The following is a 71389-nucleotide window of genomic DNA, read 5'->3' on the forward strand; positions in this document are numbered from 1 at the left end:
CCCCCACCGCAGCCACCTGTAACATCACCCTTTCTTCTCTCCTCCCCTCCCAGATGTCCCTGGGTGTGCATCAATGTATCTTCACACGGAGGGTTTCTCCGGACACTCTCCAGGCGACGGGGCCATGGGTAAGGCAGCCCCCTCCTCTCCGCCAAGCCCTCCAAGGTGGAGGAGGGAGTCTTGCTGTCGGGGAGGGTCTCCTGTGCAGGAGTCCCTCTGGACTCTCTGGAGGCTCATATCGATGAGCCCCCAGATCTGAGTGACCCCCAACTTCCTCCTCAAGGTTATGGCTATGAGAAACCTCTTCGACCATTCCCAGATGATGTCTGTGTTGTCCCTGAGAAATTTGAAGGTCAGAGAAGTGACTACGAAAGGGCCAGGGTCTTACCCTTGCCTTCTGTGCCCTCCCCCCTCCCGAGAATCACAATACCGCTGGGGAGGGGAGATGGGGTTACTTGGGGGACCAGGAGGCACAAACCTGACACCTGCTTTCTGTGTTCCCCAGGAGACATCAAGCAGGAAGGGGTCGGAGTGTTCCGAGAGGGACCGCCCTACCAGCGCAGGGGCGCCTTGCAACTGTGGCAATTTCTGGTGGCCCTGCTGGATGACCCAACGAATGCCCACTTCATCGCCTGGACTGGCCGGGGGATGGAGTTCAAACTAATAGAGCCCGAGGAGGTGGGCCTCCCAGATGTCCCCACCTCTCCTCCCAACATCTCTGGGGCCTGGAGATAACAGGATCTGGGAATGCGGCACATGCCTCCCCTGACCTCAATTCTTGTCAAACCTGGGTCTGTGGGCTGCTGCTTGGTCTGCAGGGCCAGCTTCTGTTTTGCACGAAGAATCTCAGGTGCTCTTTCTGACCTGCCCCCCGTTTTTGTCTGCTGAGCCAGCACCAGCATCCCAAACCTCTGTCCCGTCCCCAGGTTGCCAGGCTCTGGGGCATCCAGAAGAACCGGCCGGCCATGAACTACGACAAACTGAGCCGCTCGCTCCGATACTACTATGAAAAAGGCATCATGCAGAAGGTGAGGGGCCAAGGCCCCAGGGCCGGGGCGGGTGAGAGGCAGTAACTGTGGGAAGGTGATGGGGGCAGGGGAGCATTTCTCAGCAAGTTGGTGGGAGCCGATAATGAACCGGACAGAGGGAATGAGAAACTGTGGACAAGATTTCCCTCTCCCCAAAAAAGTGCTCAAACAGTAAGTGAAAAGCCCAAAGTATGGAGACATTGAGATTGGAGAACGGGAACTCTGTGGGGAGCTGGCTTCTCGGAGGAGCCGGCACGGGAGAGATGTGCCCCACGCACCTGCTGGGACCTGGCCCAGGGCTGCGTCCCCCAACCCACACTCACCTGGAGGGAGAGCTAGGCCCACCCAGCCCCTCTCTTCCCACAGGTGGCTGGTGAGCGCTACGTGTACAAGTTTGTGTGTGAGCCTGAGGCCCTCTTCTCCCTGGCCTTCCCGGACAATCAGCGTCCAGCCCTCAAGGCCGAATTTGACCGGCCAGTCAGTGAGGAGGACACAGTCCCTTTGTCCCACTTGGACGAGAGCCCTGCCTACCTCCCAGAGCTGGCTGGCCCTGCCCAGCCCTTTGGCCCCAAGGGTGGCTACTCTTACTAGCCCTGGCCGCTGCTCCTACTGCCGGTGGGTGCTGCCCTGTGTACATATAGATGAATTTGGTGTTGGGGAAACCCTCACTCTGAAGCCCGCAGATGTCTTTGGAGCAGATCCCCGCTGGCCCACCCGTTGCCCCTGCCCAGACTCTGAACCGCTCACCAGAGTTGATGGGAAGGAAAAGCGGAGACCCTGCAAGTGCAAAGGTGGGGTCTAGAAGCTCCTCTGGGGATGTCACCTCCAGCCTCTTCCCAGGTTCTACGTCGAGGCCCAAGCTTCACTCCTCTCCCCCATCACAGAGAAAAGAGTCTGCTCTGTTCTGGGGGACAGAAGGCGCGTTCCCACTTTATCCTGGTGGAGAAGGGTGCATTGAGCTCCCCAGATCTCCCACTGTGGGCAGACAGAAGTCTGGATCCTGCACTCCGCTCCAAGCGGTGGCCCTGGAGGGTCCTGCTTGTCCATTCTTGGTGCTGTGTTCCCAGAGGCAGGGGGAGGCTGGAGTAAGGAACCTGGGGTGGGGGAGGGGCTGCAGGGTGGAGGCAGGGAGGGCTGGGTTCCTGCTCCTAGGGCCCTTTGCCTCTTCTCTGCCTTTTCCTAGGCCCGGGCCTGGGATTCCACCCCCACCTCCACCACATCTGCCAGACCCCAATAAAGGCCCCTGCTTCTCCTTAGCATCCTGTGTCCTCTTTGCCACCATGGGAGAAGAACTGGGGTTGGAAAGAGCCCCAGCTTTGGGGCAGACGATCAGAGTTTGGGGCCTGGCCCTGACACGTAACTTCCCTTACGGATCTGAGAGAAGACAGTTCACCTCCGATTCTTTTCCTCTGAAAAATGGGCTCAGTGTTACCTGGCCTCTCTTCCTCCCACGATTATTGTGTCCGGGTCCTGGAAGAATGGTTGAAGGGTACTTTTATAATCTGGCCTGGTGACCCCTGGCCACCAGGCATCTCCCTGCCCGGGCAGGGGCCAGATTGGGCTACTGAGCTTGGAGGCCCTCCCGGGGCTTCCTCAGGCAGGGTTTGGCCTGTGGGTTCTATGATGCCCTTCCCATGGCCATGCTATGCTACCCATGTCTACACCTCAACTGTGTGTCCCTCCCTCCTGCAGTGGCTCCAGGTTGGTTTTTGCTGAAAATGGGGACAAGAGTTTGTATGGAGAGGGTCTGGAGAATGGCGAGAGAAGAAAGGCACCCGGGCAAGAGGGTGTGGGGAAAGGCCAGAGCAGGCCCTGCATGCTGGCCTGTGGAGGAAAAGACGCTACATCTTCAGGGAAAGGGGAGCAGAAAACACGTGCCCCTTGCCCAGAATCCTGGGGCTGTTCTCTGTGGGTGCTGGGAGAGACAAGGCTGAGAAAGTGGTGACACCTGGAGGGAGCAGACCTGATACCCCTCAAGGTGCGAGGGGGCAGAATGGAAGGTTCTAGACCCAGGCCCTGTGGAAACGGCTTCCCAGGATCCAGGCTCTGGTGAAAATGTACTCTTCAGGTAAACCAGAACTGCAGCGCCGAGGCTGCGCTGGCCCAGCCCTCCTTAAGGCTTGAACAGCCTGGGTCCCCAGTCCCCGAGCCCTCAAAGGAAGGGTGCTGGTCAGCCACTATGCACAAATAAAAAGCAACATTACTGTTCTTCCTAGAAACCCAAAACAACAACTTTTATAATTTAGAGCAAGGGAACAGAAACTCTTAAGATACAAGTTTTAGGGGCACCTAGGTAGCTCAGTCGGTTAGGCATCCGACCAGCTCAGGTCATGATCTCACGGTTTGGGAGTTCGAGCCCTGCGTCGGGCTCTGTGCTGACAGCTCAGAGTCTGGAGCCTGCTTCAGATTCTGCATCTCCCCCTCTGCCCCTCTCCACTCACACTCTTCCTCTCTCAAAAAGAATAAACATTAACATTTCTTTTTAAATAAAACACAAGTTTTAAAAAATATACATGTTTTTTAAAAATACATATAATGTAGGGGCACCTGGGTGGCTGTCGGTTAAGCACCTGAGTTTGGCTCAGGTCATGATCTCACGGTTTGTGAGTTTGAGCTGAGCCCCATGTCGGGCTCTGTGCTGACCGCTCAGAGCCTGGAGCCTGTTTCAGATCCTGTGTCTTCCTCTCTCTGTCCCCTCCCCTCCTTGCACTCTCCCTCTCTCAAAAATAAACATTAAAAAAAAAAATCTTTATTAAAAAAAATGCATGTTATTTAATTCCATATTAAAGCCAGGCTCTCATGGTAGGAAGGTGTAGAAGTCCATGGAAACCCTGGGGTCCTGAGTATGTGTATAGGAGCAACAGATTTGGGTGAGAAATGGTGTCCACAGCCTGAGACACGTGACCTCTACCCTCTGAAATGTTTATTAACAAGTCACTCCTCACAGCTCTTTGTTCAAATCCTTAACCTTGGAGGGCCACTGCTTAGAGGAGGCAGCTTCTAGCAACCACCAGGGGAAATCAAGCTCCGGACTGGATGAAGGTAAACCCTAGACCGAGGAGCCTGACCCAGCGGTAGAGTTTACACGAGCCCCACGGGGATGGTCCCCGCCACGTATGCAAGCACAGACTCAGCACGTGCACGGGGCAGGAAATCCCTGAGCTAGGCTCCTGCAGGGTGGGGTGAATGGCCTAGAAGATTCCAGCTCCCTGCAGGAGACCCACATCCTCTCCTGACCTGTCACTCAATCTCGGGAGATATTGCTTCGAGGAAGAGAAACAAGGGCCCCATTGTGTGGGAGCAGCGGGCAAGTTCTTCCCAATCTGGCCCATCTCCCTCTGAGCAGGCTCAGCGATGCTGCCGACATGCTGTTTCCTGATGGCCGGTCCGAAGGTCAGACATCAACCACCTTGACATAGCAGAGAGACAGCTCTTGGGACAGTTGTTTAAGGAACACCCACAGAGCCAGGGTCCTTTGCTCACCTAACCCACAGGAGATGGCTAGCCCTGCTGTCTCTCACCTTTGCCTGTGGAACATGTCTTTCTCAACCTCAGCTTCAATCCCAAACCTCCCCACCCTGCCCCCAGGGCCATAACCATCTCCTAGGTGCCAATGTCTTTTGGTGCTGGGCGCTCAGCTGGGCGCTCCCTACCCCGGAGGGAGTTCTTAGAGACTGGGGAGCTGGGTGTCCAGCCCCTGCTTTGCTCTCGGCCTCCTCCTCTGTAGACCCCTGCCTCTCTCTCCCCGTAAGGCCTTAGAGGTGAACACACAAAGATCCCCTGCCCTTAATTACTGGCCAGGGCTTCCCAGGAGCAAACAGAGTTGGAGGCGCTCGCTCAACTCAAGGAAGGGGTGGGGATCTCAGTCAGCAGACTCCCTGGCCTGTGTTCTTCTCTGCTGGATTCTCTCTGAATCGTCTTTAGGGTGGTCAGTTTGCCGCCCAACAATAGCCTACGTTCTTTCACATCCTAGAATGTCATAAACTCAGCATCTGGTGGACAAGTCAGTAGTTCTATACGAGGTGTCCAACCCCCCAGGGGCTTCCCTACAAGCTCCACATCCAGACCAGCTTTCCAGAAGCTCTGGAAACAACCTGGCCTGGCAGCATCTGTGGGATGTCCTTTAAAGTCAAGAGCTTCCTTGGGACCCATGACAGGGGCACTGGGAGGTGGCTATTCCCCAACCAAATGCTACAAGAAACCCACTCGGCAACAGCAAGCTGACTCTGAAAGGGGTTCGGTGGGTTTTCTGTTCGTGGTGGGGGGACGAGAGGCTTTGACCATAAAAACCCTTTGTTAAAGCCCATCGAGGACCTGGGCAAGGGGAGGGGGAATAAAAACAAAAAACAAACAAAACAAAAGCTGTGACGTCCCTTGCATGTTTCAAAAAGAGAAAGGACATGCTGCACATTGTGTGGTGTGCAGCGGAGGGAGCCAGGAGAGCCTTCTGTATTCCACATGCTGCATCTGTAACCACTCAGGCGCCCAGACTGGGGCAGTGGATGTGGTTAATCATGGGACCGTGTGCAGCCACACCGGGCTCGTGCGGGTGTCAAGAGATACGACTGCAGGCTTGGGCTATGCGTCACCTCCGAGCCCAAAGAGGCCCCAAGCTCTGGTTACAGGGGACTCTCCACCATGTGCACCAAAGCCACAAATCTCCCCACCCTGGGCCCAGGCCAATATCCTAACCTTTCAGCTAGAAGAAACAGCCACAGAAAACCATTTATGTTTCCTTAAGAAAATAAATATTTCCAAGAGGTTAAGCAAAAGTACAGGGGCTGGGCAGGGGCAGAAGTGGGGCCAACACTGTCAGCGAGCTCCGCGGCCCCTTCCTCCAGAGTCCCAGCTCGGGCGTCAGGGCCCTCGCTACGTCTGGGCGTCAGATGCTCGCAACTCCGTTTTCCCATCCTAGGGCTCCACGAGTTGCCCATTTTGTGGAGATGATGCCATGTACTCCCATACTGGCTGCGAGCCCCGGCTGGCCACAGTGCCTTGAGGTGGTCAGGGCTGGGGGCTCTGGTCAAACCAGGCGTAAATCCCTGTTTCTATTTTGACCACCAGGGAAGAAATAAGAATCAAGTTTAGAATATGCCCAGTGAAGATATCCAGTCACTGGACGGCTGCATCCTCAGGACCAGCTTTTCATCAATAAAAGGGAGTCCAAGCCCTGGGCCCCCACTGCAGGAGAGGCAGACAGAGAAGTGTCACCTCTCAGCGCCGTCGGAAGGCCCGGGATATTCTCCAAGCGTTGGGTTCCTCGTAGCGGTTGTACAAGGGTTCAAGACGCTGCTGCTTCTTCTGCTTGCTTAGCTTGGTCGGGTCGGAGACCTTGAAGAAGGCTGGAGCAAATTCCACAAGCCACCTGGGGTCGATAGTGGTGACCTCACGCATGTACTCCTTCGTGGTCAGTACCAGCTCGTGATACACCACCCTGAGTGGGGCACAGAGATCAGGCTCAAGCCTCCCATCCAGGCTCCACTCCAGTCACCGTGGTCCCCTGTGGGCCTCAGCTGAGCTTGAGTTTTACCCTCTTAACTCCCTTGCCTGAACCCTCAGGGGACTGCAGTCTCTGTTTACGACAGCCACACCCCAGTACTGAGGAGCCTGCACACCTCTACCCACGAGAAGGCTGTCAGGAGGCTCCGGCCCTAACTGGTTAAGTGACACGAAGCCAAACACAGCCCTTCTCTGGACCTGGTTCCCTGCTCTGTGGAGCGTGAGGGTGGTTTTTCAGGCTGTCTACACAGACTCTGGGGCCCTGAAGAGGAGCCTCGGGGGCTGCCACAGGGACTGGGCAGCAAGGCTCTGCATCTCTGATCCTCCCTGCAAGGCAGCACCGCGGTTTCTTATCAGTTTGATATTAGGGTGGGTAAGAGTCCAGTTTTTTAAAAATGTTACGTAAAAAACTTGTTTAAACCACCTCATTAGACAATCTCTAAAATCCGCCTTCCCTCTCACCCCTATGATTTTATTTCTCTTTAACAGGCCGGATACTGTGCCTACTTCAGGCTTCCACTGTTCTAGAAACAGAAGCAATGTCGGAGGAGAATGTGCTGGGTTGGGTGAACACCTAAATGTAAAATGGCAGTAGAATTTACAGGTTCTTTCTGTCCACAACTGCCCCCAGACCCTGGCCCTGCCCCTGCCCACCTACCATTCTGGCTGTCTATTGAAGAGAGCACTGGAAGGGTGGATGTAGACCACCTGTTGGTCAATCAGTGTCCGGTAGCCCTCCTGAGGGTCTTTCTTGGCAGCATTCCGGAAGAATCCACTGCAGATGGCCTTTTGCACTCGGACTGTGGACTTGCCACAGGAGACCACATCCAGCTTGTGTCTAGCAGGGCAATAAATCAAGGGAAGATAAAGATGGGAGACTAGCTTGCATTCAGAGGTTCTGTCTTCCAGAATGATGGTGCCCAACACCCCCACCGTGGGTCCCCAGAGCCTGGGGTTCCCCTCTGGAAGAGGTACCTAAAGGTACCACAGGCACAGCTCCACAGTGGGCAAGATGGATACAGTAAGAGCCAGAGATCTTATTCAACTCTACCAGTAATGTCCCAGAGGCCTGTAAACTAAGCATTTTTCAACAACTAATAAGTCAACCTCTTAGGAACTTTCTGAAGTGATTCTCAGCTGCACCCTTGCTTGGAGAGAGGTATAACAAAGATGGAAAAGCTGGAGGAAAAAGCTTATGTGAGGAGCCTGTAACTTCTCTCGGGTGCATTTAGAGATCAACAGACATGACGGTCAAGCAGGTTGAATTCACACATGGGGAAAAGTCGCCAGATGGTACCTGTCCATTATGCCTAACATCTGCTTGCGAATATCCTGGGCCCGACGCAGCGAACGAGCCTGGATGAAGTTCTCATAGCACCAGGGGTTGGAGAACTTGTTGTTCTTCCAGGAGTTGTACACAGCCAGCAGGGTGAGGTGGTCCCCTTCGGTCTGGTGGAATTTAGCTTTCTTTTGATCTGCAAGGGCTTGTTTATCCTGCCAAGAAGTGGGATAGAGGATCGTTTTCTGTCCAACAGCTACTAAGTAATCACCCAGCAGTTCCAGGGAGCCCTATGTGACCCTCTCAAGTGTCCACTGTGAGCACTTCAGTGGCAACAGGCTGATTTTACCCAACTTCGCCACACCCCTACCTGAATTTGAGTCTGAACTCCCTACCTTGGGCCTGTAGAAGACATTCTGCACAGACAGCATGGACACAATGGTCAGCATTTCCTCACTGCAGCCCAGATGCACAGACATGATCAGCATTTTGCACAGCATTGGCTCCAGAGGGAATTCTGCCATCTAGAGGGGGAAGAAGAAACTACAGTTGCCCTGGGGAAAACCCGTCAGTACTTGCCGGCATCAGACACTGATGGTCCGAGTGGGCAACAGACCACAGGACATTGACTCAAGCATGATGATGTGAGTTGCCTCTCTCTATCAGAAGAATGTTGTTTTTTAATTTCCCAAATAAACCTCAACGAAATGTATGTGACCAAAGACATAACTACTGTCGGGACAGACGGGAATTTTGCAGACATCTTTTAAAATTTAGACTCGATAACATATCCCGAAGAGGGGTACCTGGGTGGCTTAGTCGGTTGAGCCTCCAACTCTTGACTTCAGTTCAGGTTATGATGCCACAGTTATGGGATCAAGCCCTGTGTTGGCCTCTGCACTGAGCATGGGGCCTGCTTAAGATTTTCTCTCTCTCTCTCTCTCTCTCTCTCTCTCTCTCTCTCTCTCTCCTTCTTCCCCTCTTCCCACTCGCATGCATGCACATACACTCCTCCCCCAAAATAAAAGCAAATTGTTTTAATTTTAAAAATATATACATAGGGGCGCCTGGGTGGCTCAGTCGGTTAAGCGGCCGACTTCAGCTCAGGTCACGATCTCGCGGTCCGTGAGTTCGAGCCCCGCGTCGGGCTCTGGGCTGATGGCTCAGAGCCTGGAGTCTGTTTCCGATTCTGTGTCTCCCTCTCTCTCTGCCCCTCCCCCGTTCATGCTCTGTCTCTCTCTGTCCCAAAAATAAACGTTGAAAAAAAAATTAAAAAAAAAAAAAAAATATATATATATACATATATATACATCCTGAAGTAAAACTGTGGATAGAATTCCTTTTTCTGTAAAGAAGAAATAGTTTTAAGTAACAGTGGAAAATCCAATTTAAAAATGGGCATCTGGAATTCTCCTCAAAGTTTATCCAGGGCCCCAGAGTTTGATTTTGCACAGAATAAAGAGTATGGAAGGCTGGCCAGGGAATCTCCCTAGAAGGACCAGAAGTTAAGTCTGTCTCCTACCCTGCGGCCCAGGCGAGTAAGCAGGCCCTCATCATCCAAGGCCCCCAGTGTGTACAGTTGCTCCATGGCTGTGATCAAGGTTTCCATCGGAGGGGCATCCATGAAGTCAAAGGACAGCAGGTCATTGATGCCCATGGCCTAGAAAAGAAGGAAAGAAAGTGTGTGATGGGAGGGTCAGCCCTGCCAGTGTTAACGTGGAAGGAGAGTACTTGTCTACTTCTTTCCAGTTTCTTCTATTGCAAGTAGGAAGTCATCCTCAAGATTAGCAGTCACCCCCACGGCTGAACCACATAAAACTCAGACCGATAGAAAGCGTATATGTTCTCAGGAAACTTTTTTTTTTTTAATGTTTATTTGTTTTTGAGAGAGAGCACGAGTGGCAGAGGGGCAGAAAGAGAGGGAGACACAGAATCTGAAGCAACTCCAGGCTCTGAGTTGTCAGCACAGAGCCCAACACGGGGCTTGAACTCACAAACTGTGAGATCGTGACCTAAGCCACAGTCAGACACTTAACCGACTGAGCCACTCAGGCGCTCCTCTCGGGAGACTTTTAAAACCACTTCTTCAGGGCGCCTGGGTGGTTCAGTTGGTTAAGCGTCCGTCTCTTGATCTTGGCTCAGATCATGATCTCACAGCTCGTGGGACTGAGCCCCACATCAGGCTCTGCACTGACAGCGTGGGGCCTGCTTGGGATTCTCTCTCTCCCTCTCTCTTTCCGCCCCTCTCCCACTCGCGCCTATACACACATACGTGCTCTGTCATTCTCTCTAAATATAAAAACTTAAAAATAAAATAAAATAAAAATAAAAACCACTCCTTCAAAGTAAATGTAAATACAACTCAACGACAAAAAGAAGACAACTTACAAATGGGCAGGGGCACCTGGGCGGCTCAGTCAGTTAAGGATCTGACTCTTGACTTCGGCTCAAGGCATGATCTCACAGTTTGTGAGTTCGAGCCCCATGTCGGGCTATGTGCTGATAGTGTGGAGACTGTCTGGGATTCTCTCTCTCTTTCTCTCTGACCCTCCCTTGCTCACGTGCTCTCTCAAAATTAACTAAACTTGGGGCGCCTGGGTGGCGCAGTCGGTTAAGCGTCCGACTTCAGCCAGGTCACGATCTCGCGGTCCGTGAGTTCGAGCCCCGCGTCGGGCTCTGGGCTGATGGCTCAGAGCCTGGGGCCTGTTTCCGATTCTGTGTCTCCCTCTCTCTCTGCCCCTCCCCCGTTCATGCTCTGTCTCTCTCTGTCCCAAAAATAAATAAACGTTGAAAAAAATAAAAAAATTAACTAAACTTAAAAAAATATATAATATATATAAACACACACAAACATACACATACATACATACACACACACACACACACACACACACACACACACATACATACACACACACACACACATATATATACATGTATTTTTCCCCCTAAAGTTACTGGAAGATGATTTTCAAAAAAAAGGGGGGGGGGGCAAAGGATTTGAAGAGACATTTCCCCACAGAGGTTACAAAAATGGCCAAAAAGCACATGAAAATATGCTCGACATAACTGGTAATTAGGGAAATGCAAATCAAAAGCACAACGAGATGCCATTTCACACCCACTAGGATGGCTAGAATCGGGAAAAGAACAGAACAAGTGTTGGCAAGGATGTAGAAAAATCAGGACCCTCATACATTGCCAGTGACAACGCAAAAACGGTGCTGCCGCTGTGAAAAACAGTTTGATGATTTCTCAGTAAGTTAAACATAGGATCACCGTATGATCCAGCAACTCCCACTTCTAGATATGCCCAGAAGAAAGGAGGGACACAAGCAGACACTTGTACGCTAATTTTCACAGCAGTACTATTCACAATAGCCAAAAGGTAGAAACCACCCAAATATCCATCAACAGATGAATGGATAAACAAGACATACACGATGGAATAGTATTCACCCTTAAAAAGGAATGAAATTCTAACACATGCTCCAACATAATGAACCTTGAAAACACTATGCTAAGCAAAATAGCCCAGACACAAAAGGACAAATACTGCATGATTCCATTTACATGGAAATTAAGTTCACAGAGACCAGAAAGTGGAATAATGGTTACCAGGGGCTGGAGGGAGCAAAGAAGGGATGGTTTAGTTTACGGGATACAAAGTCTCTGTCTGGAATGAAGAAAAAGTCCTGGGAACGGACAGTGGTGATGGTTGCACAGCACTGTGAATGTACTGAACGCCATTGAACTGTATATCTTAAAAAGGTTAAAAGGGTAATGTGCTGTGTATTTTACCACAATTTAAAAAAGAAAAAAAAAAACAGCACACCAGCTTCTCCTGTCTCTTGCATACATAATTACTACTGTGCATCCAGGAAGTGCCTCATACCCTGTCAGGCTATGAGGATGACTAAGGTATGGTCCCAGTTCTCGAAGAGTTCACAATGGAAAACACAGACACAAAACCACAATAACAGTGCAATCGGCGTGCCTTGCAGAGTAGGCATTCAATACATTTGTTAGCTAATCTGATGAATCAAAGAAACAAATGAATGATGCATTATCCCAGGGTATATAAGGGGGATGTGGTAGGACCTAAGCCTTCTGTTTCTCTCCCCTAACGTGACTGTGACCATAAACACAGCAGGTGTTCAATAAATGCTTATTGTATGAATAACAACTACAAGGAATTATGCTAGCAATCAGTAAGCACTATGCCAAGGGCCTTTACCTGTATTATCTTTTATTTTCACAACAGATACTATTAATAGCTCACTTTTGGAAAGGAGAATGTAGAACAGAGGGCTGAGCAGATAAATTTGCCAAGGACTCAGAGCTCGGAGCAGAAGTTTGAGCCACAGATGCCGCTCTGTTCTCACTCCAGAGACCGAACCGGGGTTTTTTCCTGAAGCTCTGGTTTAGTCTCTCTTATACCAAATGAATAATAAATTACAACAGAGCACTCTGCACCAGTAGAGTGCCAGGGCCCCAGGGCAGCATCAGTGTCAGGGGGTGGGGATGCCATCATCTGGGAAATTATTCATGCAGCTCCCCCTGCCAAAAGAAAATGAGGGTCCTCGCTGGGGACTCAGAGAGGAAGAGCAATGATTCAGAATGAAAACCAAGCTCCCAGAGGGTCAGTCTGAAACCTGTACTGACAGTTCCCTTGCAAAGTTTTTGGACGGGGAGTTCTGCTGCCATTCTAAAAGAAGAGAATTGGACGAGGGTTGAAGGAAGTGTGCCTGTCCACAGTTTGGCACTAATTAGATTTTTCTAATATCCTTTTAGAAAACGCTAACTAAAATCTTTTATAACCAAGTATCCTGCTGGTTGTTAAGGTAAGAAAAAACCGTGTGCTCACAGCAGACATGGCAACTTAGCCCCAGACCCACAGTGGAGAGGCTGTTATCACAGCCGTTTGCATTCCTTTCAAAGGGACTGGTTCCAGGAGGTTACTAAAGTATTTAACGAGGTTCGTAAAACTGACATTCATTTACTATGGACGTAGGATTGGACTATTCCACCAACCCATTCTAACAAGACAGTGATTTCTACCTTGAGAGAGAGCACTGTGCTCGCCAGGTTGGTCCTCTGGATTTCCGGCACATTGGTGGTCAGCATTTCATCTCGGTAGGCACGTTCTGTGTACAGCCTGTAACACTTCCCTGGGCCCGTTCTCCCGGCTCTGCCAGCTCGCTGCTTTGCCTGAGCCTAGAGGGGCGGGCATATAAAAGTAACATATCTGTAAAACGTTGCTGAACGGCTTTACCCAGGAAATCTGCTAAAGGGCGGGGGACACTTAGCAACCGGCAAAAATCCGAAGTGGGGTTTTTCACTTCCTTTAGGACCATTTCCGAGACTATCAATGCTCTTATCATTCCCTAAAACTCAGCATTTCAGGAAAGTTTGTTCAAGTGAGGCAAATACAAGCAATGCGAATGGAAGAAATATAAAGATCCCAGAAATACACATTCAAAATAGTGTGGCACAATAGAAAAAGCGTAACATGAAAAACACCATCCCCACACTTGTGGCCAAAAATGTAAATGAACTAAAGAAATGTAATGTTAACCATAACAATGATGACTCTTGTAGCCATTTTAAAAATCAGGTTGGGACTCTCAATGACAGAAGGAAATGTTCATGCATATAAGTGAAAAAGCAAGTTATAAAATAATACTAATTTTGTATTAAAAAAAAAAAAAACTAGCAAAAGGAAAAAATTGCCCTAAAACTGAGGCTAACTCTGATGGTAGGCTTGCAGACAGGTTCTATTTTCTATACTTTCGCAAATATCTGATGTTGAACATGTTTTATACCTTAATAATGAAGAAAATTAAATATTCAAACAAAAAATGCACAAAACTGCACACTTAGTAGGCTACTAGACTTGCAAACAAGCAACAAACATAAAAAAAGACGAGCAAGGGGCGCCTGGGTGGCTCAGTCGGTTGAGCGTCTGACTTTGGCTCAGGTCATGATCTCGCGGTTGGTGAGTTCGAGCCCCGCCATCGGGCTCTGTGCCGACGGCTTGGAGCCTGGAGCCTGCGTCAGATTCTGTGTCTCCTTCTCTCTCTGCCCCTCCCCCGTTTGTGCTCTGTCTTTCTCTGTCTCTCAAAAATGAATAAAGGTAAAAAAAATAAAAATAAAAAAGATGGGCAAGAAAAACATCAAAATGATGACAGTTGGTGGTAGTAGGATTATGGATAATTTAAAGATTTTTCTCCTATTTCCCCCAAATAATGTAATACTTCTCCGCACTATTTAAGGGAAAGGAGCACTAATTTTTAAATTAAAAAGATATACAGGTAGGGGCACCTGGGTGACTCAGTCAGTTAAGCATCCAACTTCAGCTCAGGCCATAATCTCACGATTCGTGGGCTCGAGCCCCGCGTTGGGCTCTGTGCTGACAGCTCACAGCCTGAAGCCTGCTTCAGATTCTGTGTTTCCCTCTCTCTCTGCCCCTCCCCTGCTCCTGCTCTATGTCTCTCAAAAATGAATAAACATTAAAAAAAAATTACAAAAAATAAAAAATAACCACAGGTTGCTAGGAAACAGTGAATAGCAATCTGAAGAGGGCTATTTGCTGACAAAACCATCTGTCTTACGACAAACGGTATCGGGATTGGGGCACCTGGGTGGTTAAGCATCCAACTTTGGATTTTGGCTCAGGTCATGATCTCACAGTTCATGAGTTTGGGCCCTTCATCAGGCTCTGCACTGACAGTGCAGAGCTTGCTTGGGATTCTCTCTCTCTCCTTCTCTCGCTCTGCCCTTCCCCCGCCCTCAAAATAAGTGAACTTTCAAAACAAAACAAAACAAAACAAAACCAAAAAAATGGTTATCAGGATTTTACAAATTCCTATGCCAGCCCCAAACCAAAGGATACAGTAGAAGTCTCTAACCACACCAAGGCAGGCAGCAATGGCACACACTGGCGGACTCCACAGCATTCTACAGATGTCTCTCCAAATCAGAGAGGCCAAGTACAGCTAATTTCTCAATCACTGCGAGTTGCACCCACCACGCAGGGGCCAGACTATCCCGGTTCCAATCCTGGCTCCCCCCAGCTGTGTGACCTTAGGCAAGTCACTTAACCCCTCTGTGCCTCATGCTCATCTGTGAAATGAGGGTAATAACACCACCTACCACCGAGGATGGATGCGAGAATGCAATGAGTTCGTGTATGTACAAGTACCTCGCGCCTGGCACTTACTAAGTACTCTACAAGTGGTAGCTACTATTACCTTAAGCTCAAAGTGAAAATAGCCTTATGATTTTTATGGATGACGAAAATCATACGTGCCTCTTATAAAATATTAAGAAAATACGTAGAAGCATAAAGAAAAACAATGCATTTCACCCCCCTCAACACGGTAACCAGCAGCTCCACCGACAGATAACCCCGACGACCGTGTTGACCACGTGCTTTCAGTCCCAGGCACGCTCATGCACACTGTATACCCGCATGCGCTATTTATTTTTAAACAAAAGTTGGATTCCACTGCTCATGCTATGTTTCAGCTCACTGTTTTCAAAAAACATATCACAATTATATGCTGATGTCATTAAACATAGATGCGCACCACCCTGTTAACGCCACACAACATTCTATGGCGTGGATATACCATCTTTTATTCAACGACTTTCCTTTTGGAGTTCAGCTAGAATTTTCCCAGGTTTCCTTTCATATAAATAATGCTTCAGTGAACATCCTTTTCCCTTACTCAGACATGTGCTCAGTCACTACTAAACTTTGAGATGTACTCCTGGAAGTGGAACTCTTTTGTCCAAAGAATGAACTTTTCAATGTTGGATACGCTGTAGCCAAAATGCCCTCAAAAAGGCGGACCAGGTTATTCATTTTTAAAAACAATTTGAGTAGGAAATGATTCCATAATAACCAAAGAAACACATTAACGTCTCATGCATTATTACTATCTCAGTCTGCGGCTAAGCACGGTATTTTTAAAAATACGTTCTTTTATATTTTTATAATCTAGAGTGCTAGGTTAAACTTTTTTTTTAATTTCACATTTGACGAGGCTTTTTAATATCAAAACACTACCCTGAAGATTAAACACAAACAACACAAAAACGTCCCTTATCTCACAAAAGCCCCTAGTACCTTAAAGGTTCATCTTTGAAAACAATGAAGTTCAAAATACAAAATCATAAAAAATTTTCAGAGAAGCCTCAAAGAGGATTTTCAGGACCACTGTGGGTAGACGCTGCCATACCTGAGAGATTGGAGTGACCACGAGCTGGTCGATGCCAGTCTTGGAATTGTAAACTTTCTGCTTCACAAACCCAGGGTCCACCACATAGTAGATGCCGTCAATGGTCAGCGAGGTCTCTGCGATGTTGGTGGCAATCACGACCTGCAGACAAGAGAGACACAGCTGGAGTGAGCTGCCCAGACTCAGCCCTGAGGTGTGACACAGGACGTCTGACCCCAGACATCTTCCTGAAGGACTGTGCAGCGATCTCCCTCTCTAGGTGACTAGCTGGCACTTATTCCGTTTGGCTTCATCTTAAGGGTCAAGTTGGGGACGGGGTGGTACCTGAGAGGAGAAGTGGAAGAGGAGAAAGCAAAAGCCAATGAAAGCCAATTTCATTTGGTGCAAATGGCTACATATCTCATTTTCTAGATCCAATGTTGATTACTACAATTTTAATTTTCTCGCACCCTGGGAAAGCAGAGATTTCCTGGCATCACATGTGCCAGTGCAAAATGAGATTTTTCTTCCCCCGTGGGGACATCTGGACTACAAAATGGGCTGTTTGTGTATGTGGAACAAGAGAGAGATTTTTTTTTTCCCTGATCATAAAATGAACGAGGCGGCAGAGGAATTTCACGGTTTGTGTGTATGCAGCAGTACGCGTGATCTAGAAGATTATTGGTCTCGGCTTGGCACTGCCACTGTTCTTCCACAGAGGTTCAGCTAATAAACCACAATTGCTTGGAAAAATCATTGCAAGGAAGCACCAGAACATCCCACGTCATGCCAGCATCTCACTGGCCCTGAAAGGCTTCCACCTGCCACATAGCTGCAGAGCCCTCTTCCAAAGAAGTCCAATCATCACCAACAGAACAGAGGAGAAATCACTGTCTTTCCGCACCCCCCCCCAAACCTGCTCCTCCTCCGTCTTTCCCTCCTCAGCACCATCTCCCGTCCAGCTGTCCAAGCCAGAAAGCTGGGAATCATTCTTGACTTCTCCCCGCCCTTCACCCCTACACCTCCAGGCACCCACTAGGTCTTGTCCACTCTAACTCTTCAATGTTATTCAAATCCATCTGTCTTCCATTCCTAGGAATATACTCAAGAGAAGTGAAAACATATGCCTGCACAGAAACTTGTAAACAAATGCTCCTAGCAGCATTGTTCACAATACCTAAAATGTGGAAACAACCCAAATGTCCAACAGCTGAGGAACGGGTAAACAAAATGTGGTACATCCACTCTGTGGATGTAGAATATCATTCTATGACAGAATATTATTCGGCAAAAAAAAAAAAAAAAAAAATGAAGTCCTGACACATGCAACATCATGGATGGAGCTTGAAAATATGCTGAGTGAAAGAAGCCAGTCACCAAGGATCACATATTACATTATTGCATTTATATGAAGTGTCCAGAATAAGCAACTCCAGAAAATAGATTAGTGGTTTCCAGGGGCTGAGCAGAAGGGGGAATGGCGGGGGGGGGGGGGGGGGGAGGGAAGCGGTGACTGTTAAAGGGTACAGGGTTTCTTCTGGAGGTCATGAAATTATTCTAAAATCAACTGTACTAATTAATGGTTAATTACTATTAATGGTAATTAATGGTCAAACAATTCTGTGAATATACTAAAAGTCACTGAATTCTGTTTTAAAGAGGTGAATTGTATTTATATCTATCTTAGTAAAACTGTTATTTGAAAAAGTCCATCTGCCTCCTCTCTCCCGTCTCACGTGCACAGCAGTTAGCTCCAGCCATGAACTACGAACTACGCAGCCCCTGAAAGGCTCTGCACGCTCTTGCCCCTGGGCTACCACAGGCTGTCCTCTCGTGTCCTGCTGTCCTTCTTGCCTATGTAAGCAGCCACGTGCTCTTCAGGACTAGCTTAGATCCTCACCTCTTCTAAGAATTCTGGGTCAGGGGCTCCCCCTCTGGGTACACAGAGCCCCAGCAGCTCTTTCACACCATATGTTAAAGGCCTGTCTCTCAGTAGATGCCCCATGGCAGATAGAGGCCTGGCCTCCCGCCCCGGCGTGTACCCCAAAGCCTGACAGACGCTTCAAAGATACTTGCTGAATGAAGGAGAGGAAGAGGAGCAGGGGCCGCATATAAGATCCTCATTCCTTAACAGATTGGTCGGACTATTTTCTAAGACATAAAAAAACAAGGCTCGCATACACCCGAAGCAATCCCCATCAGGGCCAGGTGCACACCCCACGTGGTTTCAGAGCATGCGGGCGCTTCCCGTCTGCCCAGCGTTACCTTTCTGCTGCCAGGTGGGGCCGGGTCAAAGATTCGGGTCTGCATCTCACTGGGGAGAGCAGAGTACACGGGCAGGATGATCAGCTCCGGGACATCCGGTCCCAGGGATTTCATTCTCTCGTACAGGATCTCGCACGCGGTATCGATCTCCTCCTGACCAGTCAGGAAGACGAGGATGTCACCTAAGAAGAGAACGTTTACTTCCTGTGTGTATGTTCCACACGAAAGCCACGGTGACATTAAAAGAACGCCCAATGATGGAAAACACGCTCCTATTCTGACCTCTAAGAAACCAAGAGGTTTTCATCTGTCCGTGTTTATTCTGGGTTTTCATTTTTTCTCATTTTTCATTTTTTAAAATTTGTGTCCAGGTTTCACATTATTGTTTAGACCTTTACCACCACTTCAAACATGCAAGACTTGGGCTTGCAGAGAGACCAATATTTAAAAGACATTTTTTAAAAGATGAGAAAAAAAGCTACCTGCATTAGGACTTTTGGCCCAGGAGGAAAAAAATTCTCTTTCCTCCTACCTGGTGGTTCTGTTAAGTGGATCTGCATGACAGTGATCAAGCTGGCATCTAGATAATCTGTCTCCGGTTCCTTTGTGTACAGTATTTCCACTGGATATGTTCGACCTGGGATGGTGAAGATGGGAGCTTCATAGAAGTACTGAGAAAACTTCACTGCATCCAATGTGGCTGAGGTGACAATCAGCTTCATGTCCTGCCGTTTCTGAACCGTCTAAAGAGAAGTGCAGTGTGGCTTCACTAAGAAGGACTAACCAGTAAGGCACAGGTACTCAAATCCAATTCCCAGGATTCAGTCCCCAACAGGTACAAGAAGGGTCGCCAAAGAGCACCTAGTTACCTTCTTCAACAATCCAAAGAGCACGTCAGTGTGAATTGTTCTCTCGTGCGCCTCATCCAGCATGATGATTGCATACTGTGTGAGGTCCGGATCAATCAGGCACTCTCGGAGCAACATCCCATCTGTCATGTACTTGATGACTGTTTCTGGGCTGGTGCAGTCCTCAAACCGAATGGTGTAGCCCACCTAAAGCAGAACCAAAGCTGAAAACCTAGACACAAATCTCTCCTTTCTGCAATTCCCAACCAAGACTGCAGCCCAGTTAGACTGTTACCTGAAATCTTAGGTAAGAATCTGAGCAAGATGTGCAGTGACTTCCTCTTAGTAAAATCTGCCTTGGACTTGACCCTGAACACATCAATGACGACAACCCTCTCCCCCTCAGGAGAAACCTGAAGAAAGGTAGTACTATTCCCATTTTATAGGTGGAGATGTGGGCCTTTCCACACTTTCTTTAGGCATTTCCAAAACAACTTCAGTACCCATTTACCTCCTGGCCTAAGCAACAACCAAACTCCTCCGACACTCTTTTGGCCACCGACATGGCTGCTACTCTTCGGGGCTGGGTACATCCAATCTTGCCCCGGGAAGTGTAGCCTGCCTCTGCCAGGTATTGGGTGATCTGCGTTGTCTTCCCAGATCCTGTCTCTCCAATAACAATCAGGATTTGATTGTCATGAACAGCCTGAAATTAACAGAATATAAATAAATACAGTCATTAAAATCTCCCACATTACTCTGGAGGAAAATAATATTTATGTTCCAACACTAAAGAAGAAAAGGGGGATCGATAATATACATATGGTGAGATTACGGAGTTAAAATTATTTTTAATCACACATAAAAAATATTAATGGTGGTTTTCTATGGGCAAGGCTCTTTCTTATTTTAACTGCATGTATAACTTAAAAACTTGAAACTTTATGGGTATTCTTTAAATGACTCAATTCTATTTTTTAAAAATTTTATTCGCTTTCTTTTTAATTTTTTTTTAATGTTTTTATTTATTTTTGAGAGAGAGAGAGAGAGCATGAGCAGGGGAGGGGCAGAGAGAGGGGGAGACACAGAATCTGAAGCAGGCTCCAGGCTCTGAGCTGTCAGCACAGAGCCCGATGTGGGGCTCGAACTCACGGAGTGTGAGATCATGACCTGAGCTGAAGTCGGACGCTCAACCGACTGAGCCACCCAGGCGCCCCTTATTCATTTTCTTAAATTTATAAAAACATAAAGGCAATGCTAAAAGCATAAGCTACCACCCAGGTATCTCTGATTGTACATATTTTTTTTAAGTACTACATCCACATGGTTAAAGAATTCAACAGTAAATAAAATAGGCATATAACGTGTTCCTTTCCACTGCCAAATCTCCATACCCCAAAAGTCATCTTATTTCTACACCGTTTATAACAGCAAAGGATTGCCATCAACCTATATGTCTATTAATACAGGACTAGTTAAATAAGGACTAGTTAAATAAGCCAGAGCACATCCACATAACAAACCACCACACACACACAAAAAAAGGAACAATTTCTGAGCTGTGTCATTAAGGGGAAAAACAAGATGCAGAGTATATGTGTAATATGCTGCCTGCCATCTAGAAACATACAATACACATAAAACATATAATGTCTATGAATGCATGTACATATGTACTTGTACTTGCTTGCGTACGTCTGAGATAGCACTGAAAGGATTCACTGTGAACTAGTAAACTCAGTTGCCTGGGGAAAGTTTGGTTGTCTTAAAATCCAATCTCCAAAAAAATGGAAATAACTACCTAAAGCAAAGTCTTGCCCATATGGGATCATTGGTCAAGCATCCCCATTTTTCTTACTGACCAGAGATATTGGTCTGCCCACTTGGAACTGCTCTAGGGGCCACCAGTTCAAACAGGTTTATTTCTTCTTTGGGGGGAAAAAAATAGGTAGAGGCGCCTGGATGGTTCAGTCTGTGAAACATCCAACTCTTGATCTGGGAGTTGTGAGTTCAGATTACTTAAATAAACTTTAGACAATGTATACACTAATACACGTATGTATTTTAAAGTACTTGGAAACGTTCTGGGTTTTTTTCTATTCTCTTTGGAGAATGTACAAATGTACACATACCTGTCCAGCTAATTTCAGTTCAAACACGTCATCCTTCTTTTAGAAAACACCGCTACTCCTGCACCAATACAACACAAAGGGGCATCTCACCTGGACCAGCTGCTCCTTCAGTTTGTAGATGGGCAGGCTCTCTCTCTGTTCAATGATTGACATCTGGGTCTTTTTTCCATAAGAAGCTTTGTTGCCCCCAAAAGCATGCTTCTTCCACTCGGGAATGTCATTGGGCATCATCCCGATACCCCTCATATTGGCAGCGATCTGTCTGCCTTCCGCTGCGAAGGAAAACAGGCAACTTAGTACTATCCTGAAGCTACCTCAGTGCCCCTGCCCTCAACAGTCAGCAAGTCCCATTTCTCCGGTTCATCCCTCCCGTCTGCTACCTCTTGTGTTCAAGCCACCATCCTGTCTCTTCCATTAGAAAAGCCTCCTAAGTCAGCTCAGGTGTCTACACTTGCCCATCCAATCCATTCTACAGGGTACCCTCAGTAATTCTTTGGTAATGCAACTCTGATCATGCCCTTCCCCTGTTTAGAACCTGGCAACACTCCCGAGTGGACTTTAGAATTGAGCCCCAATTCCTAATGCCATCTAGAAGTCCTGGGCCCCGCCCCCCCCCCCCCCACCTCATCCCCACCATTCCAGTCCAGCCACACAGGCCTGCTTTCCACCTCACGCCCCAAGCCCAGAAAATTCCTCAGCCTGGAACACATGCCCCCTGACCCCACCTCAGCCCCTCCGATGACAAAGTCCTATTTATCCTTCCAGTCTCAACTTTCTCAGGGAAGTGACCTACACCACCTATACTTCTTCACGTACCACTAGTCATGATTTAGTTAGTAATTTGGGAACTGTTTGATTAATAATTGATTTTCCCCACTAAACTGCAAGCCTCATAAGAGAAGAGATCATGTCTACTTACTTTAAAGTGTGGCTCAGTTCCCCAGTTGCCTAACACATATTACTAAGTACTTGTTATGACTGTATCGAGGAGTTACTTAACATTTACTGCACAAAGAATTATGTAAAAATGGAAGTTTCAAAGCTGTATTATCTTTAGCATAAAAAAATTCTTAGGGTGTCTGGCTGGCTCAGTTAGTAGAGTGTATGGCTCTTGATCTTGGGGTTGTGCGTTTGAGCCCCACACTGAGTGTGGAGATTGCTTAACAATAAAATACTTTTTAAAAAATCTTTTTCTTTTTTAAGTAAGCTCTATGCTCAACATAGGGCTTGAACTCATGACCCTGAGATCAAGAGTCCTATGCTATATTGACTGAGCCAGCCAGGCACCCCAAGCATAAAAAATTCTTAAGTTATTCAGAAGAAAAACTCAGTCTAATGATTTGACCAGGGTTACTAAAACATTTTTGGTTTTAAACGTTCAAAAACAAACAAACAAACAAACAAACACACAAAAAACATGCTCTAACCAAAGGGAAAAATCCCCAAATCAAAGCTAAGGCTAAATTTTTAGTATGTGCTGGCAGTGCTTGTACTTCAAGGCTTGGGTTATTTTTCAGAAGTCCACACACCCCTACCAGGGTCTTACCATCAGGCAGAGGATCAACCCAGTGTTTGTTGAGCCCCATGGGAATAGAATCCATCTCAGCTTCCCGCTGGGCCTGCTTGAGTTCCCGCCTTTCTTTGGCTAAGGCACTCTGCATCATTGCTGCTTGGGAGAGGGAACCATCCGGGTTCTAGTGCAACAGAAGACAAGCAGCATCAGAGTGAGATCTCAGCACAAAATGGCCAGGAGCTAAAATGTAAATGTTAAGTCCCTTGAATCTAAAAAACGAGACCCACCTAGAAGGATGTACCATACTACCCTGGAGGTACTGGGGGTGTTGGTTGAAGATGAGAACCCCATGAGAGATAGGACAGACAAGAAAGGGATAAGAATTCTTCTGTAAGGTCCCAAGAACTAAAATTAAGACCAACATGGATGCCTCAATGAGAGATTTCAATTCTGCTTACAGAAGAGCTAATAATCAGATCCATCTGGAGATGGAATGGCTCTCCTTAAGGGTTGATGAGTTCTCTGTCACCAACAATGTCAAGCAGATAGAAGACTACATGGGAGGAACACTGCAGGACACAAGTGAATTACAAGCACTGCATGGATGGCTGGGCTGGGAGACTTTAAAAATACCCTTCTCCAAAATATAAATTAATTAATAAAATAAAATACCCTTCTCCAAACCTAAAAATTTATCACAACTTCCCACGAATTCTCTTCACAGCTCTGTCTTTCCCAGTACCCGCTTTCCACTGAGGGCCAGCCCCAAATGGTCAAGTGAATGCTTCAAAACTGCCTTTGAACGTGTAAGGTAATTATCCAAGCCCCTAAGGCAAGGGCAAAAGCAGTGATAGATCAAACACTCCTATTCCCCTCTTTCTTCCCAAAATACAGTAGAATGAGAGCAAAAGAATTAAAACGTCCAAAGTAACAAAGCCGTCAGTCACCCTTTAAAACAATAATATTCTAGACCCTGACCAACAATCAATACACCTTCTAGCCTGAGTTCTGCTTACATGGACGTAATAGCCTGCTCTGAAAAATGGAACAGTTACTTTAGGGAAAAGAAGTTCTTGTGACGTGTCCAAGTTAGAGTCCCAGCATTTCTCACCTTAACGATTTTAATAGGGCTCATGTCCATGCTTTGCTTGGTGTGCCCTCTCAGGAATGGAGGCTCTTCCTCAACCAGCTCGATCTCAAGATCTTCATCTAAAAGTCCCCCAAAGAAGAATTAGCAAAAAAATCAGAGAAATAGCCAATCATTTTCACCACAACTGGTTTCCATGGGCACCAGCAATCTTTATCAAAGATAGCTCCCAAGGTCAAAAAGACAGCAATCCAAGTGAAACTAATGGAAATGACTGTTTCCCCTGCCCTCCAGGTATTTCTGAGCATTTATGTTCTGGCCTAAAAACTGATAAGCGGAACTACTTCCAAAAGAAGTTAAGCCTGTAGAAAAACGTGGTCTAACATTCCAAATGTTACTAGGTATTTTCCACCCAACTTCATTATGGAGTAACTTAACCCACAACAGATTGGCAAAAAAAAATTAAGTTGAACAATTGGACGATACTGACTGTCGTCAAGAATATGAGCCACAGGAGCGCACACTTATGATAAAAGTATAAATTGGGGGCACCTGGTTGGCTCAGTGGGTAGAGCATGAGACTCTTGATCTTGGGATTCTAAGTTTGAGCCCCACATTGGTCACAAAGACTAGTTAAAACCAAAAGTCTCTTTTTAAAATGATTTTAGTGTTTTTTATTTGAGAGAGCAGGTACACACACAAGCAGGGGAGGGGCAGAGAGAAGGAGACAGAGAATCCCAGCAGACTCGAGCTGTCAGCACAGAGCCTGACACAGGGCTCAAACCCACAAACCACAAGATCATGACCTGAGTCAAAACCAAGAGGCGATGGGGCGCCTGGGTGGCGCAGTCGGTTAAGCGTCCGACTTCAGCCAGGTCACGATCTCGCGGTCCGTGAGTTCGAGCCCCGCGTCGGGCTCTGGGCTGATGGCTCAGAGCCTGGAGCCTGTTTCCGATTCTGTGTCTCCCTCTCTCTCTGCCCCTCCCCCGTTCATGCTCTGTCTCTCTCTGTCCCAAAAATAAATTAAAACGTTGAAAAAAATTAAAAAAAAAAAAAAAAAAAAAAAAAACCAAGAGGCGGGAGCTCAATCGACTGGGCCATCCAGGCTTCCCAAAAATAAAATCTTTAAAAAAAAAAAAGAGGTGTAAATTGAAACACAAACTTTAAATTTTTTTTTTCAACGTTTTATTTTATTTTTGGGACAGAGAGAGACAGAGCATGAACGGGGGAGGGGCAGAGAGAGAGGGAGACACAGAATCGGAAACAGGCTCCAGGCTCTGAGCCATCAGCCCAGAGCCCGACGCGGGGCTCGAACTCACGGACCGCGAGACCGTGACCTGGCTGAAGTCGGACGCTTAACCGACTGTGCCACCCAGGCGCCCCTGAAACACAAACTTTAGAAAGCAATTTGGACTGCCTCATAAGGTTTAAATCACACATTTCCTACTACCCAGTCATTCTTCTCCTACACATATAGGGAAAAGAAAAGGTCCTGCTATGTGTATTAAGAAACGAGAATAGGAATTTCATAATAGCGTTATATGTAAACAAAATACCGGAAATAGCCCTTATGCCCATGGAAAGCAAAATGGATAAATTATGGTAAATTTCTATACAGAAAACATTACACCAGCAAAAGTGAAATACAACTATAAAAATCATCATAGATAAATATCAAAAGCATGATCAGAAAAAAGGAATGAAGTTTCCGATTCTGTGTCTCCCTCTCTCTCTGCCCCTCCCCCGTTCATGCTCTGTCTCTCTCTGTCCCAAAAATAAATAAAAAATGTTGAGAAAAAAGGAATGAAGTTCAAAAACTGACCAAACAAGACAATGTTTAGGAACAGATATACAGATAATAAAATGTTAAAAAAAAAAAAAAAAAAAGGCAGGGAAATAATTAACACAAAATTTAGAACGGTGGTTACCCAGAGAAAAGAGTAAGAGGATTTCATCAGAGGGGTACATGTAAGGGCTTCAAAGCTGCTGATAAAATTCCACTTAACCGGGGCGCCTGAGTGGCTCAGTCAGTTAAGCATCTGACTCTTCATCTTGGCTCAGGTTATGATCTCACGGTTCCTGGGATCAAGCCCCAGGTCGTGTGCCGTGAGCACAGAGCCTGCTTGGGATCCTCTCTCTCCATCTCTCTGTCCCTCCCTGGCATTCTCTCTCTCTCAAAATAAAGAAATTAAAAAAAAAAAAAATCCACTTAAATTGAGTAGTAGGTACATAGGTGTTCCTTTATTACATCAATTATATGTCTTTATTGGATTTATTTCACAATCTTTAAAAATTGTTACTAGGCTGAGTTAAAAGTTGTTTCCAGGGCAACTCAGAGGTAATCTACTTGGATCCAGGGTTTGCAGAACACTTACTAAGATTATGAGATGAAATTTCCTCCCCAAAATATAATCAGAATTTTTGGTATACTGAATATGTATCATAACCAAAAAGTATAACAATATATAAACATCTGTCAGAAAAATGAATTTCTGGGTGGCTGAGTTGCTTGAGCGTCTGACTCTTGATTTTGGTTCAGGTCATGATCCCAGGGTCGTGGGATCAAGCCCTGCTTTGGGCTCCACGTTCAGCATAGAGCCTGCTTAAGATTCTCTCCCTCTGCCTCTCTCCCCCACGTGTGCACTCTGTGTCTCTCTAAAAATTTAAGTTAAAAAAAGGAAAAAAAAGAAACCAATCTGCACCTTTAAAAAAAAAAAAAAGAAAAAAGAAAAATGAATTTTCTGCTTCCAACCTGGAGGAGCCCTTGTTCTTGGAGGTAATGAGTGGTAATACCTAGGAAACAAGTAAGTTAAGCCACTAGGCTAAACTACATCTAAACCACCCTACCCAACTGCTCAACTCATCCACTGTCCTCCTGATCCACAATCCTGCTCAATCTAAGTGGCTAGTTACCTTCTTCATCATCCACTTTAGGGAGAATGCCAGTCTCTTCATCGAAGTCCGGAAACTCTTCTTTGGAAAGGACATTGGCAGCGATCATCTAGTGAAAGGACAGAAGCGACATCTGTAACCTGCTGGGATCGAAACTCTTCTTTTGCAGTACAGAGGTTCCACATAGGAAACCAAGGTTTTTCCTCTTTTGACCGGGATTGCAGGGCCTCAAACATCACATATCTCATCTCTAGGGGGCACAACGTGGCGCTTAAAAGCAGGGCTCAAGGGTCGTGCCCCCAGGAAGCATTATCTGCTCCTTCCCTGCTTTCCGCAGCACTGTGCACATTCCCTGTTATGTAACATCCAACTTTGACAATTATGTTTCCATCTGTCTCCCGCCACTAGACCTTGAGCTCCTCAAGGGTGAGGAACCATGATACATTTGCCTCCGTCACCTGGCTCTGATACGTACTGAGGAATGGTGGAAACAAGAACTCACACAGCACTAACCACACGCAGGCACTAACGTAAGTGCTCCACTTCTTCCGCCTCATTTAATCCCCACGGTGCCACTACTGGCCCTGTTCCACAGATGAGGGTACTGAGGCACAAAGAAGTAGAGTGGCTTGGCTCAGGATCCCACGGCTAGTAAGCGGCCAGGAAGTTCCCCCGGGCCACTGAGCTCCAGGGCCCACACTCCTAACCACCACGCTACATGCAGAATGGCTATGAAGCCATACAGGCAAATGGCCCCAACCTGTTTGATCTCCCACTTCTCTGGATCAGAGATGCGGGTAAGGCGCTTGCGCTCCAGAGAGTCATCCTCTACTTCAGGGGCGCTGACGAGGGAGAGGTGAGTGGGTCTGTCCGGATTCCTCATTGAAGTCTCTTCATTGGTCTCCCCAACAAGATTTCGTCGTCGATTGGGATTTAGATCTTCACCAGTCTCTTGATCCACATCCTAAGGCAAACAAACAAACAAACAAAAAAAAAGGAACTGACTCATTTGCTGTCCTCTTTTTGTTTCCTTGGCCATCAGACATGGAAACGGGCGCCTGGGTGGGTCAGTTGGTTAAGCATTTGACTTCGGCTTAGGTCATGATCTTACAGTTCGTGAGTTGGGAGCCCTGCATCGGGCTCTCTGCTCTGAGTGCAGAGCCCGCTTCAGATCCTGTCTTCCTCTCTCTCTGCCCCTCCCTTGCTCGCACGCACACACGCACTCTCTCGCTCTCTCTCTCTCTCTCAAAAATAAATAAGCATTAAAAAAAATGTTTTTTTAAGACCTGGAAACAGACTGGATATCTCACCTACCTTCATGCTTAGACTGGTCTTGGTCCCAGTGAAGGAGAGCACTTTGACTTTGACCCTCTGGCCTTTGCTCACCACATCAGCCACATTGGCCACACGGCCTTCTCGCCGGAGCTCAGAGATGTGCACCAGGCCTTCCCACCGCTTCCTGAGGGAGAGTCACATATATGTGGAGCATGCCTAAAATACCTTTTCCCCAACCAATTTCCACCCTGTTGGAACTCAACAAGAGGAAATGGTCTTAAGCTCAAAAACTCAAGAGGAAAGTACCAAGAAGACGGTTAAAAAAAATAAAATAGTATTACCACCCTCCCAAAGAAAAGACATGGGGCTGGGGGGACAAATTCTCATGTGTCTCAGTGAGCAAAAGGGCAGATCTCTTGAAGGGAAAGTAAGGAATGTGTGGCTATATATCATTTCAAATAAAAGTCAAATTCTAACAACCTGATACGGCTGATTTGATTAAAGCGACGTTAATCGTAACAACTTTTTAAAATATGAAAATCCTCAGCGATAAGAGAAATTCTGTCCATCACAGGTTTGAAAGAAGATCACCAGCTAATACCTTAATCCCTCTAGCTGCACGAAGCATCCAAACTGCATGATGCTGGTAACTTTGCCATTGTAAATGTCCCCAATGGCAGGCTCCTCCGGGGGAGGGCGGTCCACGTGTTTATCCCGCCATCTGTCCAGATTCCTCTCCCCATACTTGTCCCGGTCCTTCCGGTCTTTGGGGGGACTCTGACTTCTGCTCCTAGACCGATATCTAGACTTCCCTTTATTCCTCTCCCGGGTCCTGGAATGTGACCGAGAGCGGGACCGGTGTCTCCTCTTGTGGTCTCTATCACGGTCTCGCTCCCGCTCCCGGTCACGGTCGCGGTCGCGGTCACGGTCACGGCTCCGGCTCCGCTTCTTCTTCTTTGTCTTGTCTCTAACAAATCAACAAACATTTGTTTTAAAAAAGAAACCAGCCCAATTTCACCTCTGCATCCCCAAGCACCCAGCACAGTGCCACGCACATGTCAGGTACCTACTAAGTGCTGAGTTGAATTAGTTTCTCTCGGACATCCCTGTAGGCCCATAAAGGATGAGGTCACAAGTGCCTCCTTCAACCCTGATTTCTAACTTATAAACGTCTCAGCGTTTTCTGCATAAATACTCTTTGCAGGGAACAATGAAAATAGATCTAACAATACAGTACATGGCCAGTCTAGAGTCTGTAAGCTTGTCCCAAATTTTGCTTAGCTGGCCCACAAAACTCAATTATCGCAGCACCCTAAGCCTCCAAAGGATAGGACATGATGGACAAACCGGTGCTCCGCATCTCTTTGCTTCTCCTGGCCCGCTGCACTGGGCATTAAGGCCTCCAGTTCTTTCAGGACATCCACAGCGACTTTCACATCATCCTCATCCAGCATGGTCTGCAACACCAGAGGCCAGCAAAGTTAGGAGGGGAGGGGAAGAAAATCATGTAAGAATCTGTATTCTGGGTACATCTACAAACCTGACAGCCCCTACATCACTGACCACTTATGTGAAGGAAGCAGAGACGGGTGGAGATTTCCAACGCCATTTGAGAGAGAGACAGAAGGAGTGAGCAAACACTCTTGGAAGCCGTTGATACATCTGGCAAATGCCCTTTGTCCTTAATACAAGCCCATGGAGGGCAATTAGCCATCACCCCTCCCGTGAAAGCATGCAAGAGGTATTATAAATAGAAAATGATGTTAACATTTTTAAAAAGCAATGCTTTAAAAAGAAGGCTTAGGGGGGTGCCTGGGTGCCTCAGTCAGTTAAGCATCTGACTCTGGCTCAGGTCATGATCTCAAGGTACATGGGTTCGAGCCCCGTGTCAGGCTCTGTGCTGACAGCTCGGAGCCTGGAGCCTGCTTCAGATTGTGTCTGATTCCCTCTCAGTCCCTCCCCTGCTTGTCTCTCAAAAATAAATAAATGTAAAAAAAAAAAAAAAAAAAACTTAAAAAAAAGAATTCTAGCAATTCTTTTTAAAGAATTTAAAGAAGTGTTTTTAAAGAATTGCACTCTTCCCCCCTTTCACCTGCTAAATTTTTTTCCACAGTGCTTACTGTTATCAGCTATACTATACACTGTGTACTTGTTTACTGCCTGTATCCTCCCCACTAGTGGAGTTTACATGTTTATTTCCTGCCCCCATCCCAATACTATGATGTAATCTCCAAGAGAGTAGACATTCTATCTGTCTTGTTCACAGCTGTATCCCTGGTACTTAGATTAGTGCTTGGTACATAGTAGGTACTCAATAAACACTTGCCAGAATAAAATTTAAAAATCAAAACACTTAAAAAAAATTAGACCGAACACGTAACAGAGCAAAAAAAATCTCACTTCACACATCAGGTATCTGTTCTAGAACCTTATTTCATAGCCCTAATCACTGCTTCCCACAATTCTCAATCCCATTTCCCTCAAATATTTTCTCTAAACTCTTTAACACTATACTATGTATAGTACACGCTCAGGGAGTGATCCAACACTTTCAATTTGAAAAATATATTATGGGGCCCCTGAGTGGCTCAGCCAGTAAAGCATCTGACTTCAGCTCAGGTCATAATCTCACGGTTCATGAGTTTGAGCCCCGCATCAGGCTCTGTGCTGACAGCTCAGAGCCTGGAGCCTGCTTCAGATTCTGTGTCTCCCTCTCTCAGCCCCTCCCCTGCTCACTCACTATCAAAAGTAAATAAACATTTTAAAAAAATAAAGAAAGAAGAATATATTACAATGAGAACTCCTGGGTGGCTCAGTCGGTTAAGCGTCCAACTCTCGATTTCAGCTCAGGTCATGATCTCATGGTTTGTAAGACTGAGCCCCACATCGGGCTCCATATTAACAGCGTGGAGCCTGCTTGGGTTTCTCTCTCTCCCTCTCTCTCTGCCCCTTCCCAGCTCACACACTCTCTCTCTCGAAATAAATAAGTAAACTTAGAAAAGAAAAACATATTACAATGAACACAAACGTAAAACCAGTAACTAATGACACACACAAAAGGGACAGGGCTCAGAGAAATACCCAATTAGAAGAGACATTCTCAAGATGGTATCAGTACCCGGACAGAAGGGTTGTCTGGTTGACAAAGCACTGGGAAGAGTTCCTTCAGCTTTTCCTTTCCAGTTTTGGGTTTAACAACTGGATCTTGTTTCGTCACAGAGCGTATAAAGGGGTTAAAAAAAAAAAAAAGATGTATTTAATATTCTTAATGGTTAACAATGAACTTTAACATCAGATTTGCATCAAACTAAAAACAGAACATGGCATTTTTCTACATATTATTCATATACATTACTATACACATAATTCAATTTCCTAAAAATAACGCTGATTACAAACTACGTGGGCATGGGGGAGGGCGCGAAGATACATCAGAATTCATCTGGTTATGTAAGCTTAAGTCATTTGGAAAATTTTACCAGAATGTGTACTTGCTCAGCAGCTGCTGCAAGGGACAGAAACAATTTACAGGATGCTCACAAGCTAGACCATTCTGGAGGCTGAAGCTCAGCCAGATGCCCTACTCACCTTTGCTGGTAGAAGGCTTTGCTGGAGGCCGCATGGTTTGTATGAGGCGTAGCAAGTTACTAATAAGAGAATCCTTTGAAAAGAAACAGAACAAAAATGATCAGCCCCTGAAACAGTGCTTGAAAACAGTCAGAAATGGGATGACCTTTAAAGGGTGGCTGCATAGCTGAATTGAGCTAATTGGAACAAATGAAGTGCAGAGCATCAATTTGATGTGGTGTGAACCTAGCAAAGTAGCTTCGGATAAAGCGGATATTTTTGGACTTTTGGGAGGGAAAGGTAATTTAGTTCCCTTCAACCATTTTTATTTTCCACGGTTTAGAACTACCTCCAAAACCTAAACTCTTTTGTTTTTGACTTCCAGATTCATAGAACAAGGATATAAACACTCATAAAGACTTAATGATGGAAATCCTACCCCATTTTCTTAGGAAGGTGTCACAGGAAATCCAGTTATATCACCACTGCTCGGTGGCATAAAAAAACATTACACACTTAATGGTTTCTTTGATTGGTATGTACAAGTTCTCTCCTTTCTCTATCAAAATCCTATGTTAAATCCTATCAAAATTTAAATTCAATAGTGACATTAAAACAAAATAGGGGTCTCCAGATACACATACCGTGAATTCAGCACCATTTTTGACCAGAGAAGCCTTAAAAGTATCAAAGGTGGTATTTTTCTCAGCAAGACTGATCACAAATTCAGCTGCAAACGAGAAAAGGGATTAAAACTGGAACGGAGGCGAGCAAAAAATCATTTTCAAGTACATTAAAAGCAAAACCAATTAGCCAATCCAACAGTCATAGAAACCAAAGAGTACTATCCAGTGAGGGTAAAGAAAGAGAATTTAGAGTACCAAGATTATCCGTGTATGTTCTAGTTAATTTTTAGAAACGAAAACAAGATATTCCTACAAAATGGCACACCTCACTGTCCCAGATGACCTCCTACTCTTCTCATGAGACTACTAGCTGTGACCTGTTGTCATACAGACTCCAGAAGTAACAATGTCCAAAAGCAAGAGCCCACCCTCACCCTCCTGATGAAAGCCCACAGTAGGATGCATTCTACAGTTTCTGCAAGGTCAGACTCAATCCACATATGAGAGCCAGGCAGCTGCTGGATGGTCCAATCTCCAAGTTGATAAAAGACTTACTTGCTTCCCAAATTTTTCACTACAAACCTGCCCAGTGTTTGAATTTCTTTTTTTTTTTTTTATGTTTATTTTTTGAGAGAGACAGAGACAGAGTGTGAGCGGGGAAGGAACAGAGAGAGAGGGAGACACAGCATCTGAAGCAGGCTCCAGGCTCTGAGCTGTCAGCACAGAGCCCAATGCGGGGCTTGAACTCACGGACCGTGAGATCATGACCTGAGCGCAAGTCGGATGCTTAACTGACTGAGCCACCCAGGCGCCCCTGAAATCTCTAATATTAGAGCTACTTATTAATTAAGAGACTTTCAGGAGAAAAGCGCATTTTATTAGGGGCTGAGATAATAAGCCTCACACTGTGAGCCCCACAAGAAAATGTTAATGATTTCATCTGGATTTTAAACCTAAAAATAACAATAATAACATGGATAACTAACATAAACTAGTGCTACCATACTACTTCCATGCTGGCATTTGTCTTTACTTTTTTTTTTTTTTTTAACGTTTATTTATTATTGAAAGACAGAGAGAGACAGAGTGTGAGCAGGGGAGGGGCAGAGAGAGAGGGAGACACAGAATCGGAAGCGGGCTCCAGGCTCTGAGCTGTCAGCACAGAGCCTGGCGCGGGGCTCGAACTCTCAAACTGCGAGATCACGACCTGAGCCGAAGTCGGACGCTTAACCGACTGAGCCACCCAGGCGCCCCGTCTTTACTTTTTTGAGGACATTAAGCAAAAGCTAAATGCCTTCAGGCTACATGAAAATAGCCTACGCATAACAAGTTAGTATCAGCAATGCCAGTGGTTAAGACTTTTGACCACCTGCTACATGCCAGGCACTATGCTAAGTGCTTCACATGAGCAATCCCCATGATCCTCATAACCCTCATTGGTAGGTACCATTACTGGCCCTATTTTACAGACGAGGAGGCTAAGGGTTTGAGATGCTGACCTACCCAATAATAAATGGTGGAGCCAGGACTGGAACCCAGGCAATCTGACTTCAAAGCCCACATTCGGTAGAGAAATGTGGAGGGAGAAGTCAGTCATATGGTGCTAGACATGCAATGTTCAAGAGTCTATTTCAAAGCAATCAGCAGCATATTCACATTGCAGCTGTCATTAGTTAGGGCGGTTGTTTTCGTTTTTTGTTAATTTTCAGGATTATATGGAGGCACATTAAATTAACCGAGCTACCAAAAATGAATTAGTGGTTAAAAACAAGTCCATTGGAGCACCTGGGTGTCTCAGTTGGTTGAGTGTCTGACTCTTGCTTTAGGCTCAGGTCATGATCTCACAGGTTCGTGGGGTCAAACCCACATCTGGCTCTGCAGTGGGGAGCCTGCTTGGAATTCTCTCTCTGCATCCCCCCCTCTGTCCCTCCCCCTGCTCGCTCGCGCTCTCAAAATAAATAAATAAACATTAAATACATATATGTGTGTGTATATATTTATGCTTATTTATATTTATTCATATTCATATTCATATTCATATTTGGTCTTCATCCCCTTACCAGGCACAGCATTCCCAAAAGCCTTGGAATTTCAGGAAGTGTAGAGTGAAAAACATCTTTTGTTACATTAAGAAGATGACTTTATTTTTTTTTTTTTTAATTTTTAAATGTTTATTTATTTTTGAAGGAGAGAGAGAGACAGAGGGTGAGCAGGGGAGGGGCAGAGAGAGGGAGACACAGAATCGGAAACAGGCTCCAGGCTCTGAGCCATCAGCCCAGAGCCCGACGTGGGGCTCGAACTCACGGACCGCGAGATCGTGACCTGGCTGAAGTCGGACGCTTAACCGACTGCGCCACCCAGGCGCCCCAAGAAGATGACTTTAGTAAAACCCCTAGGTAATGTCATTTGGGAGCTGGTTGCCAGGGAAACCAACCATGCGATTACAGGCTGGGACTTTTAGCCCCACCATTGACCTCCAGAGAGGGGAGAGGGGCTGGAAATCGAGTTGACTTACCAATGGCCAATGATTTAATCGATTATGCCTCCTATAATGGAGCCTCCACAAACACGCAAAAGGACTGGGTTTGGAGAGCTTCTGGGTAGGTGAACAAGAAGAGACCTGAGGCAGTGGGGCACTCAGCATGGAAGCTCCTCAACCTTTCCCACATACCTTGTCCTACCCATCTCTTCCGTCTGGCTGTCCCTGGGTTATCTCCTTCTCTAATAAACCAGTAATCTAGCAAGTAAAATGTTTCTAAGTTCTGGGAGCTGCTCTAGCAAATTAATCAAATCCAAGGAGGGGAGTCGTTGGAACCTCTGATCTACAGCCACTGGCTCAGCACAGGTGACCACCTGGACTGTGAATGGCAACTGAAGTTTAAGGTGAGTCAGTCTTACAGGCCTGAGCCCTTAACCGGTGGGATCTGATGCTATCTCCAGATAGTGTCAGCATTGAGTTCAGTGACACCGATCTGGTGTCACAGAATTGCTTAGTGGTACTGGAAAAAACACACATCATAAATTGGGGGGGGGGGTGGGTAGGTATGCCTGGTTGGTTCAGTGGGTGGAGCATACGACTCTGGATCTCTGGGTTATGAGTTCAAGCCCCATGTTGGGTGTAGAGATTACTTAAAAAAAAAAAAAAAAAATCTCAGGACATCTGAGTGGCTCAGTCAGCTAAGCGTCAGACTCTTGATTTCAGCTCAGCTCATGATCTCCCAGTCCATGGATTCAAGCCCCGCGTCGGGCTCTGCACTGACAGTGTGGATGGAGCCTGCTTGGGATTCTCTCTCCCTCTCTCTCTCTGCCCCTCTCCGACACACGTGAGCCCCCGCTCTCTCAAAATAAATAATCTAAAAAAATAAAGTAAAATCTTTTAAATAAAAAAACATGTGAATAAATGGTGTTGGAATTAGAAACAGAAAAAGCGTATTTGTGGCTTACTTGCAAATTAAATGGGGCCTTCAGTTATATACAGGCTAGAAAATCATGGAGTTTACACCTCACTTTACTTTTGTACATAATGAGGGTAACATCGAAACAATTTAACACTGGCTCAGTAAGTATTTGCTGAATGAAAGAACATATTACCCAGATAGTAAACTACAGGAGTGTTGCTCATTACCATCTAAAAGAGAAAGAGAACGAGAGAAAATGATACAGGACAGGCACATCTTGACTGGGAAGCAAGAAAAAAGTGAACTAAAATACACTGGCGGCAGGGCATCTTCCTAGGTGCTACATGGTCACCCTGGGAAAAGCAACTATCATCCCCATTTCATAGATGATGAAAAGGGCTTCAGAGAAATTGGGTATCTTACTCAAGGTCACACAATCTAATTCCCCGGACCCCTTCTGTCACATGCCCTTTCCCGTCCATCTCTCCAGCTGGTGACTTAACTTCATCTTCATTTAGAAAGCAGAACAATCAAATAGATGTCTCATCTTCCTACCACCAACCCCTAAACCTGTCCGCATCTATAACCACATTCTCTGTTCTCCTTCCTATTAAGGAAATGGGCCATCTGGCTATCAAATGGGCCGCCTGGCTGGCTCAGTCAGAAAAGCATCCAACTTTTGATCTCAGGGTCATGAGTTCCAGCCCCACATTGCGTACAGGGATTATTTAAATAAGACTTTAGGGGCACCTGGGGTGGCTCAGTCAGTTAAGCTTTCGACTTCGGCTCAGGTCATCATCTCACACTTCGTGGGTTCAAGCCCCACATCCGGCTCTGGGCTGACAGCTCAGAGCCTGGAGCCTGCTTCAGATTCTGTCCTTCTCTCTCTCTGCCCCTCCCCCACTTGCGCACACTCTCTCTCAAAAATAAATTTAAATAATTAAAAAAAAAAACTTTAATGGATCAGGCACCCCTCCACCTATCAAAGGTCAATTCCTCCACTCATGCTCTTGACTCCATCCATCCCTTTGCCTTCATAAGGACTCCATTTTTCTGTGGCCTTAGCTCTAGGCCCTTAGCCTTTTTCCGTTCCTCGGTTGGGGTTCTCCACCTGTACCGTCTGTCCCAAAACGCCTAATAAATGGTTGAGAACTGTTAAAGGCAGACCTCAAAAGACCTGGGTTCCAGATCAGGCTCACATTTGACATGTGATATCGAGGGGGATTACTTAATTAATCAGTGCCTTGTTTTCTTAATCGAAAAACAGATAATACATCTCATAGGGTCGTGACAAGACCAAGTAAGATAACATAAGTAAAACACCGTGCATAACATCTGGCATGCCAATAAATCTCGGCCATTATCATCATCATTATGATGCGGCTGCTGCTGCTGTTATTATTAACGCTGTTTAATTAACTGGGACCTGAGGAAAATAAAAACAGGAAGCAGGAGCGATAGCCACTCTGCGTTTCACTGACAGCTCTGGGCAATGGTTTCTAAACAGCTCGGCCTGGAGAGTTCTCAAACGGGGACCCCGGGCCGAAGGTACCGCAGGACCGAGTGTCTGCGACAGAGAAAAAGAGACTCATACGGACACAATACTCAGCCTATCAACCCCATTTCTCCTTCGCTTCCCTCGACCCTAAGCCCAGAGGCCGCAGGGGCCTCCCCGAGCTTACCCAGGTCCTTGTCGTTGATCCCCAAGTGATTGTCCAGCTCGGTGCAAACTTTCGACACTAAAGACAGATACTCGAGTTTGGCGAGTTCTTCCGCGGGGCCTAGCTCTGTTCCGGTCACAGCCCCCGCCAGGGCCACGGCCACGGCCATGGCTACAGCTGCCCGCACCCCGCTTTACCCGGCCTTCTGAACTGCTCCGGGCCTGCTCCAGTTTTCACTTCCGGGTCGGCGCACGTCCCTGTTGTTTACAGTACGTTGAAAACTACCGGAACTTCCCATGACGCAACAGAGAATCATAGAGATCAGACAGGAAGTGCTTAAGGAAGGGACGGCCAAGTGGGTTACTCTGGGCGCCGGCCGCGCCCTCTACAGGCCATCCAGCTTCTTGGTCGGTTCTCAGGCCCGGAAACATTCACTCTGAGAGCTCTCCCACCCACCGTCGGCAGAGGGCGACCGTGGCCTGCGCAAGGGGCGCCGGGGAGGTCACGATCCCCGCGCCTCACGCGCGTCTGCGCCTGCGCTTTGAAAAAGGAACCCAAATTCAAGTTTGGAAAAGGCAAAACTCGGCTTACAGAGGTTCCCTGTATTACCAGGGCTTTGCCTCTTCGTGGCTCATAACTATCTCGAGCGATTCTGTAGGTGATAGTCTACTTCTGTTATTAATTCATTTTACGGATGAGGAAACAACACTTCTGTTATCTAGCTAAATGACATTGGGCAAATTAATCTGTGGAGCCTGTTTTCTCATCTATAAACCGGGATAATGTTCTAACTGGGCTTAGGTGGTAACGAAGTAAGACAATTGTGCAAGGAACCTAATGCACAGTAAACACACTACAAATGGCGGTTACTATAATCCCAAAGCTGAGAGAGACAATGGCTACTGTAAAAATCATCTGTCAACTACAGATCCCCTCAATCTGAGACCCCAGGGAGCCACCTGGCTCCTCTCTTGTGAAAACCCCTTCTGGGGGGGGAACCTTGGTGGCTCAGTCAGTTAAGTGTCCAACTCTTTTTTTTTTTTTTTAAGTTTATTTATTTTTGAGAGAGAGAGAGAGCCTGTGAGTTGGGGAGGGGCAGACAGAAGGAGAGAGAGAATCCCAGGCAGGCTCTGCATTGTCAGCACAGAGCCCAATGTGAGGCTTGAACCCATGAACCATGAGATCGTGACCTGAGCTGAAATCAAGAGTGGGACATTTGGGGCGCCTGCGTGGTTCAGTCGGTTAAGCGTCTGACTTCAGTTCAGGGCATGATCTCGCGGTTCTTGAGTTGGCGCCCCGCATCGGGTTCTGTGCTGACAGCTCAGATCCTGGAGCCTGTTCAGATTCTGTGTCTCCCTCTCTCTCTCTGCCCCTGCCCTGCTCATACTCTGTCTCTCTCTCTGAAATATAAACATTAAAAAAAAAATTTTTTTAAAGAGTAGGACACTTAACTGACTGAGCCATCCAGGTGCCCCAAGTGTCCAATTCTTGATTTTGGCTCAGGTCATGATCCCAGGGTCGTGGGATGGAGCCCCCGAGTTGGGCTTATGCTCAATATGGAGCCTGCTTAAGATTTTCTCTCTCTCTCCCTCTGCTCCTCTCCCCCACTCACAATCTCTCTGTGTCTAAAATAAAAATAATTTTGGGTGCTCAGTCGGTTAACGTTAACCGTTAAGGAGTTTTCCACACCACACTGCTCTGTGTGATGAATAAGGAAATGAAGGCACCCCGAAGTGAATGACCCTCCGATCAAGTAAAAGGGAGGAAATCGGACCCTTTTGCTTTCAGCTTCAGGCTACATTACCCTGCTGCACCTTTGGACTGTGTCCCTCCAACATCTCAGCATGGGCTTAGAAATGGCAGAGCATAGGGCGCCTGGGTGGCGCAGTCGGTTAAGCGTCCGACATCGGCCAGGTCACGATCTCGCGGTCCGTGAGTTCGAGCCCCGCGTCGGGCTCTGGGCTGATGGCTCGGAGCCTGGAGCCTGTTTCCGATTCTGTGTCTCCCTCTCTCTCTGCCCCTCCCCCGTTCATGCTCTGTCTCTCTCTGTCCCAAAAATAAATAAGCATTTAAAAAATTAAAAAAAAAAAAAAATGGCAGAGCAAACCACGGAGCAGTAGTTCTCGCTGACTGCAAGAGCTCCAGGCTTCCAGGTCCCTAAGGAATCAGTACTGCACTGATTCCTTTTCCCCATGAATGGAAAGGAAAATCCTTCAACGTGCTCAACTTGCCAGCTTGGAATTAGGATATTAGAGACTCACTCCATTGGACTTCCTTTCTCTATGCTTCTTGGCTTTTAAAAATGTTATATTTATGGGGCACCTGGGTGGCTCAGTCGGTTAAGTGCCCGACTTTGGCTCAGGTCGTGATCTCTCGGTCTGTGAGTTCCAGCCCTGTGTCGGGCTCTGTGCTGATGGCTCAGAGCCTGCTCTCTGCCCCTCCCCCACTCGTGCTGTCTCTCTCTCTCTCTCTCTCTCTCTCTCTCTCTCTCTCAAAAAGAAATAAACATTACAAAATAAATAAATAAAAATAAAAATGTTATATTTATATTCTGCTTTTCTCCAATATTTAACTGGAAGGCGGGGGGGACATAGAGTCTGTTTTGTCTTAAAATCTCTGTGGGGAAAAGGGCTATAGAACCACAATGGGTAATAGTAGGAGCAGTAAAATACTGTAGAAACTTTTAGAATTATTTGGGAGTTATTGAACATACATCTCAACAGAAAATACGAACAGGAAAACTTATTAAATTTTATTTACATAGGTATGTTTCAGGAGTGCAAGTTTGTTATGCAATACACATATTTCCTGTAGCACCAAGGAATTTTTTTGAAGCCAAAGGAAAAGAAAGAAAAGCATAGATAATGGAACCTGACAGCCAAACACAGATGCACATGGAATCCTCCTTCTCTTAAGAGACACTGAATCAAATGCAGTCCAACAGCGAATGCATTCTAATTGTCCTTTGGTTCTTAATATATTTAATTGATGTTTTTATTAATATTAAAAGATATTTTTAATATTACATCAATACAATTAATCCCCCATTATTATTATATTGCTTTCCTTGGATACCTTCCTTGTGACCCTCTTAACACAGCCATTGACAGTTCCCTGTAAATAATTTATCTTCACCAAAAATATATATATATATATATATATATATATATTAAAATAAATAGCCTGTGTTTAGCATGCTTGGTCACCACCTTCACCACCACCCACGATGGGTAAGAAATGATTTCCTACCACCCTCTTTGTAGTAACAAGGACTTTGCATTTACGTCTGTTCCTAGACTGATATACGTGTTTGGCCCTAATCGCAATTCCCACATTATTTCTGCTCTGTCCCAGAAACTAGTCACAGCTCCTGGCATTTAGCTAAGAAGTTGGGGAAGGTAGAAAGCAGAGCAGAAGGTACTGAACCTCTTAGCAACCCTAGATTGGATGGGGGAAGGCAGAAATCATCTAAGTGTGTGTAGCTGAAAGGTGGCATCCTTAGGGAAGTTGGTGAGAAAAATCACAGGACTTCCTGTCACCAAAACAAAATGGTATTGCTACAACCAACACAGCCTAGCTTGTTCTGCTGGGGTAAAACTCAGGTCTCAGGAGAAACACCTCTGCTCTGGAAGGCAAAATCAGAATGATTTGCTTCTAAGCATAGAACTGCCACTCAGTTGTTACTGTTATTAATGCAGAGGAACTTCAGAAAAAATGGCACCTCCCTCACTGCTCCACTGGGGCCCTGAGGCAACCCAAAGATATTGACAAACATGGCCTGAGCCCCTGCATTTGAGGCCCTCCCTGATAGGGACGGGACCCCAGAGCGAGTGAAGTCCTGAAACACCCCTTTGCCTCTTCCTCCAAATTCTTCTCCAAATTCGAATCAATTCATCCAAACACATATTAAACCTCTACTTTGTGCCTGGGCACTGTGGTTGGTTCTGGAAAGGACCCTTAGGGATCTGGAAGGTGGTGGGAAACGATCAAGGAAGGACTAGAATCCTCTAAATGCTGCACTCGGGGCTGGTGGCAGAGCTGTGTTTATAACAGCTGCTCTCTGCTGCCTAAACACGAGGGCAGGTGATTGGAAGACAAACAACAAAGCAGGTCTGCTCCCTGTCATCTGGGGGCAGCTGGGGGAGGAGAAGGGGCAGCCCAGGGTCAGGGCCATTTCACAGGGCAGTTTCTCCTGCTGCAACCCATTATTTGTCAGCCTTATCTTTTTATGCCCAGGCACAGCCTCAATTTTGCCCCAAATATCCCTGACCTAAAATTCCCTCTCTTGTTAGGCCATCAAATACCATCAGTAATAATGGATACTTTGGCTGCAATTCTCCAAAACTTCATGGTATTAGGCAAAAAATATTCCTCAAGAGGCTCTTTCTTGAGGCGCCTGGGTGGCTCAATCAATTAAGCATCCAACTTTGGCTCAGGTTCAGCTCTCGTGGTTCACAAGTTCAAGCCCCACATCCAGCTCTGTACTGACAGCTCAGAGCCTGGAGTCTGCTGCAGATTCTGTGTCTCCCTCTCTCTCTGCCCCTCCCCTGCTCACACTCTGTCGCTCTCTCAAAAATAAATAAACATTAAAAAGAAAAAGTGGCTCTTTCTTTTTCATCACAAATTTCCTCATTCCTCACTTTAAGGCCTATCTTTAAAATATCAGGAAAAAAGAAAAAAAAAATCAGACATCCAGACACCCTTACAATTTGAACTTGGTGAAAAACGAAAAACAAAAGATTATTCTCTCATCTCCACCTCCTCACCTTCTGTGAGAATGATAAGGAATTTTCACATATTTATTTATGAATTAATCATCCTTTAAGTGACCCTGCTTCTTAAATTTAATTTAGATTGGTTTTCTTTATTTTTTTAAGTGTCTTTTTTTTTTTTGTTTTTTTTTTTAGTTATTTCTATACCCCGTGCAGGGCTCGAACTCATGACCCCAAGATCAAGAATCACATGATCTTCCACCGAGCCAGCCAGGCACCCCTAGGTTGGTTTTCTTCAAACAGAAATTTTTACCTGTCACTATGATAAGTATGGGCAACAAAGTGACATGTTACATTAGGCTTATTTTTTCTCTAGTGATATTTGCAGCCTCTGGTTTCTGTTTGAGGTCATTCTTTTTTTTGTTGTTTTTAACGTTTATTTATTCTTGAGACAGAGACAGAGCGTGAACAGGGGAGGGGCAGAGAGAGAGGGAGACACAGAATCTGAAATAGGCTCCCGGCTCTGGGCTGTCAGCACAGAGCCGGGCCCAGGGCTTCAACCCACGAACTGTGAGATCATGACCTGAGCCGAAGTTGGCCGCTTAACCGACTGAGCCACCCAGGCGCCCATGTTTGAGGCTGTTCTTTAGGAACTTTTAAGGCTTTCCTCAGAAGAGATGCAAAAAACAAGCCCAACCAAGCAGTGCATTAATGGGAGGAGACCAAAATAAAGAGGGGCTGACATTCTCTTTGCAAGCCAAGCATGTAAACGGTTGTCCAGTTAGTCCGGGACCAAAGATCTGGGTTAATCTGCAGACTCTTGCCACTAACTCAAAAGAAACTGCTCCTCTGGAAACTCCAGTTCTTCCCCCAAGTGAAGGAGGGTGAGTTCCCAGCAGGGCCTCCATCCAGAATCTGGAATGCCCAGCAGAGCAAGCCATGCCAGACTCCTTCCCCAGCCTCTCCGGGCCCCAAGCCTCCCGTCGAAGAGCTTTGGCGGTAGCAATAGCTGCTGCCCTGTGCCAGAATAGCTGCCTACCCACTTGGGGTTCACAGCAATTATGGTGATTTATGCCGCCAGAGTGAAAATTAGCAATCTGGTGAGGTAACTAAAAATGAATGCATCTCTTCCTAGAGTTCACTCCACCCAGCTGAGCCATCAAATAAAACCAGCATATGGGGCAATTAGGGAGCCAAGCTCCTGCGTTCAGGGCTCAGCAGAAGGAGGCAGAGTCGCCCGGGGTCCCCTGCCCGGTTCAATAAGGATCGCAGGTCCTACCGAGCATCTCCGTCGCCCCTCCACAATGCCCCTAGTCCTGTCGTGAACACCAGCCTGTGGTGCTACCTTTCCAAGTCATTTCTTTCCAGGACAAGCTACTTTACCCTCTTTTGTAGCAAATTGGCCGAGAGAGGGGAAGTAAGGATCAACCTCTATCACGTGGGTATGTGTGGGGCAAAGATATTTTTTCTTCTTAATCATATATTTGCCTTTACGTGACCCAGAAAGAGTCTGATCTTCCCTAACTTCCCCAACCCAGCTCATAGAAGTTATATGAAAATGTGTGAAAGACGTAGGGATCCAAAATGGATTGATCATCCTCACCACTGAGCACATGCAGAAATCCCCATTCTGTCTTACCCCCACGGACATGGATCTAATGGGGCTTCCCAGATAACAGAGATTGATTGGAGTCACACTGTCAGCTACTTGGAAATTTGGATGTAAATGAGGTATTCAATCATTCGTATTACTCATGAAGTGTTAGAGTTGGAAGGGATTTGAAAAACAATGTAATCAAACTCGCTCTGAGGTACTGACTTAATTGGTCTGAGTGTGACCCGGGCATCAGGATTTTGAAAAGCTCCCGGATGCATCTACTGTGTAGCAAAGTTTGAGAATTGCTGTCTTAATCCCCTAATGCGAGGTTTCTCTTGTCAGCCCTATAGACACTTGGGGCCAGGATCATTCTTTGTTGCTGGGGGGTTTCCTGCCCATTGTAGGCTGTTTAGTAACATCCCTGGCCTCTAACTACTAGATGCCAACAGCATCCCCTCCCCCTAGTTGTCACAGGTGTCAAAAATGTCTCCAGAGATTGCCAAATATCCTCTGGAGAGCAAAATCAGACTGGTTGAGGGCCACTAAAGAATGTCTTCAGTTCCCACCCTCCTTGACCTGTCTGTAGCATTGAAAAAAACCCTCCTTAAGAAGACTCTCCTTAATTTGACTTTCTCAACACTGCCCTCTCTGACTCAGTGTGCAAAGACGTATTGATATTCAAAACATGTTTACAGAGTGGACCTAGAAGTTGCTCACATGTCTTTTGCTCACCTCCCCTTAACCAATTATCTACAAGGGACACAAGAAATGTGACTTTTATTGTGGCAGCCATGTCTAGCTAAAGACTGGGGTTCTGGTCCTATCATACTTTCGGGTCATGTCTTCTTCCCACTTCCCCCCCCTTCCCACTGGCTGGAAGTGCGCATGTGGTCGTGTTGAGCCATCTTGGACCCTATGAACAAGGTCACCATCCTGGGGTTGTTGAAACAAAAAGACAGAAAGAGCCTAAGTCTCTGACCTCCCAGAGCCACCATACCAGACCTAGACTGCTCACTCCTGAACTCTTATGTGACAGAGAAAGAAATATGCTTCTAGGGGACACTGGCTAGCTCGGTCACTAGAGCATGCAACTCTTCATCTCGGGATTGTAAGTGTGAGCCCCACGTTGGGCATAGAGACTACTTAAAAATAAAATCTTAAAAAAAAAAAAGATACACTTCTGTTTGGTTTAAGCTACTATTATTTGGGCATCACTACTGTATCAGCTGAACCTACAACCTAATCAATATAGATTCAGTCAAGTTCAACTATCACTTCGAGCAACTCTCAGATCTATGTCTCCAGCCGCTACAACTCTCCCAAGCTCCGAGTCCACATTTCGGTTACCTATTGGAAGCTGCGGCTGGATCCTCCACTTAGGACCTTTAACTTCATATGTCTAAAACCAAAAGTGTCACGCTTTTCCCCCCACTAACTCTTCCTGCTATTTTCCTGCTTCCTTCCTATTTTGCTGCTTAAAAAGCATTCCAGTCTCCAAATCACTCAGGCTCCAAATCCTAGAGGCATATCTGAGTCATCCCACAGAAGTCCGTCCCAGAGCCTTGCACGTGGTAGGCACAAAAATGTTTCTCAAGTTGAAGAGATCAAGTGGCTTGCCCAAAGCCACACATCTAGTTAGAAATGTTTTCCTATATGAGGGAGATTTCACGTTCAAATGATAGATGATTTCCTGCTTTTTTGTGTGGGGCTGACAATGCCATGAGGACACAGACTTCTTAGGACAAGGTTGTGATTTGAGAAATTCTAAACTACAATTAAACAAGTGTTCTGCTATTTTGAGCCTTTGGCATACCATGCACTATAATTATATTCGTGCATCTGTGTACTATAAGATATAATACAAGCATTTTATGTATTTTCATGGGCTAGATGTAAATCTTCACCCAAGCATGCTCTAGCCTGCCTAACTCATTGTGGGCCAGTAAGTATTTAGAATACTGAGACATTTTTGAAATTAAGGATCATCGTGGGATCCTCTGGGCCAATGTTAAGCAAATCAGAGGGTACCATAGTCAATATTTGAGCCATATGGCCTGCTTTTACAATCGAATGTCTGTAGCCAGCCCTTTTTATGTGCCCGTGATTTTTTTTTTTTTAAGATTTTTGAGCTATAGAAAAAAAAGAAAGAATCAGTATTCATTGAGTATCTACTTAGGCATGTGGCTAAATGCTCTATTTGTGATCATCACAACCCTAGGAGGTAAGTAGGAACCGCAAAATACAGGAAAGTGGGGAGACAGGCAGCAGGGCCATTTGGCTAGCCCTCAAATGATGGGGCCTCCAATTTTCACTGCTTTTCAGAAGCAGATCTGAGCACAGCTGGTTTAAGCCTTGAACTATATCCTCCAACTCTTTCTAAAAGCCATTTGCCCCAGTTGCCTTGGCCTGGACTAGTCATTCACAGCTATGTGTAAATTCCAGCTGAGTTTGTGATCAAGAAACTATCCCCTTGGCCACTTAGGAGAGAGTGTTCGTGCTATTATCACTCTGGTTCACAAAGAGACCTTTCTTCCTCCAGAGCACAAGGAAATACGCTCTCTGGGTATCTTCTAACTATTTCTATGAATATAAAAGAAAGACTGGTATTCATACTCTTGTATATTACAAATTACATATATAATAATACATATTATTGATATATTTGTTTATTATAATTTTACATTTCTGATTCATTAAAAACTATTTCTTATAATTTTCTATAAATTTCTTATAATTATCATTCCTGTATTCGTTTTATTTCTTTTTTAATGTTCATTAATTTTTGAGAGAGAGAGAAAGCAAGGAGGGAAGGAGCAGAAAGAAAGGGGGACAGAAGGTCTCAAGCAGGCTCTGTGCTGACAGCAGAGAGCCTGATGTGGGGCTCAAACCCACGAACCGCAGGATCATGACCTGAGCTGAAGTAGGACACTTAACCAACTGAGCCATCCAGGTGCCCCTCCCTTTATTTGTTTTTTTTTTTTTTAATTTGTTTTAAATGTTTATTTACTTTTGAGAGAGAGAAAGAGACACACACACACACACACACACACACACACACACACACAGGTACGAGTGGGGGATGGGCAGAGAGCGAGCGAGACACAGAATCCGAAGCAGGCTCCAAGCTCCAAGCTGTCAGCACAGAGCCCAACCGAGGCTTGAACTCACAGACCTCGAGATCATGACCAAAGCCGAAGTCGGGCACTTAACCAACTGGGTCACTCAGGTGCCCCCTTTCTTTGTCTTAAACCTGGTTTACATAAAACAGAAAGATTTCACATTCAATTATGTTCATTTATGCGTATACCAAAGCTTTTTATCTCTCTGTCCATTCTGTAATAATAGACTTCATATCAGTTTGCATTTTTTTAATACTCACAGAGTCACATTTACCATTTTTAAAAATATTGTTTTCTTTTTTTTAATTTTATTTATTTATTTTGGGGAGAGAGAGAGACAGAGCATGAGCAAGGGAGGGGCAGAGAGGGAGACACAGAATCTGAAGCAGGCTCCAGGCTCTGAGCTGTCAGCACAGAAGCCAATGCAGGGCTTGAACCCGCGAACCGTGAGATCATGACCTGAACCGACGTTGGATGCTTAATCAACAAAGCCACCCAGGGCTTTGTTTGTTGTTTAATGAGACATGGAATTATTGTTGTTTAATGAGACACAGAATTCCAAAATTTAGGTCTTGCCCAGGAAATAATTTGTTTAAAAGTAACTGCTTTGGGGCACCTGGGTGGCTCAGTCGCTTGAGTGTCTGACTCTTAATCTCAGCTCAGGTCTTGAACTCAGGGTCTTGAGTTCAAGCCCCGCATTGGGCAGAAGTAAAAGTAACTACCTTGCATACTTTTGGTATGTGAAAGTAAATATTGCGTGTCACCAAGATTCTTTGTATTAATACGTTAAAGATTTTCTGACTTGTCTCATTATTTTTCAGTCCCCAGGTCTTGCTAGGTGTCAGTACAAGACGGAAGTGTCCAAATGTGAGGGCTGTATACCTCACTATGGCTTTGGATGGTGTTATTAGTCTCATATTACAAATGAGAAACTGAATCTCAGAGGTGAAGTGCCTGTATCAGTGGGTTCTCCGCCAGGCTCACTGTGAGTTTCCCAGATCTCTGGAAATGGTTTCGTCTCTGCTGCATGACACACTCCCTCCCCAACCTTGCCACATTTGATTGGTCTAGGACCAGACACCTGACCCACACCAGGCAGTCCAACTTCTTTTCTAGGATATTTGAAAATGGAATTGAGGAAAGAGACCAAGCCTTCTCTAATGGTAACGTTAGGATCCATGAGACACAAGAACTACCAAAAACCTTGATGCCCTCTCTGGAGAGAAAGCCAAATTGAAAGAATAAAGCCAAACGCATGAGAGAGAGAAAAAAATTCCAGGGGAGAGAGTGTCCTGGAGGCATTTAAGTCCCTGACTTCAGTTATCCCTGATTCTAGATGTTCTCGGAACCTTCCACTAAATCCCCCTTTCTGCCTAAGCTGAGTCAAGTCGCTTTTATGCAACTGGTAACTGGCAAGTAAAGAGGCCAGTTCAGGGAGCTGACTCCTGAGCCCATGCTCTGTCTGCTACAGTAGATCAACTTCACCTGGCTGCTCAGATCTTGTCCCTGGCAATGTGGGAATGAGCAGTACAAAGGCACCAAACCCAGCCCATCAACTTCACTTGATCCACACATATATTCAGCTTCAATCCCCCACAGCGTGTGGGAAGCTGATGTTCCCACTGATGTTGTACATTTAGAAATGACACGTGCACCTAAGGGCATGGGCTTGGAAGGGAATGTTACACTCCTAGCTATGTTTCTGCGTGGGACTTGAGGAACATGGTGAATAATCAGCCCTATGGAGCCACACCCAGACAGCCTTGGAAGAATAGGAAGGGAAAATAGAAGAAGTAGAAAAATCTGAATTAAAGGCAAAGATAATAGGCCTCTATGTGGTTATATGCCTTGCTGCTTTACGAAGTTCTTTCTCATGCATTATCTTGGTTTGGGTCCTATGGCAACTCAAGAGGGATAGAAAGCAGGTGCAGTATTAACCTATGCTTTACGGAGAAGGAGACTAAAAAGATACCTACTGCAGTGTCAGGAGCATAGTAGGTGCTCAGTAAACTCATCCATTCATTTCCTGCACTACTGACATTCAGTAACCATCTGATGAATGAAAAATGTGGCGTGAGGACATGATGTGACTTGTCCAATGTGACACAGCTACTCAAGGGCAGAGCGAGGCAACTGCCTCTCTCTGCCCTTGACTAAAGAGGAAGTGAGCATTTCTAACCCCTTCGTGAATTCATGTACTGCAAGTTCAGAGAGCTTAATTCTCCACTGCACGAGAGAGGCAGTGGGCTTTACTGTGTCTCAGGCTTGCCAGCCCTGCAGAAAGTTCTTTGAATAAATGCTGCCTGGCTGCAAATATTGTTATGCCTTCTAGCATTGAGAGGTCTTGTTTCTCAAGCAAGCACTCTCTGAAACCTAGGGTTCCAGCACAAAAATGCTCAAGAAAAAAAAAAAGTGATTACTGCATGGAGCTAATGAGTGATTTATGGATCAAACATACAGTCCCAATTCCTTTTTGCTACTCTCAATGGCATGTGAAGCTAATTCAAGGAGGCAGAAAGGACATTCCGTGGCCCAAGTTCTGTAAAAGGGAGGTGAAAACCCCACCCTTCTATAGCAGGCAATCCCAGTGGCAGAAAATGTGATCTCTCCTGCCGAGCACATGAAGATGATTGAGGCCTGTCATTGCTTTATTCCCTTGTCACCAGAAGAATATCGGTGCAGAAATCACGTGCAGAAATTAGATCAAAATTTAAATGGGGCTGAAGGCGTTGCTGTCACTTGGGGAATCTCCCCCTGGTGAAGTTACAGAAGCTCCTCCTGTACCCCCTGGGAGCCATCTGTCACTGACTCCCCCGCCCTCCCCGTACCTGACAGATGCTTCTGTTCCCTGGGCAGGCAGAATCAGCTGGGTGTGAATCTCCAACTCAAATCTGTCTTGGACAATGGGAGTTCCTGGCTAGATTCCAAGCAGACCCAATCCTGAGGAAAGAAATAGAATAAGTCCCAGCAGAAGAGGATTTGCTCCTTAGGGCAGACTTTTTGGGGTCAGCCACAATCAACCTGGAATCCCCCCAAGCTTTGGAGATAATGAGCATGCAGATTTATCCCGGGTCTCAGGGTGGCTCTGGGAATTTGGTAATTCAAGCCAGCAATGCAGCAAAGCAACTGAGCAGTGCACGATACGGGCTTTAGCAGCGCAGCTACACTTTGGTCAACCACCTCAAACATCCAGTGGAGGAAGGAGATCGTAAGTTGCACTGGTCCACCTAGGTTGGCGAGCAGTATCCAAAGAATTTATGACTACTCACCCACGTCACCAAGAGACTGACTTAATCAGGCCGCATCAACCGTTTACAATGAACGTGAACCTCCCCAGTGCTAGGAGTCCTCCAGTCTGAAATTATGCAGGTGCCAGGACCACATGGCACCTCCATCAGCTGGATGGTCCTAACTGAATTATTGCATGAGGATCTCTCATGTTTAGAGTCACCAGGCCCTGAGTAAGCTTCTCAAGAGGTTAGCGGTTGTCTTAAAATTTGTATGTTTCCATACTTGGCAATATCCATCTAATTTTTTTTAATTTTTTTTTTCAACGTTTATTTATTTTTGGGACAGAGAGAGACAGAGCATGAACGGGGGAGGGGCAGAGAGAGAGGGAGACACAGAATCGGAAGCAGGCTCCAGGCTCTGAGCCATCAGCCCAGAGCCCGACGCGGGGCTCGAACTCACGGACTGCACGATCGTGACCTGGCTGAAGTCGGACGCTCAACCGACTGCGCCACCCAGGCGCCCCTCCATCTAATTTTTAAATCTTGTTTCTAGGAATGTATCCTACGGACATGCGCACAGCAGCATGTAAGACTACACGTCCAAAAGAACAAAGATGTTCATTGCCCCACTGCTTACAACACTGAAAACCTGGGGCGCCAGGGTGGCTCATTCGGTTAAGCGTTCATTCGACTCAGGCCATGATCTCATGGCAGTGAGATTGAACCCCACCTGGGGCTCTGCACGGGGCATGGAACCTGCTTAGGGCATGGAGCCTGCTTAAGATTCTCTTTCTCCCTCTCCCTCTGCCCTTCCCCCACTCGCACGCTCCCTTAAAAAATAAAAAAAATAATAAAAAAAGTGAAAAACTACAAATAACTCTAGGGCCCATCAGCAGGGAAACGGTTAAATGAATTGCAGCACGACTGTATGGTGAGCGGCTGTGAACTGGCAGAGTGGTGTGGTGCCATCATTTTTTTCTTTCTTAAAGATTAGATAGTACAGATGGATATAAACACCCTTAGAATCATAGGTTTTCATACGTATCTAATCTAGAAAGAAGCACAAGAAACAAGGGAACTAAGAAAGGACAATTAATTTAACTATTTGTTTTAATTCTGTTTGATCTACCTGATCTTTTATTAGAATTACATCTACTTGATCTTTCATCAGAATGATGTCAGCCCAGCATCTGTCCTGCGTGACCATTGTCTGGACCATCAATTGCTCAGTGAGCTTGCCATTGAACTTGATAGGCCTCCGTGAGTTGTGACTCCAAGGTCCCTTCCCTGTCCACAGCTGTAAAAGGAAAAGGTTCAATCATTTGACCCCATTATAGGTGAGTGATTCATGTGGTCGTACAATCATTTCTTCCTAGAAACAGTGATAAGCAGAGACCTGGGTCAGTTAAGGGGGACAAATCCACGTGGTTAATGCTCCTTCCACCATCTTAAAACATACTGTCAAAAGAAAGGGTGAGGGCAGGATGGGGAGTTATTGTTTAATGGGTGGAGAGTTTCAGTTTTGCAAGATGAAAGAGTTTTGTGGACGGATGGTAGTGGTTGCACAATGAATGGACTCAATGCCACTGAACTCTACACTTGAAAATGGTTAACATGGTAAATTTTATGTGCATTTTGCCGCAGTGTGCTAACTGTGGCTTCACACAGCCATTAAATCAGGGTTTACTGTTAGTTTTTTCTTTTTAAGTTTATTTATTTGAGAGAGAGAGAGCAGAGCGAGCGAGCAGGGGAGGGGCACAGAGAGGGAGAGAGAGAGAGAGAGAATCCCAAGCAGGCTACGCACTGTCAGCGCAGAGCCTGATGCGGGGGCCTGAATCCACAAACTGTGAGATCATGACCTGAGTCAAAACCAAGAATCGGACGCTTAACCAACAAAGCCACCCAGGCACCCCTAGGTTTTTTTTTTGAACGTTTATTTATTTTTGAGAGAGATCGAAAATACAAGCAGGGGAGGGCAGAGAGAGAGAGAGGGGAACAGAAGATCCAAAGCAGGCTCCATGCTGACAGCAGAGAGCTGATGTAGGGCTCGAACTCGCGAACCTCAAGATCATGACTTGAGCCGAAGTTGGATGCTTAACCGATGACTGAGCCACCCGGGCGCCCCAGGATTTTTTAAATGTTAGCAAGAAAATAAAACAAAAGCAAATGCCCTACCCCTCCCCCTTTTTTTAATGTTTATTTATTTTTGAGAGAGAGAGACAGAGTGCAAGCAGGGGAGGGGGAGAGAGAGAGGGAGACACAGAATCCGAAGCAGGCTCCAGGCTCCGAGCTGTCAGCACCAGAGCTCGATGCAGGACTCAACCCCACTAACTGTGAGATCATGACCTGAGCCGAAGTCGGCCACTCAACCAACTGAGCCACCCAGGAGCCCCTACGTCCCCCCTTTTTAATGCATTCTATCTGAAAGCAGAATCAATGACAGCCATTAGCATCTTGGCCAATTAAGCCAACTCGCTCCTCAAAACAACACAAAGAGCCCTTCATATATTATCTAGCTCTAAACAGATCTATTCTCTCTGTGGCAGGGTACTATCCGAAAAGGAAAGATTTTTGCAGGACACCAGGAAGGGGGCCGTTTGTAACCTTCTTGTAAAGCACCGGGACAGATGAAAATTAATTGTGAGCCCTTGAGGGTGACAGACAAACAATGGAGCAAGGTGCGTGAAATGGGACAGTGGCCCCTCCAGAGAGAGGGGCCTAAGCAGAGACATCCCAGCAGCTCCTCCAGCAGGTGATTGTTTCCCTGCGTGCCCATCAGTCACTCATTAGCATCCAAATGCCTGGCCAAGTCACATGGGAAATGCCGGACTCTGGCCAACTCAGGAAAACCAGGGACGCGTGGCAAGTTCTGCTTATCAAAGTTTACTAACTGCAGGTTAGTAATATGTGGGGTGAGTGAAGGGAGAACGCTGGCTCTCCGTCCTCATCCTGATTTCCAGTTCTAATCCAGGCAGACTACAGATGGGGGGGGGGGGGGATGTTTCTATCCTCAGAGATTCTAGAAAAATTATAAGTAGGAAACATTTGGAAAAATCTTTTGAGCCAAGAATAGGCATAGGTCTATATCCCCATTCCCACCCAGAGGCCGAGTGCTTCCTTTCCTGCTGCAAGTATTCTCTTAACTTCTTTGAGCCTCAATTTTGTCACCTGAGAAATGGGATAATTGTAGTGCCTATAGGCAACAAACAAGCAAACAGGATGATGTTAAATTAGTAAATTAGTAAACAGGATGATGTTTGATAGCAATAAAGGCTGTGGGAAATATAAAGCAGGGGGATTGGTTCATTCAATGTTCATTTAAAAAAAAAATTTAATGTTTGTTTTTGAGAGAGAGACAGAGAGAGATAGAGTGCGAGAGGGGGAGGGGCAGAGAGAGAGGGAGACACAGAATCCGAAACAGGCTCCAGGCTTTAGAACAGCGCCTCGAACCCATGGACCGTGAGATCATGACCTGAGCCAAAGTTGGACGCTTAACTGACTGAGCCACCTAGGCACCCCCATTCAATGATCATTTAAATAAGATGTAGGAGCATCTGGGATGGGCCAGGCTAAGTGCTGGAGATATGTCAGTGAGCAAAATCTGACAGAGATCCCTGCCCACTGGATCTTATTTATGTTCCAGCTCCTAGAGGCTAGAGTGTGGGGATAAACAGAAGCAGTGGGCAGGGGGAGCCTCTTTAAGGAAAAGACTTTTGATCTGAAAAGGAAGTCACTAGAGAACTGCACAGGAGAGCAGTAGATGCAAAGGCCCTGAGGCAGGGGGGAGGCTTCCAGGAACCGAAAGGAGGTCAGTGGGGGCTGAAAACAAAGCAGGAGGGAACTGACACTTTCTGAAAAACTCCACAAGTTTCCAAACTTTGGCACTGTAGGTGGGCAGGGGAGTCCTTGGGACACTGGGCGTGGCAGTGGGTTTGGAGGATGGGAAGGTTTTCACTCCCTTCTCCCGCTTGCCCATTTTCCTCTGCCTGGAACAGAACCCCGAAAGGGACTCATCCAACTTGCTTGCTTGCTTTGGGCGGGGAGGGGGGTGTGGGTTGGGGGCTCGTCCAGCTTTCTAATCTGAACTCCCAAGGAAGAGTTCAGGTGAGGAAATACTGCTGTGCCACCACCCACCGGGCTGGAGCCAGTCACCCTCTCCAAACTCGGGAGGTTCCCTCTGCCAGATGCATACCTCCCTTGCTGGAGGGAGTGGAGGCACCCAGGACAAGTGCCATAATGGTTATACTAGATTTTTCCAGCATCCAAGCGCCAGCCAGCCACTTCTCACTTGTCTGCTTTGTTAGAGTTCGGAGTCGTTCGGCCCCCAGGTGCCAAACGTGAGATAAGCTGCACTTTGGTGTAGGGTTAGGTCTGTTTTCTCCACCCAGGAAATCCGCCCCCCGCCCCGCCCCCAGCAGCCCGGACAAACCCACTTTCATTCTTGTGGATTTCCCACCTCAGGTGTGAGGCTGTCAGGCCCGACAACTGCCAAAGGAAGGCGTCTCTCCAAGGACAGCCTCTCCTTGAAGCTGTGACATGATGTTGGGGTGTAATTTATACTGGAAGTAGATGTTGAAAGTCATTCTTAATTTGCAGCTCGCTGGCATTTCACACAACAACGTTACTGGTCCTCATGGTGAGGGGCTAGGTCAGTAATGCCTTTTGCATGTTTCTCTCTCTCTCTCTCTCTCTCTCTCTCTCTCTCTCTCACACACACACACACACACACACACACACACACACTGGGATTTGCCACCTTTCCTTTCACTTCAGAGGGCAAAAAGGAGTTCAACCCAGAGCTGGCAGGCAGAGAGGGGTGGGTCAGGACTTCACGTCTTGGGAGGGAAGAGTAAAGTGCCCTCCCTTGCCCCGGGGCTCAGCACTTCCTCAGCCATTTCTGGGAAGGCTCTCTATCCCAGAGCGCTGACAAATTGGCTTCGGGTTGGAACTGCAAGAGCGCCCGCCAGGAACTGAGAGGTGCCAACGTGGGAACTTGGAAGAAGCTCAATCTTAAATTAGGTTGGATGGCTGCCTCTTTGGAAATGGCAAGTTTCTAGAAGATGGCGGAGTCAATATTGTCTGTCCTGATGAACAAACTTGAGAGAGTCTTCTACATAAACAGGGAACCCAGAGGAGCAGACGCCCCAGTTTCCAGTCATGGGAGGAGACAACGGGGTCACCCCAGGGTGGCTCAGAGAGGCTTCACCCATACCCTGCTATCAGCCTGCCCTGCTCCCTGGTTTCGATGGGGAATATTGATCGATATGGACCATTTCCCAGTCTTTTCTCTTTTTTTTTAATGAAAAAAGTTGTTTAATGTTTATTTATTTTTGAGAGGGGGAAGGGGCAGACGGAGAGGGAGAGAAAATGAATCCCAATCAGGTGCCACACTGTCAGTCCAGAGCCCGACATGGGGCTTGAACCCATGAACCATGAGATCATGCCCTGAGTGGAAATCAAGAGTCCGATGCTCAAGCAGCTGAGCCACCCAGGCACCCCTCCCAGTCTTTTCTGAAATACAACCCCCCACTCCCACTTTCCATGTGGTTGCCCTCTAGGCCCTCTTGGATAGAAATTTCTGAAGCCACACAGTAAAAAGAAAAAAAAAACATAATAAAAATAATAATCACTCAAAACCACTCTGACCCTATGCCATCTATACTGTCAACCTCAAAATGTTGTATATTTATAGGATGTGTCACAATTTTCACTCCCTTTTCCCCGTAAATTATTGTTGTGAATTTCACGACAAACCTTCAGGTAATAGGTAGGGGTTATTAGCCCCTTTTCACTGCAGAGGAAACGGATGCTCAGAGAGGTTTAGTAACTTGGCCAAGGTCACACAGCTAATCAGGAAGTAGTGAAATAGGGCCCAAGATCCAAGCATCTGGATTCCTAGTTCCAGAGTCTTAACACCATATGCCCTCTGCTCCATGTAACCTCGGATTCACCCAGATCTCGGTGGTTGGCAAACCGCATGTGCTTAGGGGGGCCACGGAAGATGGAGAACGGGCTTTTTCACCAGATGTGGCCATGCGTGCTCAGTGACAGCCTCGTTACAATGATTAAATCGTCCCGTGTTGGTGACAGATTAGAAGATTGGGAGGCAGGTGGACTATGAACCCAAGAGTGCCTCTGGGACAGCCAACCAAGGAGAGCCATCCATCACTAGGAGCTGGCAGGCCCGATGGGCACCTCCAGCGCCTCTGGGGACAAGAGAGCCCGGGGCCCCTGATGAGCCAGATGTTATCCACTGCCATTTGCATCTAAAATCCCTTATTTTTTGGCATAAATTGATGGAGGAAGCAAAAAGGGGGTGGTGTAATGAGGTTGGTACTTTCAGCTCCTTTCTGACCTCCATTTAGGGCAACCTCAAGGGGGACGTTCTCCTAAGGTTAAATGGCTTTAGGTGTTGAGCAGGAATACAATCAGATCACTTGGCCAAGAAGTGTCAGAGGCCTGTGGAGGGCAATTTGGCAGAATCTATGAGACTTTTAAATGAATGAACTTATCCTACAAATATATTCTCTCCTGGGCCAAAGGAAGCATTCGCAAAGACGTTCATCATGGCATTTTGTATTGCCACAAATGTCTATCCATGTATTGAACATCTATTAAGCCCTGTGGATACAGCCAGAACCAGGCCAAAGTAGCTATCCTCCTAAGCTTTGATTCTAGGAAACATTTATTCGAGGAAACATTTATTCATTACTAAATAAACCTTTACTGAGTCCCTCTGTGCTGGGCACTGTTCTAGGATAGAATTGCCAGATAAACTACAGGCTGCCCAGTTAAATTTTTTAAGTTTTTCTCTATTTATTCATTCAAGCAATCTCTACCCCCCTACATGGGGCTTGAACTCACACCCCGAGATCCAGTCACGAACTCTTCCAACTGAGCCAGCCAGGTGCCCCTGCCCAGTTAAACTTGAATGTCAGATAAACACAATATTTTTGTTAGTATAATTATGTCCCAAATGTCCTACCTTCTTGGGACATAAATATGGGACATACTTACATTTTTAAAATATTCATTGTTTACCTGAAGTTCAAGTTTAACTGAGAAAGCTGTGTTTTAATTTGCTAACTCTGACAACCCTATTTCAAGGACGTTGTTGGTAGCAAAAGCTCAGACACAACCTAAGGGTCCATCGACGGGGGACTTAAGTAAATTGTGGAAATCCCAGCCATAGGAAATTATTACCAAAAAAATAATAGGGTAGATCTATATTATGATTTGGAATCATTTCCAAGATGCATAGTTAGGTGAAAAGAGGAAGGTTTGGAATAGTGGGATAATTTGCACACCTTCTGGTAAAGAAAGAGATAGAGAGAGGTACATGCATATATGTTCATGGAAGGTGCTTGCTTCAGAAGAAGAACAAGAAAACTGGGGAATAATTAAGGTGCCACAATGTACACCCTTCTGTACCTTTTGCATTTTGAAATCTATCCGTACATTACTTACTTTTAAACAAATTAGTTATCTGTGTGTGTGTTTTAAAATACTTTGGGGGCGCCTGGGTGGCTCAGTTGGTTGAGCAACCGACTTCGGCTCAGGTCATGATCTCACGGTTTGTGAGTTCGAGCCCCGCGTGGGGCTCTGTGCTGACAGCTCGGGGCCTGAAGCCTCCTTCTGATTCTGTGTCTCCCTCTCTCTCTGCCCCTCCCCCACGCGTGCTCTGTCTCTCTCTCTCTGTCTCTCTCTCTCAAACATAAATAAACATTAAAAAAAAAAAATACCTTGACTGGTGAGGCTGTAAGATTCTTGGACAGGGTCGCCATAGCCTCCCTCAGTGTCTTCCACAGTCAGGATTTCAGGATGGTCCCAGAGGCAGGAGGTAAGACAGAATGACCTTAGAGGGTCACCTGAATTCAACATCAAGAACCATGGCACATAAGTAGGACCAGACACATAATTCTCAGGGCCCAGTACAAAATGTTGACTACTTATTCATAAATTATTAAGAATTTCAAGAGGGGAGCCCAGTGGCTCCGTTGCTTGAGCGTCCGACTTCGGCTCAGGTCATGATCTCATGGTTCCTGAGTTTGAGCCCTGCTTCCGGCTCACTGCTATTAGCGTGGAGCCCACTTTGGATCCTCTGTCCCTCTCTCTCTGTCTCTGTCTCTTTCCCACTCACACTCTCTCTCTACAAAATAAATAAACCTTTAAAAAAAAAAAGGGGGGGGGGGCGCCTGGGTGGCTCAGTCGGTTAAGCGTCCGACTTCAGCTCAGGTCACGATCTCTCGGTCTGTGAGTTCGAGCCCCGCGTCGGGCTCTGGGCTGATGGCTCAGAGCCTGGAGCCTGCTTCCGATTCTGTGTCTCCCTCTCTCTCTGCCCCTCCCCCGTTCATGCTCTGTCTCTCTCTGTCTCAAAAAATAAATAAACGTCAAAAAAAAAAAAAATTAAAAAAAAAAAAAAAGAATTTCCCAAGAGTCATAGTAGAACATTAAACCCAGCGTGGGGGCCTCGTCAACGCAGGGCTCTGCTCCTGTGCATGCGTCACCCACCCATGGAGCTGGCCCTGCACACACACAGTGGCCAGCGGGGCAGAAAGGGATAGTTTGGCCGCAAGACATCCAGCCCCACAAAGCAGGGAAAAACCCATGGCACCTGGTCGGTTTCCTCGAACAAGGACACCCAGGAACACATTTCCTTACAGAGTCATTTTCCACGCTCGCTGCTGCTGTGGTCACGAGCTTAGAAGAGAAACCAAAGCAATAAAATCGACATAAATCAAAGCCAATCATGTTAATAAAATGGATGCAAAGGGTCAGTGTGGCAGGCAGGACATTAGGATTCAGACAGCTTTAGTATCTTCCTGGAAAAATTACACACATTGCCGTCAGAGGTATCTCAAAGTTCACACAAAATATGTCTCCTGGCTCATTTAATTCCCATTTCCCCAGCAGTAAATTATTAACCGAACAAGCTTGAGCTGTGGTACAGCGGCTGTTCCAACATAAGCCTAAGGTCCGCACAGAAACCTGCTCAACGATTTGTCCTGGAAGTGACCCGGCTCTGAATCCATCTGTCCTGGAGCTGGCATCAGCACCTGGCTGTGGAGGAAGATGCCCCCGCACGGCGTCCAGCTTCCTTTTGGACCGGGGTGCACAGTCCCCATCAAGGGGCCTCAGGGCAGTGGTCCACAACCCGGCGATCAGCGACCTCATAAGGCCAAGGCCACCAGTGTGGGGAGAAGGAAAAGGGGGGAGGAAGGGAAAGGAAAGAGGGGAGGGGATCGGCTGAGGAAGAGAGAAGAAATATAAGCTTTGGGACAAAGTACTTGGTTCCAAAGTGCAGCTTCTTCCTTTTCTGGCAGGAAACTTGAGTCCTTGAGGCTCAGCTCAGGAGGTATTTCCTCCAGGAAGCTTTCGCTGATTGCCCCTGAACGATGTTGCTACAAAAAGAAACAAAAGCTAACATTGGTGGAGAGTTTCCCATATGCCACCTGCATCATCTTGTTTAGTCCCCCCAACCCCTCAAGTTGGGGGTTATTAGTGCCTCGATTTTGCATATGAAGAAACCGAGGTACAGAAAGGTTTAGTAACCTACTCAAGGTCACACGGGGGGGTGGGGGGAGACAAGTGTGCAGCTGGGACCGGTCCGACTCCAGAACCCTCACTTTGAACATTTCACCACTGCTATTTCCTTCTCCTGCCTCACTGTGTGTCCTCAAGTGGCTCAGACATTTCTACTTGTAGTAGGGACAGTGGTGTCCCAGCTTCCTCTCCCCCCACCCACTCCTGAGAAAGCCCCCTTGAGCATATGACTCTGCCTTCCTTAGACTCCCCCTTTCCAGCAACCTAATACAATGTCTAGTACATAGTAGGTGCTCAGTAAACATTAATGCCATTCCTTTCTCTCCTCAGACACATGTACACAAAGGACTGTGTCTCAGCTACAGACGGAGAAGATATTTACAAATCACATACCCAACACAGGATTTGTATCCAGAATATATAACAAACTCTCAGGACAAGTGGGAAAATAGACAACTCAATTAAAAAATGAGCAAAAGGCATGAGTGAATACTTTACCAAGGAGGATATAAGGATGGCCAATAAGCACATGAAAATGTTTTCAATATCATTAGTCATTAGGGAAATGCAGATTAAAACCATGACGAGGAGCGCCTGGGTGGCTCAGTCGGTTAAGCAAGCGTCTGACTCTTGATTTCATCTCAGGTCATGCATGGGATCGAGCCCCGGGTGGAGAAAGATTCTCTCTCTCTCTCCCTCGCTCACTGCCCCTCCCCCCATGCTCATGTTCTCTCTCTCTCTCTCTCAATATAAATAAACATTTAAAAGAAAAAGAAAGGGGCGCCTGGGTGGCTCAGTCGGTTAAGCGGCCGACTTCGGCTCAGGTCATGATCTCACGGTCCGTGAGTTCAAGCCCCGCGTCGGGCTCTGTGCTGACAGCTCAGAGCCTGGAACCTGTTTCAGATTCTGTGTCTCCCTCTCTCTGACCCTCCCCCATTCATGCTCTGTCTCTCTCTGTCTCAAAAATAAAAAATTAAAAAAAAAAAAGAAAAAGAAAAAACACAATGAGACATCACTACACAACTATTCGAATGACTAAAATAAACACTACTGATAATGCCCAATTCGTCCATTGCTGGTAAGAACGCAAAATGGACCAGCCATTTTGGAAAACAGCTCAGTAGTTCCTTATACGATTAAACACACATACATTTACCCTATGACCCAGTGTGCCCACTCCTGGGCATTTATCCTGGAAAAATGAATATTTATGTCCACACAAAAACCTGTAAATGTTTATTTATGGCATCTCTCTATACAATTGCCCCAAACTGGTAATATCCGAAATGTCTTTTTAATGGTTGAACAGATAAAAGAAACTGTAGAACGTCCATTCGATGGAATCCTACTCAGCAATAAAAGGAACAAACTTTTGGTACGAACGACTTGGATGAATGTCAAAGGCATTTGTACTGTGAAAGAAGCAAGCATCAAAAGGGTACATGCTGTATGATACCATTCATATGCCGTTCTCACATGATAAAACTATAGGGATGGGGAAAAGGTCAGTGGCTGCCAAGCCTGAGGGGTGGGAGAGGGATGGCAATAAAGGGCTAACACAAGGGAGTTTTTTGGGGGTGATGGAATGATCCTGTACCCTGATTGTGGTGGTGGTTATAAAAACCTATATATGTGTCAAACTTAAAGAACAACCCACTAGGATGGTTATAACCTAAAAGAAAGATCATTACAAGTATTGGTGAGGATATAGAGAAATTAGAACCCTGGGCGCCTAGGTGGCTCAGTTGGTTAAACGTCTGACTTTGGCTCAGGTCGTGATCTCACAGTTCGTGGGTTCAAGTCTCGCATCAGGCTCTGTGCTGACAGCTCAGAGCCTGGAACTTGCTTTGGATTCTGTGTCTCCCTCTCTCTCTGTCCCTCCTCGGCTCAAGCTCTGTCTCTCAAAAATAAATAAACCTTTAAAAAAAAAAAGGAATGAAGTACTGATACATGCTACAACATGGATGAATCCTGAAGACATGCTAAGTGAAATAAACCCAACACAAAGGCCACATATCGTGTAATTCCATTTATATGAAATGTCGAGAATAGACAAATCCATAGAAAGGGAAAGTGTTTAACAGAGGTTTGGGGAGAGGGATAAATGGGGAATAACTACTAATGAGTACAAAGTTTCTTTGGGGAATGATGTAAATGTCCTGGAATTAGTTGGGATGGTTGCACAACTTTGTAGATATACTAAAGCCACTGAATTGTGTACGTAAGGGTGAATTGGGGTGCCTGGCTGACTCAGTCAGCAGAGCATGCAACTCTTGATCTCACTCTTGTGAGTTCAAGCCCCACATTGGGTGGAGAGATTACTTAAAAATAAAATCTTTCAAAATAAAAAGTAGGGGGTGCCAGGATGGCTCAGTTGGTTAAGCGTCCAACTCTTGACATCTGCTCAGGTCATGATTTTGCAGTTCGTGGGTTCGAACCCTATGTCGGGCTCTACATTGACAGCTCAGAGTCTGCTTGGAATTCTCTCTCCCTCTCTCTCTTGCCCTACCCCACTCGTGCTCACTCTCTCTCTCTCAAAATAAATAAATAAACTTAAAAAATTTTTAAAGGTGAATTTTACGGTATGTGAATTATATGGACAAAAATATACATAGAACTGTACACCAGCAGAAAAAAAAGTCTCATTAAATTTAACAAAATTAACCATTGTGTCTGTTTTGTATCACCTAAGGTGTTACAAATGCTTAGGACAGTGTTCTAAATGCTTAGGACAGTGGTTCCCAAACAGCTACACTTTGGGACCACCTGAGGGTCATTATAAACTTCTGATGTCTGGCAACCACTCCCACACATTCTCATTTAATTGACCCGGGGTTCAAGCTGGAGACGGAGAGTTTTGAAAGCTTCCAGGATGATTCTAACATGCAGCAAAATTTGAGAACCACCGGCTTAGCAAATGGTTGATGAACAACCATTCCAGGCAGCCAAAAGTCAGCCCCCTCTCCCACTTCACTTTAGAGAAATCAGATCGGATTTATCCTTGGCAAAAAGAACAAACGTAATCGTTCCAGCCATACACCAAGCTGGACACAAACAAATTAGAACATTCTTTCCAAGTTCCTTAAGGGCCACCACTCTCTCTGTAGACTTGTGGTTGATGAGAACATTAACAACTCAAGGAGAAGATGTTCTGCAACGCTGTTGCGTTCCTGCTCAGGCTCTCTCACTGCCTCCATTGGTAGTTGAGGATGGGAACTTGAAGGAGGAGGGAGGGAGCCATTTAATAAACACATTCTTAGTAGATGTAGCAAGCGTTCTTCATTGCCCTTCCCAAGAACATTCACATTTTCAAAGAAGACCAAATACCAAACAAAGGCATGAATGGCTTAAGGATAGAATTTCAGATGTTAGTAGGGGTGGTTTTGGAGGAGAGTCTCTTTCCCTTGACTTTTCAGGTATGTGTCTGTACTGGTCCTGATCTTCTGGACCCTGTTTTCTTAGAACAGAGAATGATACTGTAGCTAGCAGCATTCCAATCGCTTAATGACAGTGGTTTGAATTGAAATTTCATTCAGTTATGATTAAATATTGTCTGTGGCATTTATGGACTTTATTGGGGAAGCAATCTCACGCTTAACTGAAAGTGCTTTTGTGTTATCCACTGTTGTTTGATACAGGTGATTCTTTTCTCCCTGTCTTAGTTATTAAGACTTTTGGCTGCAAATTATAAAAACCAACTCAAGCAGGTTTAAGCAACAAGGGAGTTTACAATAAGATTACAGGTGGAGCCAAGAAAAGCCTTGGGGGAGAGCAGGAATCCGGGAATATAAGGTCAAGATCAAGGAGTAGAAAACTGGGGCCCCACCCTAGTCGATGGGGAAGTTAGAGCTCAGAGAATAATAATCATCTAATATTAATTGGACATTTACCGTGTGCCAGGCACTGTTCTAAATCCTGCATGTTAATCCAATGAGGTTATTCTTATATTATTATTATTATTATTATTATTATGAGGTACATTATTATTACTATCGCCATTTCACAAATGAGGAAACATGATACATACAAAATAAGCAACATGCCCTAGGTCTTCCAACCCTTGAACCTGCCTGCATTTGAACTTAAGTGGTTTGGTTTCACAATCCACATTTGTTTTCTTCTTTTTTATAATGTTTATTTACGTATTTTGAGAGAGAGAGAGAGAATCCCAGGCAAGCTCTGCACTGTCAGTGCAGAGCCCAACGCAGGGCTTGATCTCACAACTGCGAGATCACAACCTGAGCCAAAAGCAAGAATCAGACACTCAACGGTCTGAACCACCCAGGTGCCCCAGAATGCATATATTTAACCACCATTGGAATGGCGCCTTCAAGATTTGTGTAGTGGGCAGTCTGTATACCCGTACATAGCAGCCCTGACTATGGAGTAAGGACTAGATCAGTGTTTCTCAACAGGGGCACGGTGGGCATTGAGAGCCAGATAATTTATCGTGCAGGACTATCTCAACCCTATTTACTAAATGCCAGTAGTGATCATTCCAATCATTGTGACAATCAAAATGCTTCGAGGAGAGAGTACCAGCCCCAACAGAGAACCACTGGGATAGACAACCCCAAAAGGTGTCTACCTCTCTATTTGGTGAGCCCTTTGAGACCTAACATCCATGTGTCTTCTTTTCCTCCTCCCCTAGCGAATGGCCCAAGCGTGTGTACTCCACACGCACAAAACACACATTATGCCTAGAGCCTGAAGGTCCTACAGTCCTCACCCCCAGGATGTGGCTAAGCGTCGGATGAATGGGGGTGTCTGTTCATAGCAACCTAAAATAATAGGGATGAAAATGAGTCACACATGTTAGATTCACCTTCAACGAGCTTTTAACAAACACAACAGTTTTCACAGTTTAGAGATTAGTCATTTCTATTATGAAAAAAAGAGTGCAATGGTAATTTTTTTTTTAAATGGGGAGGAGGGGCAGAAGGAGAGAGAGAGAGAGAGAGAGAGAAAAAATCCCAAGCAAGCTCCACACTCAGCATGGAGCCCAATGTGGGGCTTAAACTCACAAACCATGAGATCATGACCCGAGCTGAAGTCCAGAGGCTTAACCGACTGAGCCACTCAGGAGCCCGGACTCTGTTTCTCGAATGTTACCTACATTCCACATCTACTACTGGCTCTCGCTTTTACAGTATATATACACTGTTACAGTCAAAGAGCAACGATCTGGGCTTCTGTTGTTTCCAGTTAACATTTATAAGTGGTTTCCATGTTGCTACCTGGTCTTCTGCACGGGGTTTCATTACACTGATCTAGTTTAAAAAAAAAAAAAATTTTTTTTTTTGGGGGGGCCCTTAGAAACATCTTTATTACAAGTGTTTTTGAAGGATCTACTTTAATTTTGAGCCAACGTCCAAGCGCTAGATGTTTAGCTAATTTCCAGGTGTGTTGTTTTTGGTGTTTTGCTTTATCAGGTACGCTGCAATACATAGTTTTAGGCATCTAGCGCTGCTTCCGTCTTCCGTTTTAATTATTCAGATAATTCCCAGAAAAGGGATTATTGAGTCAAAGGGTGTGGACTCTGGACTTTATGGCTCTTGAAACAAAGTTCCCTATCACTTTCCAAGAAATACATACCAATTTACACTGCTCCCCGGCAGTCTATGAGGGCACCCATTTAGCTACAACTTCAACATTAAGGACTCTTCATTGTAAAAAATAATTTGTCCACATACGTGAGGTGGTGGTATTTCAAAGTTGGCTTAAAGTTGCATTTCTGTGATTTCATGCATTTTCCTGGTGCTGTTTATTATTGCATTTCTCCTTATATTAACAAATTGTACACAGGGTCTGAAATGCTCATTATTAACCTCACTTTACATGTTAAAACCCCACTAGAGAGGTTAGGTGAAGTTGCCCAAATTCATGGAGTTGGTCACATTTAGAAGGAGGGGCGCCTGGGTGGCTCAGTTAGTTCAGCTTCTAATTCTTGATTTTGACTCAGGTCATGGTCTCACGGGTTCGTGAGATTGAGCCCAGCATCAGGCTCCGAGCTGACTGAGTGGAGCCAGCTTGGGGTTCTCTCCCCCCACCCCCACCCTCCCGGGCTCAAGTTTGCACGCTCGCTCTCTCTCAAAATAAAAAAATAAACACTTTTTTTTAAACTTAGAAGGAAAATTTTCTACCTGGGTAGTCCGGTGCTCTTTTCACCCCACCCCAGAGCCTCCCCTGGCTCAGATACCTTCAGTGCTGAAATTAGCTCATAGGATGCAGTTCCCACCCAGGAGTAAATGAGTCGCTGGTGCAGAGGGCCTCTGAGCTCTGGAGTTATCACCCACCTGGCCCAGGTCTAAAGGCAACCCCCAGAGGGGATCCTAGGGGCACCTCGGCCTCCTTCCCTGACTTTTTGCTCCAGGTACTTCAGAATGAATGGAGGAACTCCCAGTATCTCACCTCTGATGTACTCCTTAGACTTGGATTCCCAGACTTGGCTGTTTCCCCAAATCCCTTGGGAGAAACCTTCCCACTTTCCACACAGAATCCTGGCCTATATGGAATCAGAATCTTCAGAGGCGCAGGCCTGAGCAGCTCCGGTTTTTCAGCCCCTCCAGGTAATTCTGAGGCTCACCGAAGTTTAGAACCCACTACCTTAAGGTTCATAAGATTACCCAGGGGTGCTTATTAAAAATGCAGCTTCCCGCCTGCCTGGGGTCTGCTGTAGGCCATTGAATTTGCATTTCAACAAGCATGCTGTCCACAGACCACACAAGCGACCTTTAGGGACTGGGAAACGGCTTCCCAACCACGACTTTTGCAACTGAATCATAATGTAGATTAGCCTCAGAAACGGCTCTTCCTTCTTCCCAGAGGAACCGGCTAGACTTCCTGTAAATCCAGTTTTCTCAGCAAGATCCAAAGCATTAGCATATAAGCATTGGACAGTGGAGGAAAAGGAGAAGAGCTTTTCTGCCCAGGAGAAAACTCTCCCTCCCAAGCAGAAGGGGGGGTTCGGGGGCGGGGGGGGGGAGGGGAGGCAGCCAGTGTGGCAGGTGCTGTTTATCTGCAATCATGGGCTATTCACCAAACTCCCAAACCGCCTCTTAGATGCAAATTGTTCATCAGCACCATCATGTAGCCATTCATCCTGGGGCTAGATGGCAGCAATTTAAGTCGCCTTTTGTTCCCCCCTTTCCCAAATCAAAGTCTCAAAGAGTCAGCAGAGACTGGAAGCCACACAAAGACACCACTTCCTGTGTGAAAAGGACAGGACATCTACCCGGGGGTGGGTGGCCAGCTCCTGGACTGAAAACACGGAGTCAGGTTTGTTTGCCTAAGCAAAATCACAAAGATGTTTTTATGTAAGTTCCAAAATATTTCCTCCCTTTACTGGAGGAGGGGAGAGAGGGTATTTCACTTCAGACTTCTAGCAATCTTCCTACCTTTACTCTTTACCAAACATTTATCTGTGAGCAGGAATCTGGGGAATCTCAGCCCAGACCAAGTCATTTGTTTTATTAACTGTCCTCACTGCAGGTTTGCTGCGTGTCAAAAGCCAACAGCCTTGGAGACAAAGGACTGGTAAAACCAATGTATCTCTACATCATGACCTGCAATCATTGGTTTTGAGGTGGGAAAAACCATTCAATGTAGACACAATGGAATTACAGTTGCAGTAAAAAATCTTTTTTTTTTTTTTTAAATCTATCAAATTGGGCACCTGGGTGGCTCAGTCAGTTAAGCCTCCAGCTCTTGATTTCGGCTCAGGTCGTGATCTCACCACTTATGAGTTCGAGTCCTGCATCCAGCTTTGTGCTGACTGTGCGGAGCCTGCTTGAAATTCTTTCTCTCTCTGCCCTAACCACCCCCACCCCCAATTAATTAATAAATATTTTTTAAAAATAAATAAAAATCTATGAAATTGACAAAGATTAAAAGGAATTCTAATACCGAGATTAAAAGGAATTCTAATTTTTTAACATTTATTTATCATTCAGAGACAGAGACAGAGCATGAACATGGAAGGGGCAGAGAGAGGGGGAGACACAGAGCCTGACGCAGGGCTCAAACTCACAAACTGAGAGATCATGACCTGAGCCGAAGTCGGACGTTTAACTGACAGAGCCACCCAGGCGCACTGGTTTTTTTTTTTTTTTTTTTTTTTAATGTTTATGTATGTATTTATTTATTTTTGAGAAAGAGAAACAACGCACAAGCAGGGGAGGGGCAGGGAGAGAGAGAGAGAGAGGAAGACACAGAATCCGAAGCAGACCCCAGGCTCTGAGCTGTCAGCAGAGAGCCCAATGAGGGGTTCAAACCCACAAACCACGAGATCATGACCTGAGCCGAGGTCGGATGCTTATCCAACTGAACTGAGCCATCCAGATGCTCCTCTAATATTCAGTGTTGACAAGTATGAAAGTGGGCAGCCCTCTCGTCTGCTGTACTTCCTGGAGGACAGCTGGGCAGTTTATGTCACCAGCCCTAAAAATTGGGTAAATCCAATGCCATAGCAATCACACTTCTAGGAATTTATCCCCAAGGCAGGGTGAGGGCGGGGGGGGGGGGGGGGCCGCAGAAATCAAAGGTGTGCAGATATTGCTTGCAGTGATATTTGTAATATTCTTAAGTGTTCGGGGACAAGAGAGTAAAAATTGTCGAGTAGACATACAAAAGGATCTTGGTAAGCTCTTAAAAAACAATATCAGAGAGGGGCGCCTGGGTGGCACAGTCGGTTAAGCGTCCGACTTCAGCCAGGTCACGATCTCGCGGTCCGCGAGTTCGAGCCCCGCGTCGGGCTCTGGGCTGATGGCTCAGAGCCTGGAGCCTGTTTCCGATTCTGTGTCTCCCTCTCTCTCTGCCCCTCCCCCGTTCATGCTCTGTCTCTCTCTGTCCCAAAAATAAATAAAAAACGTTGAAAAAAAAATTAAAAAAAAAAACCAAAACAATATCAGAGAACAGGAGTTAGCAAACCACCACACCCATGGGCCCAATAGACCTGTCTCCTGCTTTTGTGAATAAAGTTTTATTGGAACACAGCCACGCTCATTTGTCTATGTGTTCGTGACGGCTTTCATGCAATAGTGCATGTAAATAGTAGTTGCAACAGACTGTATGGTCTGCAAAGCCTAAAATGTTTACCACCTGGATCTTTGTAAAGAAAGTTTGCCAGGACACCTGGGTGGCTCAGTCGGTTAAGAGACTGATTTTGGCTCAGGTCGGGATCTCATAGTCGTGAGTTTGAGCCCTGCATCAGGCTCTGCACTGAGAGTACAGAGTCTGCTTGGAAGTCTCTCTCTGTCTCTGTCTCTGTCTCTCTCTTTCTCAAAATAAATAAACTTAAAAAAAGAAGAAAGTAAGTTTGCCAATCTCTGCTCTGGAAGAATATTTACTGACAAACGAGAATGTTTACGATGTAATTCTAAGTGAAAATAAAAAATCAGGCCACCACATAATACCATTTTTGTTCTGCATAGAAATAAGACTGAAAAAATTTCAAATAACAATGGGTTTCTCTGGCAGGTGGGCTTATGGGTGGTGAGATGTGTCTGTATGTTTCTGACAGGCTTTTCAAGTTGTCCATACTGAACACGTACCACTTTTATGATTAGCAAGAGGGAGGAGGAAACAATAAAAGTAACTGGAAGATGTATCCTTCCTGGGTCTGGCATCAGGGCCAGTTTCCACTCTTCCATCCTGACCACCCCCCCATCGGAACCCCCAACTACAGCCTGATCCCCTTCCCAAGTACCTCCTTGTCCCAGCCCCCACCCCAGGCTTGTGTTGCTTTGCAAAATCCTTGCTCAAAGCGGGGGGTGGGGGGAAAGATAATAAAAGATATTTCCTCTTATTGCCGGGGCTACATCAGCATTTGTACCTGGGGACATGGGATGAGGGACAAGGGAGAACGAAAGAAGTGAGTTTGTGTGTTTGTACTGGTTTTGCCTCTGGACTTAAAAAAACAAACTTTAATGACCTAGGTATTCAAGGCCTTAGCCCATTCTTCAAACCAAGAATTCCTCAGCACTGTCACAGTCTAGCATCCCGGTAAGCACCTGTGCCAAGGTCGAAAACCTAAGTACTGAGCAGCATTTCATCATTGTAAAGGGATCACCCTCATTCATGTACCCATTCAACAACTTTTTCCCAAGCACCCCTGGTACCAAACATAGGCCTATCTCAAAAACTGCAGACAAGCTTGGAACCTTAAAATAGTAAGAACATATAGAATAGAATAGAATAGAATAGAATAGAATAGAATAGAATAGAAATAACAACCTCTTAATAAGAAACTTATACTTGCACGGCACATTACAGTTGTCAAATCTCTTGTACGCATTGAAGTCATTCTATTCCTCCTTAGTCAAGGTAGAAACACTTTGACATTATCGGGCACCTCCTCCGAATGTGACCCCCTGGGAAGTATAAAACAATATAAGCACACCAGCACAGTGGCCCTCAGTCCAGTTGCACATCAGGATCACCTGGGGAGCTTTAAGAAGCTACAGATGTCAGAACCTGCCAGAAGTGCAGGCCAGGAATTTGATTTTTAAAGCTCTCCCAGAGAGCTCTCCCGCATGCAAGGCAATAGTCCATGTGATTTCAAGAGATGGTTCTGGAACTTGGCTGCATGGTAGAGTCACCTGGAGAGTCTAAAGATCCCTGTGTCCAGTCTGGCACCCAGAACGATTAAGTCAGAATGTCCATGGGTGGCCCCAGGCATTCGTGTGTTCTAAAACTCCCTGGGTGACCCTAATGTGCAGCCAAGGTTGAGAACCACTGAACTGAAGGAATTCAGAGGTTATAAGAGGATAGACCAGAGTGGCCCAAGAATGTTTCTGCAGGAGATGGGATCCCAGCCATGGCTTCAAGAATGAGCAGAAAAGAGGAAAGGAGCTTGAGGCTGAAGAATAGCATAAGGACTCCTTTGGCTTAAGCAAAACATTTGTCATGAGAAAGAAGGCTGGGAGCATCGGGTGGGGCCAGATCTCAAGGGGCCCAGAATGCCAAGTAAGGGCTTTAACTTAAACCTAAGAGAGAGTCATAGAAGATCTTGAGCAAGGAGGTGACTGATTTAAGATTTGGGGGAAGATAAGTCTGGGAGTAGATAACAAGTTCATAGAGAAGCCAGCAGGGCCATACAGATGCCAGGGGAACCAAATAAGAGATTATTAAAGATTTTTTTTTAAGTGATGGATACGTAGTAATGGAGAGGGTACACAGAGACGCACATTCCCACGTACTGCTGGGGGGTGTATAAATTAGTACAGCCTTTTTGGAAGGCAGGGCAGCCCTAGGGCCTTAGGGTGCCTTTGTGAGAATTGGAACAAGATGCCCCTACCTCCAAGTAGATACAACCCCATGCCACAGTGTGTGGCTCAGCAAACAGAGTTGAAGCTGGCTTTTCAACTCCATCTTGCTCCCCTTGACACTGACCCCCTCATGTGCAACAACCAGGCCTCACAATTCCCTGAAGCAGCCCTGCAACAGAGCAAGTGCACAAAGTCAGAGGACTGCCCATAATCGGCCTCGGCTATGGGTCACTAAACATGGAACATTTAGGGACTATTCTTACACTAGGGACAGGTTTGTCACAGAGCTGCATATATCTTGGAAGTGCCCAAGAAAGCAGTGAGTGTTCTGGAAGAACTTGGACCAGGACAGAACACATCGGTGGCAAGCATCGTTGATCATCTGTCCAGCAGACACTCCCTCTTCTGCCTTGATTCAGAACCTGTGTTGGTCACACAGCCATGTCCCCCAGCACCAAGGGCGACTTGGGATTGGTCTAAGCCGTTCCTGCTCAGCGATTGGCCCAAGCGAGCATACAAACAGTTGTAGCTCTCAACAATAAAGGGATTTGCCTTGCCCAAAACAGAGAAATATGGGAAGCAGAAACCCTTTTCCTGCCACCAAGACCTGATGCCCGCATCGTTGT

At 46.0% G+C, this 71389-nt stretch overlaps 2 protein-coding genes across 6 annotated transcripts in view; one reads left to right on the top strand and one right to left on the bottom strand.

Annotated features, from left to right (window-relative positions):
- Positions 1-2112, top strand: part of ETV4 (ETS variant transcription factor 4) — a 14909-nt gene extending 12797 nt beyond the window's left edge. For all 5 annotated transcript variants that reach the window (XM_047846074.1, XM_047846079.1, XM_047846075.1 and 2 more), the window contains exons 9-13: positions 54-128; positions 284-352; positions 506-678; positions 927-1028; positions 1395-2112. In XM_047846074.1, the coding sequence (XP_047702030.1) occupies positions 54-128; positions 284-352; positions 506-678; positions 927-1028; positions 1395-1619 (644 nt within the window). In that variant the 3' untranslated portion in view covers positions 1620-2112. The remainder of the gene's footprint in view (positions 1-53; positions 129-283; positions 353-505; positions 679-926; positions 1029-1394) is intronic.
- Positions 2113-5753: 3641 nt separating this feature from the next.
- DHX8 (DEAH-box helicase 8) lies at positions 5754-37544 on the bottom strand. The gene is made up of 23 exons (XM_047845927.1): positions 37317-37544; positions 32255-32340; positions 31632-31704; positions 31162-31247; positions 29391-29500; positions 28645-29010; positions 28083-28227; positions 27529-27732; positions 26790-26877; positions 23901-23998; positions 22823-22970; positions 21367-21548; positions 19656-19850; positions 19166-19351; positions 18829-19039; positions 18297-18478; positions 16053-16193; positions 12868-13023; positions 9329-9466; positions 8202-8330; positions 7825-8021; positions 7186-7365; positions 5754-6462 (listed from the first exon to the last, which is right to left on the bottom strand). The coding sequence occupies exons 1-23, from the start codon at positions 37462-37464 to the stop codon at positions 6243-6245; spliced, it is 3669 nt and encodes a 1222-aa protein (XP_047701883.1). The 5' UTR covers positions 37465-37544; the 3' UTR covers positions 5754-6242.
- Positions 37545-71389: the final 33845 nt, after the last annotated feature.

This window comes from Prionailurus viverrinus, unplaced genomic scaffold (genome assembly GCF_022837055.1).
Source record: "Prionailurus viverrinus isolate Anna unplaced genomic scaffold, UM_Priviv_1.0 scaffold_35, whole genome shotgun sequence".
In the NCBI taxonomy this organism is placed as follows: Eukaryota; Metazoa; Chordata; class Mammalia; order Carnivora; family Felidae; genus Prionailurus; species Prionailurus viverrinus.

Coding starts and splice junctions, on each gene's coding strand:
- DHX8 (XM_047845927.1), bottom strand. CDS start 37,464: ATGGCCGTGGCCGTGGCCCTGGCGGGGGCTGTGACCGGAACAGAGCTA. Junction 29,501..31,161: donor CAGACAACCCTTCTGTCCGG/GTACTGATACCA, acceptor CTGGTGTTGCAG/ACCATGCTGGATGAGGATGA. Junction 18,479..18,828: donor CCACTTAACAGAACCACCAG/GTAGGAGGAAAG, acceptor TTCTCTTCTTAG/GTGACATCCTCGTCTTCCTG.